Here is a 70,357-nt window from a genome sequence, read left to right on the forward strand (position 1 = left end):
CTGACGGCGCTCTCTCTGCCAGGACCGTCGAGGCTTCTGGGAAATCCCAGAGCCTTCCCCGTGAGGTGGCGGTGGTGTGGGAGCAGACGGGCGTCGCCCAAACCCCCCAGCCTGGAAAACGCCTGACGACAGCTGAGAAAAACCGCTGCGCCTCAATGGATGAGATCCTGACGCACTCAGAGGCTAAAGCTGCAAAGAACAAGACAATGTCGCGTTCACCGGCCTCCACGCTGGCCGACACATCGGCGCCCATCAGCCAGCTGCAGGAGCTGATCAGCCAGAAGCTGGAGAAGACAGAGTGGCTGCTGACGGCGATACGGGGGGAGGCTGAGGGGGAGGCCAGGGAGCGGGGGAAGATGAAGGGGAAGGAGTCAACTGAAGGAGTGCGAGCTGAAGCTGAGAGACTCCTGAAGGAGGCGACAGCGGCCTGGAGCCAGGCCCAGGAAGTGCTGGAGGAGGTGAGGGAGCTGAGGGCGTTGTACCGACAACTGGACTCCTCCCCCATCACCCCCTCCAACGGCACCAAACTAAACCTGGACCACAAGAGCCCGATGTGAGCCGCATGGTACTGACTCGTTCTGGTACAAATCAGTTCAGTCCAGGTAAAGCCATGAAGCCGAACACAGCATCTCATGCTCTGTTTGTTGGACTTTAGACAAAGCTACTGAGAACTGGATCAACCACTTTTAAATTATTTGGAAGAATTCAGGTTTTGATTTTCAGCTGTCAGGAGGAACCACGACTGTCCTGCTGATACAAGTCAGTGCTCAGGGGCACAAAGCGTCTTCAGAAAGCATCTTCCTCACTAAACCAGAGTGTAGCATAAATTTAACTTAAGTCACATCCCTTGAAGTCTCTTTTTCGTTGCACAAACATCCCAAAAAGAGAAGAAAACACTTGAGGTACCTTTAAAGAAAACTTATCTGACGTCTCTTGTCAACGTGAAAGAAAATGTGCCAAGATGAGAGTTCAGAGACAAGAAAAAGCTCTGTGGCTTACAGACCTTGTCTGTCATTTCTGTCCACAGCCATCACTTTGGATCCTTTTTATTTTGCTGAATAGTCATCTAACAACACATGTTGGAGGTATGTTGATATCTAAAGTTTTATGCAGCTGGACATGAAGATGAGACAGTTGCCGGTACGAAGGAGGGTTCCATTCATATTGTATGAAGGCGAACTGTAATAACTTTGGTGATCCTTTGACTCTTCATCTAGCGCCATCATCAGGTCAACATGTTAATGTGTCCAATACTTTGGTTTATGACCAAATACCTGCAGAACTGATGACGTTCATCAGCCTCAGCCGGACTCTGTTTACTGCTAATTAGTTAACGTTAGCATGCTAAAATAAGATGGTGAACATGGTAAAATGCTACACATTGTCATTGTAAGCAAGTTAGCATACTAGTGTTATCATTTAGTTCAAAGCACCACTGTGTCTGAGTACAGAGCTGCTATCATGACTAGACTCTCAGTCTGGTTTTATTTTTCTGTCACTTTTCATGCAAGACTGAAAGTGTGTCCTGTTCAGGTCGGGTTTTGCTCAAAAAGAACTAGTTCATGAAGGCATTCAAGGTGTTATACGTCTACAAACTACTTAGTTTGAAGCAGACTGAGACCTTATAACCCACACAGCTGGGGAACCCAAGCACAAACTATGCACGCTGAGTGACGAACCTACAGCAGCTGCTGTTCTACAAACCATCCAGAGTCAGTTCACCTCGGACTCTTCTTCTTTCTGAATGTGAATGTTTTCTGAGACTCTGGAGGCTGCAGGAGGCGACGGTGAACCAACAGCCTCCAGTGGCAGCTGGAGACTCAGTGACTCAGGTGGAAATGTTTGACAAGAACTGATTCTCACAATGTTTGAATCCAACCCTACTCAAAAAACCTCAAACATACTTGAGTAGACCCAACAACACCAAATCTCAGAGTCTTTGATTGTTCGTCTCTACAGGTCAGGACCAGCTCTGCTCGAGCAGGTAACAAAGCTAACAATCATTGAGAAACTAAATCTAAAACTGAAGAACAAGTCAAACTGAAACTATGATTAACAGAAGTCATAATATTAAATTAGAAAAACAACTGGCTAACAAGAAAGATATCTGTGCAGTTATCAATAATGGGAAAGTTATGCTTATGTGAGCTTGCAAGCAAACTAATTTTAGCTGACTCATTATGGTCATTCTTATTAGCAAGCTAACGTTAATTAGTTGACAATAGCTAACTAATACTGATGTAGGATCCTGGCTACAGGAAACAAGGAGGCTATCTTGCTGTTATGATATGCAGTAGATACTAGTTAGGGTTTTATAAATATCAGTGAACATGCAGTGAGCTAATGCTAAACTTTTAAGGGCTGCAAATAAAGATTATTTTCCACAATCATTTAATCTGTTGGATAATTTTCTGATAAATGGAATTAATCATTTAGTTTGAAACTTCCCAGAGCCAAGGTCACATCTTTAGCCAAAGCTTTTGTTTTACTGAACTGTTGTCAGTTTGTGTGGGTCAAGGAAAGTTAGCTAACATTTAACTAGCTGAGTACCTTATTGTTAGCAGCTAAACTTCAGGAGGTGAGACTGACTGGTTTCCAGCTCAGACGCGTTTAGTGAAGTGGGATCAACTTGGGGAAAAATGTTTCAAAATGTTTCTGAAGTACAAGCTATGTAGCTTTGAAGCTCTAACATCAGCTAGCAAGCTTATATTAGCTGACTCCTCATTTACAAATTCATAATCTGGGTGGTTGTTTAAAAGTGAACTAATAGCTAGAGAGCTAACATTAATTAGCTGACTAATTATCTAGCTAATGTTAACATAGCATCCTGGCTACAGGGAGCCAGGGATAGTGTTACAGCTACTGAGGGTTTTCATACATGTGAACATGCACTGAGCTAATGCTGAACTGTTAAGGGCTGCAATTAACAGTTTCTTTAACTATTGATCAAAGTTTTACATAATATCTCATCATTTTGACTTCAAAAGTCAGAATTTTTTGCCAACTCTAACAAGTACTGTTATTTTGATAATTTCTAACATTTCTGTTTAGACGAACAATCATGAATCATTTTCTAGTGAAACTTGCTGAAGATGAAAACGGTTCAACGTTGTGTAACTAATTAAATTTCTTATTTGACCTTCTAATGAAGCGACGTGTGAGCAGGTGGACCTGCTCAGGGGCACTTCTGCAGGTCACATGACTGTTGGACAGATGTTGAACTGGAGTCAAACGTTTGCACTGGAACAACCTGAGACTCAACCACACGTGCAGCGTAATGCAATCAATTAGAGTTTATTTTTTTAAACAGGATTCAGACTTTTGTACTTTTGTTAAAGCTGCCAGGAGTTGAACTGGTTCCTGTTGTGATTTTTGGGAGACGAAGTGGAGCAATAAAAAAAAGAGGACGGCACACCAAAGACAATGTGGAGGGACAAAAACACTTGTGTTAAAACTCCATCTGGTTTTATTGATTTAACCATAGATCCACTGATATTCAAAACTCAATTTGACTTTGTAATAAAAGAAAACAGTCTTGAAGGAATATTCCAACATTTTGGCCAGAAAAGTATTTTTAAAGTCTGTAAAGGTTTTTGTAAATTTGCATTTCCAAGTTAAATAATTCACCAAATGTCCTCCTGTTTCTGTTGATAGTTGAAAAGGTAAATGTCCCTGTGGAGTTTTTGACCGCTTTGGCCCCCGTTTTGTTTATACATCATGCTGTTCCACTTCTTGACCACAGGTGGCGCCAGGAAATGCACCAATAAAGGCAGTGAAGAAGAAGACTGTTAGCTTGTAAACATGGATGTAAACAATGTAGGATTCAAAATATTAAAAACAAAATTTAAGCTTTGCAAACATTTATTAAAGAAAATAAACTTCACAAGAGCTTCAACGTTTAGTGAAAAGAAGTTTTTCCTTGCTACTGTCTCCACAGTCCTTCTCATGGTGGGACCTGTTGGTCTCTGTAATAACATTTTAAAGAGTCGGTCTGGACCTGCTCTGTATGTAAAATGTCATCAGATGACGTTTGCTGTGATTTGGCGCTGTATAAATAAAATTGAATTGAACTGAATTGAAAATCCTCTTCTTCCTCTCAGAGTCAGATGTTGCCTCGTGTCTCATTAAAATACTGAGCTAAAATCAGACATTTCCCTGTTTCCAGTCTTTATGCTAAGCTAAGCTAACCAGCAGCTGGCTGTAGCTTCATATTTAGCGTACAGACATGTGAGTGTATCAATCTGAACGTCTGACTCAGAGAGGAAGAGGAGCTTTGTAACTTTAAACATGAAGTGTTGGTGAAGTGTCAACATTCACCATGAAGAAAAGTAACTGATGTTGATGAATCTGATGAATCTAGAAATCATTCTGGGTTCATTGATTTGGTTTCAGATCAGTTACATCAGACTCAGCAGGTATTTGGGCAGAAAGGTGGATTACACTGGGGAACACAATTTTTGTTGAGTTAGGTCTGACAGCTGTTTTTAACTAATTTTTGAGTGCGGAATCCAAAAGTGATCTCAGCTTTTCTCTATCACGTCAAGTTTTTGAACTATAGGATCCCCGTTTTCTTAAAAAATATGAAAAATACTGTACTTAACAGATATGTGTGTGATAGTACTGACCTATTGGGAGCTGCACACACCTCTCACCGCACTGTCTCAATTGTGACTGCACAAACAAGTTGCCACGTAGCTGTAGATGAGTCCAATCGTAATCAGCTGGCAAGTCTTACTACAGCTAATCAGTGGAGTTTTGCTTATCTGGAGGGTAAGCTGTGGAGAAAAACTTGACGTGCTAGAAAAAAACTGACTGCAATTTTGGAATCAGCATGCCAATTTCATTAATGCTAATGTTCAACACGTCTTCCTTTTTATCTTTGATCTTCCCTTTTTGTTCTATTAAATCTTGTTGTTTCTGTGTCACTGAGCAGCTGCTGTAGCCTTGAACCCAGAGGGGATGATGGGAGATGTAGTCCAGTAGTGATGTAAGCTGGTTCTGTGAGTCCTGATCAAATCATGTGCTAAAATAAAACCTGCAAACTGAACCTGGATCAGGGCTGTCATCAGTGTGTTAACACAGAATCCTGCAGACTTTAATTAGACCTCTGACACTGTGTGTGTGTATTGGTGTTGCTAGGCGACCTGAACTGACACTAGGCTGAGATGAACACCTCCAGTTCACACCTGCAGAGAGAAAAGACTCACCTGGGTGAGGAGGAAGTTACGACGGTGTATTAGGGCCATTGTTTGTATGTACACACACACACACACACACACACACACACACACACACACAGAGCCGGGGAGGGGGTAATATTCAGAGAGAAAAAAAAAAACCTCACGTGTGTGTGTGTATGTATGTATGTATATACACTGCCCGTCCAAAAAAAAGTCGCACACTCTAATATTTCGTTGGACCGCCTTTAGCTTTGAGTACGGCACGCGTTCGATGTGGCATTGTTTCGATAAGGTTCTGCAATGTCACAACATTTATTTCCGTCCAGAGTTGCATTAATTTTCCGCCAAGATCTTGTATTGATGATGGGAGAGTCGGACCGCTGCGCAAAGTCTTCTCCAGCACATCCCAAAGATTCTCAATGGGGCTGAGGTCTGGACTCTGTGGTGGCCAATCCATGTGTGAAAATGATGTCTCATGCTCCCTGAACCACTCATTCACAATGTGAGCCCGATGAATCCTGGCATTGTCATCTTGGAATATGCCCGTGCCATCAGGGAAGAAAAACTCCATTGATGGAAAGACCTGGTCATTCAGTATATTCAGGTAGTCAGCTGACCTCATTCTTAACACATAACGTTGCTGAACCTAGACCTGATCAACTGCAGCAACCCCAGATCATAACACTGCCCCCACAGGCTTGTATGGAAGGCACTAGGCATGATGGGTGCATCACTTCATCCGCCTCTCTTCTTACCCTGATGCGCCCATCACTCTGGAACAGGGTAAATCTGGACTCATCAGACCACATGACCTTCTTCCATTGCTCCAGAGTCCAATCTTTATGCTCCCTAGCAAACTGAAGCCTTTTTTTCTGATTAGCCTCACTGATCAGTGGTTTTCTTAGGGCTACACAGCTGTTTAGTCCCAATCCCTTTCGATATGATTTCAGGGATTTCAGAGACTCTTAGTCTTTGGTATGTCCCCATTTTGCTTTAATGACAGCATGGATTCCACAGGTTTGTGCCAAACCTGATGACCCATGTTATCCCAGCATGACCTGACAATGTTCCAGAGGGCTTCTTGTGATGTCACAGAAGGCTTGGCTTTCTGAGTCTTCAAGTGCCCCCATAAATAGTTCAATGGGGTTGAGGAGACTGTGGAGGAAAGTCCATGACAGTCAGGACTCCTTGGTCTTCTTTGGTCTTCAAGTAGTTCTTGCAAAGCTCTGAGGTATGTTTGGGGTCCTTATCCTGCTGCAGTATGAATCCCTCTCCACAAAGATGCAGACCAGAGGGTACAGCATGTCTCTGAACAATGGAGTGGTGCTTCTCCTTGGTCAGGGTGTAGTCGATTCACTGCAGGGGTCCAACTCCAGAGTAGGCAAACCCCCCCAGACTTGAATATTCCCACCACCGTGTTTCCCTGTTGGTTTGATCCACTGCAGTATCATTCTCTCTCCTGCTCGTCTCCTTACATACACCCTTCTGTTACTGCCAGAAGTCTCTCACCTGGATTCATCAGTTAATAGGACTTTTCTTCATCCACAGTAAAATGCTGCTGTTTCTTAGCCCACCCCAAGAGTTTGGCCTTGTTTCCCCTTCTGAGAAGTGGTTTAGAAACTGCTGCTGGTCCTCTGAGACCACTACAAGACCGCCTTCTTTTGACAGGACTTTTGCTGATTGGAGTGTGGTGTTCTTTATTTAGCAGATTGTGTATCTGTGATGAAGTTGATCTCTCATCTCTCATCTATCTCCGATCTTCTGATGGTGTGGTCACTGTTGGTCTGCCTGATCGAGCTTTGGATACAACAGAACCCGTTTCTGCAAAGTGTTTCTGAGAAAGCCCCACTTTGCTCAGAATACCAGTTTGACTTCTGACACTTTCACTTAGTTCTGACTTAGACTTTATTAATCCCACAGCAGGGAAATTTACACGTCACAGCAGCAAAGACAGAAAGGTGCAGAAACACACAGCAGACAGCACTGTGTCAATAAGAAGTAGAACTATTTTTTTTAAAAGAAAAAACAATATACAAATAATAAATACAGATATAAAAAATATGGGGGACAAAAATAAATATATACACGGAAAATATAAAGTATGTACAAATTGTGCAGATTTATGTGCAGTTAAACAGTCTTATAGCCGTAGGCATGAACGACCTGCGGTAGCACTCCTTCTTACACCGTGGGTGTAGCAGTCTGCTGCTGAAGGAGCTGCTCAGGGCCCCCACAGTCTCGTGCAGGGGGTGAGAGGTGTTGTCCATGATGGATGTCAGCTTGGCTAACATCCTCCTCTCCCCCACCTCCTCAATGGAGTCCAGCGGGCAGTCCAGAACAGAGCCGGCTCGCCTAATCAGTCTATTGAGCCTCCTCCTGTCCCTGTCCGTGCTGCAGCTGACAGTGTTGTGTCTGAAGTCCGAGGTGTAGAGGGTGAAGACGAATGGAGAGAGAACCGTACCCTGGGTGCCCCCGTGCTGCAGACCACCACATCAGACACACTGTCCCGGAGCCTCACATACTGTGGTCTGTTGGTGAGGTAGTCGATTGTCCATGAAGCCAGGTGACGGTCCACTCCCGCTGCCTCCAACTTCACCCTCAGCAGTGCTAGCTGGATGGTGTTGAAGGCACTGGAGAAGTCAAAGAAAATGATCCTCACAGTGCTTCCAGTGTTTTCCAGGTGGGAAAACATGCCATGATGCCATGTTTCCAACTATCACAATGCTGCTTAGTGAGCAATGACCTGCTGGAAACTTGAGGCGCAGCCATATTTAGAACAGGTGAACACCGGCTGCAAGCTGAGTTCATTGAACGAGCCTCCGATGAGGAGATCAGATCATCTGAACGCATGCTTCGATGAAAGGACACAACTCAAAGACATCTGACCTTTTGGAAGGAGTTCAGTTGGTCAATGCCACAGATGTACTTAAATTTGATTGCCGACCTAAAAATTGTGGAGAATCAAAATATTTCGTCCATACACACACTGTATACAATGTACAGTATGAGCGTTGTGTAGAGTTGTGCAAACACTAGTATGTGTATTACAGAGTATAAATATAACAGCATTAATAATGTGATGTGTTCATCAGGTCTCTGTGAGGCTTCTCATGCAAACATGATGCAAACTGAACTCTACTTTACATTTAACATGTTTCCATGGCGACACAGCAGCCAGACAATGCCGAGTGTCCAACACCTGAATGACTCAGCAGCAGTGAATCAGCTCATTTGTTTGTCAGGTGGAGTCTCGTCAAACAAATCCAAGCAAAACTATTTAAATACTCACACTGACCTGCGTCCAAACTAGGAGGAGATATCCTGACTTAGTCCACAAACTGTGGATCCTACATTTCCCATGATGCCCCTGGACAGCGTCTTTCATTCGAGCTTCCCTGCCTGTTAAACCGTCACGTCTTTTAAACCACACCTCTGCCCCTGATGATGTGATCAGGGTCATCTCAACCAAGGCAAGACACTGACGACAGGAAGTGAAGCAGTTTATGAAACAAAACAGAAATTACAAGTAAACTGTTTGAAATCTTTACATGTGGAAACTAAAAACTAAGTTTACTGAAAAAGAAAAGCTAAAAGTTAAGATACAATATAATCAAATAAAAATTCAATTACATTTTTCAATTCAATTTTATTTATATAGCGCCAAATCACAACAGTCATCTCATGACACTTTACAAATAGAGCAGGTCTAGACCGACTCTTTATAATGTTATTACAGAGACCCAACAGTTCCCACCATGAGCAAGCACTTTGGGGACAGTGGCAAGGAAAAACTCCCTTTTAAGAGGCAGAAACCTCGAGCAGAACCAGACTCTAGGTGGGGGGGGGGGGGGGGGGGGGGGGTCATCTACTTTGACCAGTTGGGTGGGTGGGTGGGAGAGTGAGAGTGAGAGTGAGAGTGAGAGTGAGAGTGAGAGAGAGAGAGAGAGAGAGAGAGAGAGAGAGAGAGAGAGAGAGAGAGAGAGAGAGAGAGAGAGAGAGAGATGTATGGCAGCACTAGCAGTACAAATAGCAGCTATAGTTATAATAATACTGGAAATATGACTGATAATAGTAGTTACAGCTGTAATACTAGCTGAGATTAATAATAGCAGCTTTAATAGTAACAGAACTACAACTAAACATAATAACTGTAGTGATGAGAGTCAGGCAGGCCCAAAAGTAATCTGATTTAAAAATTTTAATATCAAGTCATCAAAACAGAAAAGTGAACACTTAACTAAAACCTGCAACATGTTAAAGACAAAAAGCAAATTAAACTCAGTTTGAGTTCATGAGTTGATCTGCAGCGCCACCATGTGGTATATTGAAGACAGACAAACTTCATCTCCGTGTTTGAAAACTTGGTCTATATTCTTCTGCCACAACTTTGTTTCTTTAATTACAAACAGATAAAATCAGTTCTTCGACTAATATTCATATTTTTACAAGTGTCGAGTGAAAAACTCCAACTCATCGGGATGAAAGACGATCATGATCCGTTTTAAATCTTGATGTTGTAAAACAACAGCTGTTGTAAAGTCATTTTACATTTATTTCTGATCTTTAGAAAAAAATATTTGATTAATGGATTATTTAAATGAATAATGAATATTAAAACTGTTTACATTAATAGAAACAGACAGATCTCTATTGAACGCAAACCAACAGCTGCAGCCTGGCTGCCGTTTACAGCACAGTGTTCTTGAACGTACCCATCAGGTGGCGATTGAAAGAGGAAACGTTGAGAATTCTGTAGTTTTTATTGAAAAACACTCAGCGGTTACAGCGACACGATCAGAAGACGGGAATAAAAAAATAAAATGAACTCAGGAGTCGCTTCACGTGGAAAACACAGTTCAGGTTCAAAAAGGACGACACGAAAAACAACTACAGAGACCAGTTCACTGCTATTTACACAGACCAGAGTCAGGATCCAGAGTCTGGATCCACAGAGACCAGGCAGAGCCGGACAGACACCGCGAGCGGAGAGCCACAGACTGACAGGTGAGGGGGGGCGGGGTTACACCTGATTAAGCCTTACTAGTAACGTACTAACAGTCGATATTTTAAATAAAGACAAAAATCTTCCCAGAGTGCACTGCAGTCACAATCATCCAATCAGAGAGCTTCAGACCCTGTTGCCGGGCAGAAATTTTAATCAACTCTTCTGGATTTTGGATCACTTTTTGGATCCAATCAGAAAAAACTCTGATGTCACAGTGCTGGATGGAAGTGTCTCCATAGCAACAGCTGCTGAGGCTCATGGGTACTGTAGTCTTTAGAAAAAAGGTGAAAGTTTTCCACAAGCTGGCCAGAAGCAAACCTACAATCAGAGTTTAAAATCAGATCAATAATCAATAAAACTAAAAGATCAAAACACACCTAAAACATCCAGAGGTGGAAGAAGTACTCTGATCATTTACCGAAGTACAAGTAGAAACACCAGTGTAAAAGTACTCATTATGCTTTTGTTTCTAATGTATTAGAGTATTTGAATGTTTTAACTACTTCTATAACTAATATACTGCTGTGTACTTTCATCAGTATTAGAATATATTATTGGGTCATGAGCTGCAGCCGTCTGATTTCATTTTGATTTAATGTTCACATTGTGTTGGATGAAAGACTAATGTTTCTGAACTGTAGATGACAAACTGACCTCAGGTCAGATCAGACCGATATTCACTTGGTGAAATGTCAGCATGCAGACGCAGCTTCCAGGTTTGATACAGAAACTGTTTGAGTCTCGGACGCGCCTCGATGACTCGTGCTACACGCATGTAATCACAATCCCAAGCGCATTTCTACAAACTCTTCTTTTTTGCACACAAAGCACACTCCTACACTCCATACTGTACCTGAACGCATCCTGTGTGACAGACTGAGCACTGAAGCTGTCGCTCTGCTAACGTGCTGCTAACATACTGTGCAACCTGTGTAGACTCTGTGTTAGTCGCTATGGTAATGGCCTTTGAGAGGACCAGACACTGGTCTGAGGTCTGTGTTTGTTGACGAGGTGAAGTCATGATTCCAGACTACGTGTTCAGTCTAAACAGGAAGCTGAAACTAATGGCTTACTTTTAATACATTTAACGATCTGGATCTTTCTGGCATGTTTTAGATGTGAAATACTACTACAGTAAATGTACTGCACTCTGTACTGCAGTAAATGTACTCTCACCATGAACATCTGTTAAGCAGCTGTGGTTGTAAATAAAGTCTGTCGCCCCCCGTGTGGTCGAATCACAACACTGCCACAGCAGAGTTCAGTCTGAACACTTCCTGTTAGTCAGCTGATTATTGATCTGTCATCAGTTACCAGGTTAATGATGACATCATCAGTCACATGACTGTGATGAAAGTGTACCTATTTTTTTGCTGAGTGTTTGAGAACTGATCCTGAACCTGTCTGTCTGTGGCTCTGAGGAGGCGTCTGGCCGATGGGGTCAGAGGTCACTGGAGGGGGGTGGGGGTGGTGGTGTGAGAAGGTGATTATTCGTCATCATCATCGTCACCTTCATCCTCTGCATCTCTCTTCCTCTTCTCCCCCTGAACACCGTCGACATCTGAGACACAAAATGTTTTTTCAAATTAAGAGACTCTTCCTCTTTAATATCAGCAAATTAATAAAAATCAGACAGTTTCAGAATAAAGTAGTTGTAAATGTAGAAAGAGTGCAGTACAAACACTTTAATGACTTTATTCTTATCATAACTTCTTTCTTGAAATATAACTCCAAAATAACGTGAGTCAAACTTTTCAAAATAAAAAGGACTCTTATCAGTCTAATGAATCAGAGTTATATCTTCAACGTTTCATCCTGCAGCAGAGAGGTTAAAACTAACTAAACACAAACCTCCATCTTCCTCTTCCTCCTCCTCGTCCTCCTCTTCTTCAACATAGTCTCCATCATCTTCTTCATCCTGAGACGAAGAACAAACAAGTCAGTGAAACAAACTGGACAGCTGCTCTGTGTCAAACATCGTCTGCTGCAGACTCACCTGGATTCCCTCCTTCATCAGGTAAGACAGGTCGACCTTGTCCTTGTCTCCCTCAGAGCCTTCCTCATCCTCCTCATCCTCATCGTCGTCGTCATCATCGTCGTCGTCTCCAGGTGGACCGGCTTCATCGTCATCATCTGGATCAAAATGTCGGCTAAACTTTAGAGTTTTGTTTCACACATTTTATGAGATGTTTAATGCGAGTTCAGCTGCTGACCCTTTGACCGAGTCGGATCATTATGAACCTCTTCAGTCATGAGATGCTCTTAAAAAGCTGTTGTCGAAACAAAACAATCACACTTTCAGAACAACTTCCTGTTCAGTTCTTCTCAGACCTGCTGAAGGATCCTCTGTCAGCGACTTTTTGGACTATATAGTAGCAGCTTGTCCTACCTTACGCCGATAAGAGTCGCAGTAGGCGCCGGTGTGTGAAAATCAGTATAGATGTGAGTTCTAAGCATCCTACAAAATAAACCTTCTCCCTCTTAATCTCTCTCTTTATTCCTATGTGTCCAACCTGTTCTAAACTTTACGTGGCTCATAAATCAAAACGTGGTCAAACTGTTTGCTGCCGTCCTCGCTCGCGCTTCCAGTACAGTACTCCATGGCTGTAGGCCTCGTTTCTTTTAAATCGGGGTTCTGTATCCTGTGGGCGTCCAGCAGACGTGCCAATACAGATCAAAGTGGCTCCAACACTCCTGCTGACCCACAATCCTCCTTATCATGATATACTTATGTTACACATATACGCACATTTATACCATTAATATATTTGTGATGGTATAGTGACCTCATTCATGCTCTTCTTGAAAAGGCTCAAATTACAAGTGACTTTCCCTTCAGTCCCTTTAACCCTAACCGGTGGATTGTCTCTTACCTTCATTACCTGCAGAGAAAGAAGCCAAGCAGCACTGCTCCCAGTAGACCCGCACGCCCGAATGGACTCGCATGCAATATTTCTGAATGTATAACAAATAGTGCAAAATCTACATCTCTCTATGTACAGTACAGTATAATTCCTTTAACTTTCTATCTTTCGTTCTATAAATTTGTAAATTATAGTTGTTCTTTTTAGTTTTAGTAGCTTTTTTATAAAGGCCTTTATTGTTTATATTATATCTTGATTTTTCTGACTTATGTCTCTATTGCACAATTCTGCCTGCTGCTGGAACAATGCAAATTTCTCCGCTGAGGAATTAATAAAAGGATTATGTTATCGATTTAACAACTACCACGTGATCACATCACCACGAAGCCTCTCACAATAACATCGTCGTTTAAAGTCTCTAGTTAAATGTCGTGTCGGCTCGAGTCTCACCGTTGTCGCCCTCTGAGTCGGGCACCTCGTTGTCCTCCTGGTCGTATCCGTCCAGATAAGTGAGCTGAGGCAGCAGCTCGAAGACGCCTTCTCTGTAGTCGTCCAGCGTGGAGACTTCACAGCTGTACAGGTCCAGACTCTTCAGGTTCTTCAGGTTTTGCTGCAGACCAGACGAGAGAGTCAGAGAGCTCGACAGCACGTGGTACACTGCAGGTGTCCGCACACCTGTGATGGAGGACTTTTTCTGTCAACCAGCTGTGAGCCAGTTTATCTGAATGAAGACCAGAGCAGTTTAATACAGGTGCTCTTTAAAAAAGCAGCTTATTGTGAAAAGCCAAGTCAAGTCTGGTTTACTTTGTGACTTTAAAACGCAGACCGCCGATCACTTCTGCTTAGAACACGTTCTTATTGTCAGGCTCCTCCAACAACATGAAAATCACGTAAGTAAAAGAATCAAAGACACAAATGAGTGCAGAAGTTAAAACATAAATAAGCTGGATAACGTTTCAGAAACAGTTCGGAGCTTAAAGGAAAAAGCACGACGACATCTTATTTATGATGACCATGACCCTGTATGAAGTAAACAAATACACCAAACAATAGAAATATTCTAACTAAATTCTGCTGGCGCTCTGAAACAGCAGCTGTACAATAGTCCCCACAGTGCCAACAGCAGGACAAGCAGTCTGATGTTTGAGACCTGAAGCAGCTCAGACAGCCAGACTCACCAGAACCTCGATGCTGCTCAGCTCTTTGATCTTGTTGCCGCTCAGGTTCAGGTACGTCAGGTTGGGACATTTCTCCGCCAGTCTGTCCAAACCTCCTGAGATGGTGTTATCACTCACCTCCAACTGCAACACACAGGAACGCACAGCTGTTGGTGCTCAGGTACAAACATCTGCATCAATATGACGAGACACGTAACAAACAGGAGCAAGAAAATAAAGCTGAAGACAAACTGAGACAACGTTGAAGTAAAAAGTCCAGTTTTTGTACAGAACGTTTATTGAACACTGTTGCATTGTGGGAAACAGGAAGTGTGGGACTGACCTTGCGTAGTTTGGGCAGCGAGGGCAGTTTGGAGAGCGAGGTGAGGCCGACATTCACCATACTGAGGATCTCCAGCCCCGTGTACTCGTCCGTCAGACTTTCAACCTCTCCGTCACTGGAGTGACAGTTATCCAGCACCAGCGCCACCACCTGACCACAACAACAAGAGACCATGTGACCATGACCTCATCCAGCCCCAGAAACATGCAGTGTTCATGATGAACCAGGAGGAGCCTGGTGTTGCGTTTACAGACACCAGTTTAACCCATTTCATACAGAGGTGAACACTTGTTAAAACAACATGACTATAACCAGAGCGATAAATCAGCTGACATTAGCTCACTATATTTACACACACGAAACAAATTCAAGTGGACCTTGTGGAAAATGTTTATCCTTGTTATGGGTTGAGTAAAGAAAATTACTATATAATTATCAGATTTTTAAAAACTCAAATATCAATGTTGGTATCAGCCTCAAACAGAGACAACATGAACTGATATGAAGTGAAGCCAGCAGCTGTCCGCAGAGTAAGAAACTTCACTTTAAAAACACAGCTGCAACAGTTAATCAACAGAAAATTATTCAGCAAACAGTTTGATAATTGAATAATTGTGTTGTGAAAATAGAAGACCACACAAGACCAGGTCTAAACCTCCAAAAAACTCAAAGAAGACGACCAGGTCTAGCTCAAAAACAAAAGGAAAAAAAAGACCGCATTCAGACGTGTCAACCCTGGACTACATAGACAAACAGCCGCTAGAAAGGTTTTAAAATACAGGTCATAGTAAAAATGATTTATTTGCCTTTTCTGTTCAGAAGAAAACATATCAGGTTTAAGCTCGCTGTCAGACAACCGGAAGGACGAACCGTTGTCCGTTCTTTACGGAGAGATTCATCTCATCCAACAAACACTCTTTGATGAACTCTCAGTGTGAATGGATGAGTGACAGAAACACACAGACAGCTGCTGCGGATCTGAATTCACCGTCAGAAACATACTCGACGTCTCTCTCTGCCGATCGATGAACACCACAACCTTTCACAGTTAACAACCACCGGCAGCATGAAGTCGCCTTAAATTGGTTGTATTTGAAAAGCTGCTAACAAGTATCGCTTCAAACAACCTGGTGCCGTGAAATCTATATGGATACAACGTTTTGCCAGACTCCCTTCAGAAAAAACATCAGAATTTTCTTAATCTTTGTCGTTGCATGATTTATTTCTAAAGGTAAATCCACCACACCAAACTGCACAGAACGTTATTTTGATTTTAGAACAGTTGCGTACAGTAATGTCACGATCTTTACCGACGTAAATTAAACCAAACACAGTAGAGTGGGCGGGAACAGCAGGGCGAACTTGTCTCAAAAGTTTGGTGTCTTATCTAAATAAAGGACTGTAGTTGGATTAAGTGTGGGCCGAATTGACCAACATCACCTGATAAATTGTAAAAATATTTAAATCATGCTAGGGAATAAAATCAATTTGGCTTACAACCAAGCAAATGTATAACTTGGGGATTTAAGAATGGAGTGTGGCTTGACGCGCCATCAGATTCCAAGGATCGTGGATAACCAACTATTTAACACTGAAGGTTAAAATGGTAGCTGCTCGCCCGGGCGGTGAACCTGGAGGGTTTAAACAAATGTAGCCGAAGTCAAACAAATATGCGTATGTTTATTTACTGTACTAGAGCCGACCCTCAACCAACTAATGCCGACCACCGGTCTATTATGAGGGCTGGGCTCTCGCCAGGTTAGCCTGTTAGCCCGTATGCTAGCTGCAGGAGGCTCGCGCGAAGCTCCGGGGAGTCCCCCACGAGCGGGCGAGAAGTACTCAGGGCGCGAGAGAGAGCCTGCACGCGGCGGGATCCTCCAGGAGCGGCCGGAGGAGTTTCCTCCATGTTGGAGCTGCGGTGAAGTTGTTTTCTGGGTCAAAATGTCGGAAGAGATCATTTTACAGATTCAGCGGAGAAAACTCGACCTCCGCTCAGGCTGATTGTTTTCAGCATCGTCATTTCGCTCGAGTCTACATCCTTCACCAATTTCTTCTGAAAATAAATAAATTAAAGTCCGCGCTGTTGTAGTTACTCACCTCAGCTGGGTTTCTGTTCCTCAGCTCCAAGCTAATCCTCTTCTTCATCTCCATGTTGAAGCCCGAACTGAGGGCAAAAAACTAAGTATAACAAAGGAAAACTGAAAATAAAATACGGTTCACTGACGCGCGCTCTCACAGTGTGCTTCCTTCACCAGCAGATACCAGGCGATAACTAAACCTCCATGTTCGCTCGCGCCCGACCGCCACTGAGACCACGCCCCCTTTGTGATGAATATTCAGATGATTCAGATACCCGTCTCCTATTGGTCCAGTGATGCGCCATTCACCGAGTCCCTCCTCCGGTATCTTATTATGCAAGACTCTTCTCTACGATTGGTTGGAATAGCAAAGACGTTACGTCATTGTAACCAATGAGAGGGAAAAGATGAAACATTTAAACTTCAGACACTCCCACTCTTTGTCCTCATTGGCGCCATATTTCACTGATGCCTGAAGTATTGTTGATAACCTAACATAAATCATCATACACTTGGGATGTTCTTATGTTTTCTATATTGTTTCGGTTTAATACACTTGTCCTTAGAGAAATTACATTTCCTTTCAGCTGCTTTTTTACATTTGAAATGACAAGTAGTAGTAGTAGTAGTAGTAGTAGTAACTTTATTTAAAAACAAAGTTACAAAGTGATTTACAGTAAAACAAGGAATGAAAAATAAAAATAAAATCCAAAGTGTTAAATGTGAATATTTGTTCCTTTTCTTTGTCAAACATGATAAATTGTAAGTAAACTGCAGTGAGTTTTGAACTGTTGGTCGGACAAAACAAGACGAGACACCATCAAACAGTAAAACTATTTAAAAAGAGTTCACATTTATTAAATCTAACAGTGAGTGACTGACTTCTTCAGTCTAAACTAATGATGACATTTATTAGTGAGTTTTGTTTACCTTTAATGATAATGTCGTTAGAGGAAGGTGAGGGTCACACGAAAACAACAAGGTCTCAGATTCATTTCATAATTCTAAGTTAAGGGAAAGTAAAGTTTATAAAGCCAAACTCAAAAAAAAATCTTGAAATCCAGACTAAAGTCAAAATTCAAAGAATAAAAAAAAGAGAGAAGGTCATGAATTTATAGATTCTTTTCATTATTAACTAATAGAATTAAAACAGTCACAGTGCCTTTGAGCAAAGCAATGACTTCAGAAACCAGACGGAAAATAAAGACACAGAAGAAGCTGATTGTTTTTATCAGAAAAGTTAAATTTTTAATAAACAGCAGATGTTACAGCCATAGACCCTTTCAGTATAAAAGCCTTTAAAATATAAAATGTGATTAAAAAAAAAAAAAAAAAAAGATGAGAGAAAAAACCTGAATCCCAAAGCAAACAGGATATGATGTCATCAAGAGCAGGAAATTAATCTTTGGTAGATAATCAATAAAAATAAATAATCAATAGACTTTCAGCGTCATGTTAAAGGAACAGTCCAACACAAAACACTGAACAGGAAGATGACGTCACTCTGGGGGAAAATCAGCAAAGCAACGATAAGAGACAGACTGATGGATCATTGGTCCAACAGGAGAATAAGTGAGCTTGTGCAGATACTGGACTGGACTGAACCAAGATACTGGACTGGAGCAGAGCAGATACTGAACTGGACTGAACCAGTGCAGATACTTGAGCCAACAGTACTTCAGATATTTTCCCACCAAAACACAGTATAAAGAGGACCATGTAAGTTACAAATGTGCACATCTCATCTTCTTTCATTTGATTTTCTCCTTCTCTTCTTTTTTATGTACTTTTTGGGCGTTTTCATGTCTTTATTACACACAGATGGCAGGAAATAATAACCCTTAACCTACGTGTTGCTCCCAGTGAGTCTTAAAATACTAACCTGTGTACAAATACAATCGGTCAAGGCAGATGTCCACCCACCCAGGGTCTGTTCAAGGTTTCTGCCTGTTCCTTGCTCATGGTGGGAACTGTTGGGTCTCTGTCCAGTCTAGACCTGCTCTATATGAAAAATGCCCTGAGATAACTTCTGTTATGATTTGGCGCTATATAAATAAAATTGAATTTAATTAACCAGCCACTCAATCTGTGAGGGAGACATTAAGAATGACCTGAGGACCAAGATAACGTCTATGCAAAGGTATAATTTCCACAGTGGATGTGGGGACATCTCTGTTCCAGGGTCAGTGTGATGTTGATACAGTTATTAGCGTCTCTTACAGCTTTAGAGGCAGCTGCTTTGTGGACAGTTTATTTGCCCTGTCAGGCTGCCCTGATTGGTGGAGCTTGCCTTACACTGTCTTAAAGAAGGCCGAATTCAGTAAATGGTTCATCTGATGCTGAAAACACAAACGTACAGATCAGCAGCAGCAGCCTGTCACAACTAATGAACCAACTTCTGCCTGAAGGTGAACTGAAGTAGAAAATCACGTTGAATGAAGAGCTTTAAAAAAGAGAGACAGAAATCTGAAAAGACAAATAAAAGAAGAGATATGACTGAAGGGAGGACAGACATGATTTGTGTGAACTGTCCCTTTAATGTGGGACACTGGGTGCTAGTCTCCATGGAAACTCATTGACTGACAGGGATGTGATGCTGTGGTTGGCTGATTGTCTGAAGCCCCTCTGAAGTGACCAATGAGCTGCGGTGTGTTTGTTTTCACCTGTGGGGAGGAGGACGGGGTGGGCGGAGCTTCTGAATCCTGACAGTCAGGTAGAAGGTTCAACGTCTTCTCAACATGTTACAGCTTCTTTTCTCTGTTTTCAGCTGTGAACGAATCCTCTGATGTGATGTGCTGTCCTGTGAGCTAAACACCCCCCACCTGCAGCCGACAGAGAAAAACACGCTCGCGCACACCTGTTGCAGTGTGTCAGAGCATGTGTCAGAGCGTGTGTTCTCGCGGCGGCAGCGTGTGCAGCACCTGGTCCAGCAGCTGCAGCGCTCGGTGCAGGTGAACCTCCAGCCAGCAGGGGGTGTCCTTGATGCTCTGACGCGGGTAATCACACCCCCAACCTTTAACGAAGCTCAGACGCACGATACACAACCTGCGCAGGTCGTCCACACCCAGACCTGCCGCCGAACACACACCTGGAGGGAGACACAGTTATCTTTCTATGTAACTTTCTTTAACGTGTTCTTTATGAACACAATGTTTCAAGCTGGAGTGCAGGACTTGTACATGAAACGTCGGTTTCCCTCAAGCTGTTCACGCAGCGCTGATGAACCCCGTCGCCGCCAGGTCGACCTCTCTGTGTTTCAGTCTGCAGAGTTCTTAAATCTGGTGTCTGGGGCGACATTCCCGCGCTGGTGCACCAGTAGTGATGCGTTTCACGTCAACCAGTAATGACTGGTTTGCCAGAGCTGAATGTAGCAACCGTAGGGACGGAGTGGGCTGTCACCATGGCGACAGCAGAGCCATGTAGCGACAGAGTCGCATCAAGAAAGTTCAAAACGTTTGATCATCACGTGATTCACAAGGACTTCAGATAGTTCAGGAAGTTCTTGTCAGGCAATTAGAATGTAAATATAACACATCCATGGTGAATACAGAGAGATGGAACTGTGATGTTTGGTAATTAGTTAGTTGACGCAACTCTCTCTCTACATGGCTCTGGGCTATGGGAAAACCTGTAGGCATCCGCCAGAAGGGGGAGACAAAAGATCTGCTCTCCAGCTTTAAAGCTGCAGCAGAACTGATGTTCTAGTAAGAACACAGAGAGAAACTGAAGTACAGGGAGCAGCTACAGCGTTCTCCATCATGTAACTGACAGGAACCAACAGGAACCAACATGTATGTATGTATGTTCTGATTGGATTAGATCACATGTACATGTTTTTTACATCCCATAATATTAAACCTCAGTGTTTTTCTGCTGTCATGCTTCAGATACAATTTCGAGTTGGGATGTCTGCAGCAGGTCTGTCCAGCAGGTGGCGCTGTGCTCTCAGTTTGAGAGATTACAGATGTTTTACAGATGTTACCTGCTGAAGCCCAAAGCCTCCACACTGACACACAACAGAGAGAGAGACAGGTACCCAGAGAGAGAGAGAGAGACAGGTGATACTCACTGACAGCAGGGGCGATCCCCCCCACGCTGTTTGGCCCGGGAATCGCACCGACAACTGCTGCTGCCTGAGTCACTGCTGCTGCCTGAGCTGCTGCCGCCTGCTGCTGCATCTGTCTGTGACACTGCCTCAGGTCAAACACCTGGACAGACAGGTGAGAGACAGACAACAGTCTTCTGGTTCAACAGATCAAAAGAATGTCATCAGTACTTTATTAGTCCCCTCAGAGAAATGCATTTAAATAAATGGCTTTATTTGAGTTAGAGTAACTGCAGGTTTGTCTTTTTATCAACTGTCTGTCTTAAAGCTGCATTCAGACGCGAAGACGCCAGTCCTCCCATTCATTTGAGTGCAGGTAGTGAGTTTAGGCTGCGGCAGTGGTCTGAATGCAGCCTAAAGCAGGCTTTCAGGCTGCGAGGCGTTTCCCCAGGGGGAGCAGGAGAGTTGAGGGGGGGTGGAGGAGAGAGGTGAGGCAAAGACACTGTGTGACGTGAAAGGGACAGGTGCATGCAGATGTTAGTTATTTATTTAAGTCAGTTATTGTAGTTTGTCAGCAGGTGGAGCTGCAGCAGCGACTCACAGAAATCACACTCTTCTTCTCTGAGTCATAACTTGGTCACATCCGAACACACAGGCATGAAACACTTTGCTGGATGTCATTATCTCTGTGTGCAATGTGAATAAAACCTCCTGAAATCCACTTAGAAATGAAAGACGCTGCAGAACCTGCCTGAGAATCCTCCTGTTTTTAAGTTTCCTTCAGTGTCTCAGTGATCAGTGATAGCTGTCTGTCCATCCATGAGGACACCGCAGACAGGAGCTGACAGACAGCTGATTCAGCTACTTTATTAGAGACAGTTTGACTAAATGTGAACAAATATAGAAAGACAGAGTTGTCTCAATTTTGTCTGAGGGGGGCCACAGCTACAGCTGTGTTCATTACAGCCACAATATTACCTAAGACAAACCTGGTAGCCAAATGGTTCGGTTCCAGCCGAGGACCCAAGTTTCATGTCACACCCCCCCTCTCCCCTTGTTTCCTGTCTGCTTCTATATTGTCAACTGTCCAATAAAGGCAAAGCAGCATGTATTTCCTGTCAGGATCTGCTGGAGAGAAACTGTGTCTGCAGGACACCAACAAAGACTTTGGATGGTTCTTTGTGTCCTTATGAGGTCTACAGAGACGCACAGCAGAGTGTTGTCTGCATATCGACACGCTCACCTTGATATAAGCTCCGGGGTAGATCTTATGAACCCCGTCTCCCGGCGCTCGGCCCGCCTCACGATCCAGGTAAAAACTCTGGACGAACACAGAGTGGTCGCTAAGGCAACGCATCCAGACGTCCCCCTCCCCCCGACACTCCAGCTGAACCCCTCGACCGATGTGGAGCCTGCAGGAAAATAACACACAGAGGAAGAACGAAGGTCAAATCAATAACTGTACATAAGAGACAAAGGAAGAAGACAAGGGGTGGACACAAAAACAGAAACACCTGCAGCAGTGTGAAGCCACTGGTTGTGTAAGTTCACTTCCTCACTGTAACTTAGACTCCATGTCATCACTACATACACCTCCTGCTGCTACTGGTCAGACTGGTCAGACTCGTCACCTGGCGCGGTGGCTGGTGGCGGTGCGGTGGACGTTACTCAGCTGTCCCAAACAGAAACGGTCTCCTCCTGAAGGATCGACATAACCGTCCACCGTCACCAGAGGACAGCTGGACTGGACCTTGAACATCTCCCCGACCTGAACGTCCAACTCAAAGTACGAGATGGAGCACCAGAACTCTGGACCTGAGAGACAGGGAACAATGTGAGACAGTCTACCAGAGACAGGGGACAAAGTGAGTCAGTCTACCAGAGACAGTGGACAAAGTGAGATGGTCTACCAAAGACAGGGGACAACGTGAGACAGAGAGAGGACATTTTTGGGAAGTGAAGATATGTTTGGACAGATTTCATACCTGGGTGGTTGGACACTGGTTGTGGATATGGAGCAGTACTGTGATGCTGTGACCCTGCAGGAACAAATACTTAGACTCACTACCACAGTACAACAGTTAAGTACTACTACTGCAGTACTTTAGTTTGATATCACATGATTGTCATACAGAAGTGAGTGTTGGGGGCAGGGTGATGATGATGATGTAATGGAGGCTGCTGGTGGCCCCGCCCATTCTGTTGAGGTCCTGCAGGGCTGTAGGGGGCGGGGCTGTCACCTGGCCAGGTGGCTGCAGAGACACAAAGGACACAGGTCAGTATCTGTCGAATATCACTACTATTACTGTGGTATTACTTCTACTTCTGGTTCTACTACCACTGTCACTACTACTATTACTATAATACTTGTACTCTGACTGTGAATATTACTACTGCAACTTCTACAGACTGTGCTTCTACCAATGCTGCAGTTATATTTCCTACTGCTACTCCTGCTGCGACTACTATTTCTGCAGCTACTCGTTCTGTTACTTCTGCTACTACTACTATTGTTCAGAATCAGAACCATTCAAGAGTAGAAAGCAGCATAAATTTAGAAATAAAAGTATGTACAAAATATAAAAAATAAGAAATAGAAAATAAAAATATACACATTTACAATATTTAAGTGAAAAATAAAAGTAAAAATATATACAACAGCAATGAATATGTCTATATATATATATATATATACACATATATATACAGTGCTTAACAAATTTATTAGACCACCTGTCATAAAAATGACAAAACACAAATATTTTAGAAATCTGTCAAAAACTTGTTTCAAACTAAAAATTGTATTGTTATTTATTAGGCAAATAACAAACTGGAACAACTAAATAGTCCTTATTCACACATATTAACCAAACATCTTAATATTTTGTACGACCTCCTTTGGCCCTGATAACAGTTTGCATTCTCGCAACCACAAAACAAATGTTTCTGTTCAGGAATGCAAGTAAATAACTGTAATTTGGCATCTCAATCAACAAATAATAATGTGCTTTACTATTTTTTTCTACTTTTTTGTAATTCATGGATAACAACAATAATTATATTTTAGCATTAAAGATATCATTTTGATTAAAGAGCTTGGCTTGCACATACTGGTGGATTAACCATTACAGAAACATCAAATATTTTGGTCATCAGCAATACTGTTAATTTAGGGCAGCGGTGGCAAACACCTTACACTGGGTGGTGGTCTAATAAATTTGTTAAGCACTGTATATATATATATGTATATATATATATATATATATATATGTATGTATTGCACATTTAAGAGTAAGTAAGTAATAGTGAGGTAGTATATGTAGAGGCAGGTCCAGAATCAGAGTTGAACAGTTTGATGGCCACAGGCAGGAATGATTTCCTGTGGCGCTCTGTTGTACATTTGGGAGGAATGAGACTCCCACTGATGCTGCTCTTGTGTCTGACCAGTACATCACTACTACTATTAGTACCAGTTATACCTTTTGTACTACCGGTACTCTTGATCCTGGCCCTACCACACAGCTGTACTACAAACACCCCCAGAGTTTATCTCAGGTGTGCTTCAGTAAAGTACAGGTATGTATAGAAGTACAGGTACAGTACCAGTTTTGGGGGGGCTGCTGTACTCTGGGCTCTGCTGATGTGGGGATGTGGGGGTAGGAGGGTGAGGAGGATGGGGTGTGTGAGGGGGGTTTGGGTGAGGTGGGGAGGCGTGGCCCCCGTGGTTCTGAGGCAGGGCAATTTGAAGGAGGCCGGGGCCCTCGCTGCCGACACCTCCACCGACAACCCCACCAACGCTCCTACCGCAGCCAACGCCCCCGCCAGCCGACAGAGCTGCAGCCATCATGGAGCTGCTGCCTGCAGGAGACACAGCAGGAGGTCAAGAGACGTTTGATTTGAATATGAAATAAAATACATTTGACTGACAGTCTGACCTGGAGGAGAGAGGGGCATGCTGGGATACATGCTGACAGGGCGGGGCTGGTTGAAGGGGTCGGTGTGGGGGGGCAGGTCGATCTGCAGACAGTCCTGCATGAACTCCTCCTTTATCAGAGACTGAGGACCTGAAGGAAGACGGGTCATGAGCGTGGGAGGCATCAAACAAAAGATGAGACTTTGCTGATCCTCAGAGGGGAAAGTCTGAAAGGCACGCTAGCAGCCCCTAGAGGCTGAAATGTTCATTGCACCCCACAGTACCAACAACATACTGATGGTTTAACCCTTTAACCGAGTGTGTCGTAGGAGACACGTTTGTGCAAGCGCATTTGGATTACCATAATTACGTCACTGTTTGCACTATCGGAAAAATTCCAACGGTTTCTGAAAGCTGAGACGTTGCGCTTTACTGCCAGGTTTAGGTTTAAAGGGTTAAAACCTAAGCCTCAAAATGTCCGCCTAGACTTTTTTGCTTATTTTGACTGAGAGGCGCGAGTGAAATTACCGTAAGGACACCATATTGGCTGTAAAGCGCAACTTCTCAGCTTTCAGAAACCGTTGGAATTTTTCCGATAGTGCAAACAGTGACGTAACTATGGTGATCCAAAGTGCGCTTGCGCAAACGTGTCTCCTACGACACACTCGGTGTTAAAGGGTTAAAGTACTTCTTCTGTACCTTGAATACTAAAGCATATGAACAATATATTAGCCTTACGCATCAAACATCACCCAGTGTGTTAGTTTTAACATGCTAGCAAACATTAGCATACAAAGATTATACATGAATCTAAATATACACCATGAATAAAAACATTAGCAAGCTAACATGATAACCAATCACAATTAAGTGGTGTGCTGTGACAGTTATCATGAACACTGTGACACCATCTTGTGTCAACCTGTATTGTTATTACAATATTATGATGGTGTCATGTCGATGTGATGGAATATTAATGTAAATATAGTGTGTGCGGGTGTCTACCTGCGGTGGCGGGGGACGCCACCCTCTCGTAGTGGTAGGGGTTCACACACACGCTGTCGTACTTCAGGTCGAAGGCAAACTGACAGAATTTAACATGTTTCAGCTCGTTCTTATGGAGGTCGGGCCAACGCCACAGACGGGCGTAGATCACATGAGGGAAACCTTTCCTACCTGCCACCTGCAGACAGACAGACAGTTTAACACAAGAGGTCAAAACTCTAGCAAGAACATCTTTATTGTGACACTGGTGCATTTCGGCTTGTGGCCTTCATCAGGGTCATCATAAAAACACAAGAAACACTTAAATGGAGGACGTATGAAGCAGGAAAAATGTTTTAAAAGGTTAAAAACCTCTGCTGACTTTTCCTTCTCCATGCAACTTGGAGGTACGTGAAGTTGTGCCAGAAACCCTCTGCTACCACAGACAGTTTATCAGACAGACAAGAGAGAGACAGCTGAGAAACAGACAGAGAGACAGTGAGTTAAACAGACAGACAGGCAGGCAGGCAGGCAGGCAGGCAGGAAACATCCTTCATGGAACTTTAAATAAACTCTGTGAGAACACACTGAGTCATGGTGAGCAGAGGTTACCATGGAAACACTGTGTGTGTGTGTGTGTCTGTGTGTGTACCAGGTGATACAGGGTTAACCCATCACGCCAAACCACAACCATGACATCATGTCTGACCTCACGTGTGTGTGTGTGTGTGTGTGTGTGTGAGATCATCTTTCTGTCTGTATTTTGAACAGAAGACACTAAAAACACTAAAAACAAGAAACTGACACTTCATTACTTCACTTCAACTGTTTCAACAGATGAGATAGTGTCACCTGACTAGATCATTCAATGACACACTCACACAGTGAAGCAGCCAATCAGAGCAGAGAGTGTTCTGTGTGCACAGGTGAAGGGCAGGGATAACACTCTGCAGACAAAACAGCCCCCCCACACACACACACTGCAAAAAACATCTGTCTCAACAAGTCAGCTTCATTTTCTGCCTTCAAGATGTTTTTCTAACCAGAAATAAAACTACTACAACTCCCAAGGTGCATTTCACTAACATACATCGGATCACAGAGCTTCACATTCTGTTGTGTGTGCTGCTAACAGTTAGCTGACGCTAAATATTACATTTTGTCGAAACCTGATAAAAGAAATTCAGCAGTTTGAATCTGTTGAACCAGTTTGGGATCCATTCAGTTACCATGGCGATGTGTTCATACTTCTTCTCCATGGCAACGGAAGCTGAGGTTCATGGGTATTTTAGTATTTAGAGGGAAAAAACCTAGTTTGTAAGAAACAAAGTGTCAGAACATGAACCTGTATGATGGTTTCATTATCCAGCAGCAGGTTTCAGCAGTTGTTCTGACGTTCCGAGTTTTATCATCACTACACAAAAAACTAACTAGTTCTGACGCAGAGATTAGTTGTTACCAAATATTTACAGCCACTAACTGCAGCTGTAGCTGTAGCTAACTGAACCAGCTGACAAAGCTAACGTTAGCATGCTAACACATAAGAGGTAATATGGAGGACGGTCGACATCTCTGACCTGAAACTTGATAAATCATGTTTAATAATGAAGATTTTAAATTATATTTCACTAAAATAACACAACAGACCTCAAATTATGAACGTCAGTTAGCTTAGCATAACCATATATTTCCCTCTCTTTCTAAACTGTGTGAATACTACTAACTGAAACACACAGATGTCTCCACGTCTGCAGACAGAAGTAAAACTGACACCTACATTTACTCAGATTTATCTTTTGGCCTCTAAAACTGTAGTTTTTGGAAGTTATGCTAACTTGTGATGCTACAGTCACTTCCTGTTTACATAGCTGATTGCTCCTGATTGGACAGTGCTACAGATGTTTCCTAGCAACAGATTTACACATCATTAAAGTCTTAACTAGCTGAGACATTTGTTAGTTTCAATGGTGCAACCTGATTTAGTGAAAGACTAGTTAGAAACTTGTTAGTAGTTACTGGGAACTCTGGAGGGACTTCATGAAGAGCTGCTGCAGCTCAGAGTCCTGAAGAGGCCTGAGTTTCTATGTTCAGTAACTTTGAGATTCGTCCAGAATGAAGACAAGACACACTCCTCATAATTTACAAATCTTGTGTTTTAAATAAAAATCAGATTTTAGGACTGAGTAACAGATCAGTTTCTTTTGTTTTTACAGTGTAGAAACTCTGTGGTATGAGATCCAAGCACAAGCCCTAGACGTGTACACATTCCCGTCTGTCTGCACACAAACACACACACACACACACACACACACACACACACACACACACACACACACACACACACACACACACACACAGTCTGGCTTAACTTAACCCGGCCCCTTTCCTGTGTTTCAGACAAAACAAGCCAGCCTGCCCTTCCTCCTCCTCCTCCTCTTCACACAGAGTGACGCTGTTATATCAGTTTTTCTGTGTTACTGTTTGGATGTTTGAAGGTTCTTCAGAAGGTTCCAGGAGTTTTTAGGGGGTTCCTTTGATCCATTAAAATACTTCATTGGTTCTTAATGAGGATCCACATTTCTTGAGGAGGTTACTGAAGGAGATCTTAGGGTTATTGAGGGTTATATCTGCTGGTTACAGAGTTCTTAAGGAGACTACAGGCATTCTTTAAAAGTTTTGCAGGTCTTTGAGAAGGGTCTGGGTTTTGTGTCAAATGGTTCTTTTGGAATATCCAGGGGCACTTAAGGAGGAACCTGGGGTGTGCAGGGATTCTTGATGAGGTTCCTGGGTGTCGCGAAGAGGTTTCTTAGAAAAGTGGACAATCCAATGAGGGTTTCAAGGGTTCTCGAGAATGCTGAAAAGGTTTTCGGGGTGCTAGAGGAAGTGGCAGGACTTCGAAGAGGTCTTTATTTTGCCTTGGGGAAGTTCCAGGGGCACTCAGAGAGGTTCCAGGTTATTGAGCGGGTTGCAAAGATTCATATAAAGGATTTGTAGGTCCTTGAGAAGTCTGTGATTTCCTGGGCAGGTTCAAATGGTTGGAGCCCCCAGAGGGGGACCAGTTTCATAGGATAATAGAAAATCCAGTGGGTTATTAAAGGGTTTTGAAGGTTCCTCAGAATGCACCAGATGAACCTGACAAGGTTCTTGGGGTAGCAGAGGAGGTTCCAGGGTTAGTCTTCAAACAGTCTTCAAAGGGCTTTGCAGTCTTAAGAAGGGTCTGGATTTTTTTGAGCAGGTTAAAATGGTTCTTCTGAAGCTATGGGTTGTTTAAAGTTTAAGGAAGTTCCTGGGGTGTGCTGGGAAGGTGGTTATTGGGAGGTTTCACAGGATAATGGATCATGCAACGAGTTACTGACAGAATTTAAGGTTTCAGAGTTAGTTCATGGTTCTAGAGAAGAGTTCCTTAGGATCTTGAGAAGGTCCAGAGGGTAGTGTCAGGGTTCTGAATTTTCATGTCTTTCATGTCATTTAAGAGATTCCAGAGGAATTTACATCTTGGGTTAAATGGATTTTGAGAATTTTGACAGATCTGAGGAGATTCTAAAGGTCCTTGAGATGGTTTCAGTGGTTCTTGAAAAGGTTCCAGGTGTGTCTGAGGAGACTGTAGTGGCTGTTGAAGAGGTGCTAGTGGCCTTACAGGTGCTCAGTCAGTCCTTCAAAAAGGTTCTTAGGGTCCTTGGTTCTGCTGGAACATGGCTCATGTGAAGCTGTGAGCAGTCTGATCCATGTTTACGTCCTCCAGCCTGATAATTACTGTCTGACAGTCTGTGACCACACCCAGTCTGCTGCTCTGACACACACTCTGTTCTACCAGACTTTTATTATCAAGAGCTACACAGACAGGAAATACAGAAAAACTATGAATCAATCTGTGACTGAATATGTGGAATAATGGGACATAAACATACGACTGTTCAGCAGGTGTCGGGGAAGGTGAGGGTTACACAAAGGATACACAGTGAAGGGTTCACGGTTCAACACACTCAGTTTGAATGAAATAAACTACGTCAGGAGAAGATTACATATTTATAAAGACATACTAACGCGCAGAGACAGTTCATTTAGAAATAAGAATCTTGTAAATGAAAAACTAAATGAGCTTATTAAAACTAAACTTAATTACACTTCAAACCCTTTCAGGTCTTTACCTAAAATAATTCTTCAGTTCCTTTAACTCCCACAATTTCCACTCTTCATCTGCTTTCAGTGCTTACACTTCAGCTGACAGATTTCAGTTTATACATTTGAAGTGGTACTACATTTCTTTCAGTACTCGATTTGACACTTTGACGATTTCAGCTCCTTTCAGCACTTTAGTTTCCACTTATTTCAACTATTTCAAATGTTTCAACTACAACATTTTGTGTGTGAGCACACGTTAACTGTGCAAAGCCCTTCAAAATGCTTTAAAAATATATTGGGTTATCAAAATAGTTGATTCATTTTCGTTTGATTGACTACTCAATCGTTCAGTAATCCATCATTGCAGCTTTAAATGAAGTTGAATTAAATAAAACCTGCCCTGCTGCTTGTTTCTGTGTGAACATGAGTTCACTGGTTGATGAAACAACTGGTGGAGCTGATACACCGATCAGAGACCACACAGATCTGATGTTTCCAGCTCTTCATTTAGTCATCAAGTCTGTTTCTGGTTTCATCCACAAACAACTTTTACACCTCAGACAGGAAACACCTTCTGCTCAGGTTTCTGGACGAATGAAACTGGTGGATGGAAAGTGATGACCTTTTCATGCAGACCTTCACATATTTGTATTGTGAAATATCAAATCATTTACTCCATCTATGTATTGTCATGTGCAAAAATTGAAACCTTTAAAAGTAGTTTACTCTGAGCGTCCCTACCTGCAGCCGTCCATCCAGCGTCCTCTGGATGGTGACACACTTGCTGGGATGGACGCCGTTGGTGGTGACGGCGGTGATGAGCGAGTCCAGCTCGTCCTTCTTCTCCTTCAGCTTCTTCACCAGACTCTCGATGGCCCGTTTGGCGAAGCCCTCGTTCTCGGCGCCCTGTCGGTGACACATCAGGCTGTGGACGATGCTGAGGCAGGCGTCAGCGCTGCTGCTGGGGGGCGGGCCGAGCACCGACATGGTCACCTGGGGGAGGGGGGATCAGTCGATTGACAGAAAATGAATCTGCATTTAGATCATTGATTCTTTGTAAAAAAGTAAAAATGACAAAAATTCCCTTTATCCCAACTTCAGTCACACAGTGCATCGTCTCATATTACAAATAACTTGTGTGATGCTCTTTAAATCAGCCAATCAACAACCACAAAGACAAATGGAGCTGCAGGTCTCCAGCAGTCAACTGTCTGAAACAGTTTTTAAGCTTAATTTATTCATTTATCTCATTCATTTAAAGATCTCTTTTGCAAGAGAGACCTGAGAACAAATGACATGAACACAAGACAATTATTCACACAAAACAACCATCACGCACACACACACTACTTAAAACAATCCCAAATATTATTAGAAATATAGGCTGGTGAAGCTTTAAAGTCCCAGAGAAATCCGTGTCGTTGTGAGGAACCTTTAAACTGGGTTCTTCTTCCATGAGAAGCTCCATTTAGTTCTTGAGAGGTTAACGGTTCTGTGTGAGGTTTTCATAGGTTCTTGAGGAGGTTTCAGAGATTCTGCTGGTGGTTTATTGGTTATTGAGACAATGAATACACTAAAGATCAACATCAGAAATCAGAAATATTTTATTGATCCCCACATCAGATCACATGTAATCCCTAAATACTAATATGTGCAGGCACTTTCTTTTCCACTCTGTAACCTAGTGACTTGCGACAGTAATAGTACAGTAACACAGAGGAACACATGTATAAGGAGGTTTTTGCTGCATCTGTTCTATAAAAATGCTCAAAAACAGAAGAAAACGTGATCTTATTGATATCTGCAGACTCAATCGATCAGTGATCAATATTAACAAACAAAGTCTTTCTCATGAACACAGCCCTCCATCTGCATCAGGCCTGTTTTCACTTTCACTCCGTTGCATCACGTCTGAGTCTCTGATCATTCAGTCTCCTGTCAGATACTCCCATTAATGATTAATCAATTTAGCTTTGGATTCAATTATCATATAGTCAATAAAATGACGTCAATGTCCATATTTAGTTGTCAGTGATGCCATCAAACTGCTTGTTTAGTCTGACCATCATCAAACAATGAAATCATTGATTCGTTTTCTGTTGATTGATTGATTGATTGATTGATTGATTGATTGATTGATCATAATGTCCACTGCAGCTGATGCTCAGTGGCTTCAGTTTGACTCGCAGACACTCAGACAGGTTGGTAGACAGGAAGACAGACAGACAGACAGTCGCTGTTGCATCAACAGTTGTTAAGTCTAAAATCAGCCGCACAGGATGAACCCTCAGCGGTCAGTGTCAGCTCCACTCACCGGGACTCGGCTCTCTCCGCTCGGCTGTGATCCGCTGCCTGTGACGGTGAGACCGGCCGGCTGTCGGTCTGCGTGTCCTCCGTCTGATCCAGACTGTGTCTGAGTAGTGGTGGTGGTGGGGGGGGAGTGGGGGCTGTGTCACGCTAACCAGACAGCCAGACATAACAGGAAGTCAGGCGACTTCTACACTTTATAAAAATAAGAGTTGCTCCACAAGTGAAGGGGAATATCTGAAGGCGGATTCAGAGCCACTATAATGAAAGTAGAATCAGCGTTATTGAATGTCCAAACATCAGGCAGCAGAATCCTCCTCACATCAAGCTTTTTGTACTTTCAGCACTAGTTACAAGTTCAGCTTTTATTTTGAAGGCTATGACCGGAAACGTACTTTCTCTGCCACAAAGTTTGTTTGTGCGCGTGACTTCTGTTGAGTGAGAGGTAGCCAATCGCTGCTCTCCGCTCCCTCGTGTGTGTGTGTGTGTGTGTGTGTGTGTGTGTGTGTGTGTGTGTGTGTGTGTGTGTGTGTGTGTGTGTGTGTGTGTGCGTGTGTGACATTCGCGCCATCTCGTGGTGAAGAGACATTTTTTCACTTCTAGTCAATAAATGATAAAAACAATAATAATCACAGGTGTCATTAACTGTTTCAAAATGGATCTCTTTGAATCTCCATTATTAATCAGGAGATCTCTCTGTGGAAGGAGGACACAGGAACCCATCTGTCCGACACAAACTGTCTGTCGCTCTTTTGTTTACATCAGCTGTTTGAACCATGACGTCTTCATTAACAGCTCGAGCTCCACCAGCTGCACTACTTCAGGGCAGTAGTTGAGTAAATGTACGTTACTTTCCACCCTAGCCAATAATAGAAATATATCAAATAAAACATATCATTCTGAAAGGGGGCAATTCTCCCGCATGAGTATTCTATCTCCGATTTGTACATGTTGCTGATGACATGTCTGAATTCTTACTTACCTAACAGTATTATCACTTGTGGTGTTGCTACTGTTGCATCAGTAACTTCAGCTCTGGTTTAATAACTAATAAATACATATTATAGGCTAGTGTTGAAGCCTGTTGGACAATAAAGCTGCTTGAAGAGGAGAGAGGAAAGAAAGAAGAGAAGCTCAAACTGAATCCCAAATTAAACTTGACCGATGTTAGCCGGACAGTCTTTTCACTCCCAGTTCACCTGTTTCAGTTTTAACTGTGTCTTCTTGAAACAGGTGAGCAACCGTCGATGCTAAATAGTCTCAAAACCCTGAATTTACCAGCGATGTAGCTAAATTAGCTAGCTGTACGTTAAACTTCCGAGTTAATTAACGGGTTAGGGAGTTGCGCTACCGTGTGTAATTTAAAAAAGGAAGCTAGTAAAGTTAGTTTTGGGAAGCTAAACTAAATGCAGGTCTGAAGTTAAAGCAACCAATTTTAGCAGATCGCGAGGGCTGCAAAAGAAAACAAGCTAACAAGAAGGTTAATGCCAAGCTAGCGGATTAACGCTAGCATTGCGGTAAATTGACCTGAGACTGCAGTAGTTAACAGGTGTCTCCGCCTGATAGTAAAGGTAAACTCTGTCCCTCACACTTGTCAGCTTTTCTTCACCAGTCATAAACTTGGCTAACGTCAACCAAAAATATCGCCTCCTTCCCAGTCACGAAGACACATATAACATATTTAAGCTAACCCGAACTCGAGACTCAAAACGTGCCACTTTTGTACGGAGAATGGCGGTGAATCAAATTAAAAATTCGTGAAATGTTTTATGGGTCATCGGCAAAATTATGGACCAAAGTTTAAGACCCGTGAATCGTTGTAGTCTTCACTCAAATTCGGCTGTTAGTTGAACCTCAAAGCAACACGTATTAACTAAAAGTCAAGATTTAACGTTATTGCTGCAGCCCGGTAATAAACAACGGGTTGTGTTGGGCGCGAAGAAGATAGTTAAGGCCTGCTACATACTTAAATACTAACTTCTGTTTTCGGCGGAATTGATGTGGGTGTTTGTCATGCTATGTGCCGATCTCAATGGAAACATTACACGACAGAGTTGTAACGGAAGTCGGCATGTTTGTGCTCTCAGTAATGAAAAGGGGCGTTTGTATTTGTTAATTAGCTCGCAGGTGAACGAGATTTGGGTCAGCTGGGTTTTTCCAACATCAAAGGTTTGTGTCTTGCAGGAGAATAAGTCAGACAAACAGGAAGCCGATGGATTCATCAACAGCAGACTCGTTTTTCCTGAGAAGTACCTCTGCAGTTTCTCTCAATGAGCGGTGAGACACACATTTAATCTACTTTAGATAAATCGATCACTTAAAATTTGATTATGTAAACTTACATCTTGTGATGTCTCTCAGAGCATGAATCGCCATGAACAGTTTATGGACTACAAAAAATTGTGTTTACCTCATTGTAATATCACTCAGTTCATCTGTAAAATGTTGATTTATAAGAGTTGGGATGATAACACTTCCTGGTTACAAACTTTACCTCCTCTCTCTCTATGTCATCCATGCTGTAGCTTCTCTAAGGTGCTGGTGGACCAGCTGACCCAGGCCAGGATGGTGACCTTTGACCCCAATCTGCTGCAGCAGAGAAGGGCATGTGGCACCCTGCCGGTGGTCCTGCTGGTGAAGAGAGAGACATCATCACTGCTCAATCTGCAGGTGAGTCACAGAGCTGTAGACCAATGAGAATGACCGCTCGCTTCTGTGCTGTGGTGATGTCAGACTGGATTTCACCAGGTGAAGTTTCCCCACGTGATGTGGAGAAAAGCGTGTGGCAGGTTTGTAATCATAATGTTACTTTCTGCACAGGTGATCCTGTAATACTGTCATCAGTAAGAGTTATTACACACTGACGAACTTATTAGATACAGGAGGAGTGTTCAGAGCGTAGACTATATATAAAGATGGACGACGCGTCTCCATCGTAGACTGTATATAAAGATGGCCGACGCGTCACCATCGTAGACTGTATATAAAGATGACCGATGAGTCTCCATCGTAGACTGTATATAAAGATGGCCGATGCGTCTCCACCACAGGCTGTATATAAAGATGGCCGACACGTCTCCACCGCAGACTGTATATAAAGATGGCCGACACGTCACCATCGTAGACTGTATATAAAGATGGCCGACACGTCTCCACCACAGGCTGTATATAAAGATGGCCGACGCATCTCCACCACAGGCTGTATATAAAGATGGCCGACACGTCTCCACCGAAGACTGTATATAAAGATGGCCGACGCATCACCATCGTAGACTGTATATAAAGATGGCCGACGCGTCACCATCGTAGACTGTATATAAAGATGGCCGACGCGTCTCCACCGCAGACTGTATATAAAGATGGCCGACGCGTCACCATCGTAGACTGTATATAAAGATGGCCGACACGTCTCCACCGCAGGCTGTATATAAAGATGGCCGACGCGTCTCCACCGCAGACTGTATATAAAGATGGCCGACGCGTCTCCACCGCAGACTGTATATAAAGATGGCCGACGCGTCACCATCGTAGACTGTATATAAAGATGGCCGACACGTCTCCACCGCAGGCTGTATATAAAGATGGCCGACACGTCTCCACCGCAGACTGTATATAAAGATGGCCGACGCGTCACCATCGTAGACTGTATATAAAGATGACCGACGAGTCTCCACCACAGGCTGTATATAAAGATGGCCGACACGTCTCCACCACAGGCTGTATATAAAGATGGCCGACACGTCTCTACTTCCTCCCACTGTACAGAAATGACGCTGAACTCTCCCGGATACAGCCGCTGCCATCTTGCACTGGTGACGTCATTTGGAGCCAGAGTCTGCGCAGTGGTGATCGGGGGGTGGAGATGCGAGGTCCCGCACATACACCCGTCTGACCCAATCGCGAGCACGCCACTGTCAATCATGACGTCTCACCCTGTTTTTATAGCATCAAATAACAAATTCAAACCAAACTAACACTTGAACAAACATCAACTGATAAGAACTACCTGAAATGACAGAAGCCAACTTTGGGGAAAAATGTATTTGTTGTGTACTTTGATTTTCTAGTTTGGCCCTTGTCCCACCTGTTCAGAGTCAGTGACTTACCTGGTTAACCCTCTAACCTCCCCTCATGACCCAGACTCGTGACTGGTCTGTGAGGGCGAAGCAGCGTCTGAGGAGGAGGAGGAGCAGCGTCTGGACTCGACTCGGCTGGCAGCAGGTGACTCGTCGCCTCTCAGCCTCCAGAGCCAGAGGCTTCTGGAGCTTTAGGAACAAGTTCAGATGGAGAGCCAGGTTCACCTCTGCCTACAGTGAGTACCCGATGGCTGTTTTACTGATTCAATTCAGATTAAACCAAGTGCTCCAGCAGTCAGTCAATCAATAAACCAACGGAAAGATGAATGATCAAACTGTTGAACCCTGAAGAAGCTTCTGTCTGCTCGTCCTGTCTATCAGTACAGGTGTCAGAACTCCTCCTCAAACAGGACTGTCAGAAGAAGTCAGTCGTCAGTATATTTATTCAAACAGCTGAAGGTTGAACCTGTACCTGTAGTTACACCTGTACCTGTGTGCTTCCTGTGCAGGACGAGGTGACCTGCGCGGTCGACTCAGTCAGCGTCGCCTCCTGATGAGGAGAAACATCCAGAGAATGACTGCAGGTCAGTTAATCAACACACTGAGCTGAAGACAGACAGTTTTCTGAAATGTTAAATCCTCTATAGTCCATTCTGGGCTCAGGTGAGAGTAATGCACCTGTTGACTAACTAGAGGTGATGTGTTCACTGACCTCACTGTGGCTGTAGTTCAGAGACAGGAGCCTCAACAGCTGTACATGTTCAGACTAAGAACTCGTTCATATTGTGGCTGTACTGAACTCTGCAGCCTGTGGGGGGCGCTAGCAGCACACTGGGAGTTTGCTTTCTCATCAAGAAACTCTCTGGAGGACACTGACCTGATGTCAGTCTGTCTCTGTGTTAGTGTGTGATCAAACATATGTATACCTGTTGTGTGTTTCTCCAGCAGGACAAACACAGCTCAGTCTTCACCTGCAGAGGGGCGGAGTCACGACATCCAGGGGGCGTGGCCCGAGCAAAGACAACATACCAACCAAGAAGCAGCTGGACGCTCAGCTGGACGAGTACATGTCGCTGTCCAAGAGCAGGTTGGACAAACAACTGGACGACTACATGTCCATGTCCAAGAGCCACCTGGACGCTCAGCTGGATGAGTATATGTCGATGGCCGGACAGACGGAGGGGCAGACAGAGCTGGACTGGGACTAAGTCTGATTCTAGTTTGATTTAGTGACTGAAAGAAGCCCATTTGTTCATTTAAACAGACTTTGATAAGTTAGTCTGAAGGAGGTTCAGGTTCCAGATTAGACCGATCGGCCCTGTGATTGGTCTCTCAGGTGGAGAAGCTCTGACTTTAGTTTAGGGTCTCAGGTGAGTTTCAGGTGTGTTGAAGCAGGAAGTTGTTGGTTAACAGACAGCTGTTTGTTTGGTTTGTTCACCTGCTTGTTGTTTTTCGTTGTCGTCACTTGAACTGCTCTGATGGGGCCGTGTGTACTTCACCGACCTCTCTGTGTGTTGGAACTTCTGTGAATCGGTCTGATTGTGTTACTGAGGCTCCACTTTTGTTCCCAGCATTTAAAAACATATATTTTAATAAAAGGTGTTTCCTGCTGAGTTGACTTCAGGTGTTCTGACTTGGTTCATTTGATCTGCAGACTGATTACATAATCAGTGTGAAGCTCAAAGCTAACGAGGCATTTGAACGCATCATTACAAACAGTGGAGAGAAGTGGCCCCTGCACTTCTTAAAGTACTTTTACTCCAGTACATTTATCTGAGAACTATAGTTACTTTGTAGATTTAGATAAATGAAATAGTAAATAATCGGATGCATGTTTATTGATTAACTACTCATCAGTAAATAAAATAGTTAAAATGATCTCCACTTTTACATTAATCTACTGTTTACACAAGAAATGAATAACAGTAATACAGTACTATCATATAGTACTCTGGGAGGGACTGTTCTGCAGAATGAGAACTACTTCTTTTGATACTTTATATTTTTCTGGTAATGAATTTGAATGCAGGACTTTTACTTGTAACCAAGTATTTGTGGAATTTCTACTTTTACTTCAGTGAAGTATCTGAGTACTTCTTCCACTGCTGACTGTGAGAGACATTCACAAACATTGTAACCGGAGAGTATGGCTGAACCCTGATCAGCTTCATAAGGTCAATATCAGAGCCAATAACAAAAGTCAGGAAAAAGTAATGAAGTATAAAGTACAATATCTCCCTCTGATGTGGTGGCATGAGAAGGAAATACTCAAGTAAAGTACAAATATATCAAAATTGTAGTACAGTAGTTCCGCCACTGGTAAGGTACCAGTATCTGCAGTATTAAGAACAGTACATGGGAGTACATGTACTTCCATGTGCTGTTACTTCACACATCTTCTGCCGCAGCAGCTCGAGCCCAGAATCACAGCACGTCACCGTGTGTACTGACAGCTGTTCATAATGATGATGCTTCATTTATAATATAAATATATGATCATGAATAATTATTAACAAGTTCAGATCATTTTAATGATCGCCTTCTGTTGGTACATTTTCAGACAAATGAACAACATGAAGGAATCTGCTTCAAACTGCTGAAGCTGTGAAAGAAACCAGTTTCATGACGCAGGGTTTACACTCGTCTGTCAGACCACAGCAAGCGTTACGGGGGTTCCTGGTGATGTCACAGCGATGTCGTAGTGATGTCATCAGACTCGGAGACTGCAGTTACTCTGCGCTACCAGGCAGGGAGGCTCTAATGAAAGACTCTATCCAGGTGCATGATGGGAAATGTAGGATCCAGGAGGAGGAGGATGTTCCGACATCATGAAGATCACAAACATCTGAGGAAGAAGAACCAGGACCACAGCTGACAGACAGACAGACACAGACAGAGAGACAAAGAGACAGGCAGACAGACAGAGAGACAAAGAGACAGGCATGCAGAGAGACAGACAGGCAGACAGACATTAACAGTCATCATCACATCGTCAGTCAGTCCCCTCTAAGCACTTACTAAGTACTAACTGCTGTACTTAAGTACAATTTTGAGGTACTTTACTTGAGTATTTCCTTTCTACTTCTACTGCACTACATATATTGTATAGATACTGTACTTTTGACTTCACTACATTAATCTGAAAAGTGATGAACACATGAATGCAATAATAATAGTAATCAATAATATAGTATATGTTATTGTGCATCTGTATCATTCTGTATGTGACTGACCAGCTCTCTGCTGTCCTCTGCTGTCCTATGACTGTTGTCTGTCGTCCGTCCATCGACGTCCTGAAGTCTGAGAGGACACGAGGAGGAAACACAGCAGCACGATGAAGATGGAGGCTGGTTTGTTCATCCTGCTTCTGAAGAAGAAGAAGGAAAAGAGGCAGAAGAAGTAGAAGCAGAAGAAGAAGAGCTGCTGCAGCTCTCTGCTGCCGCTCAGATCAACCTGCTGCTTCTCATGTAACAACAGATTCTCAGTGAAACTCTTTTTAATTGGATTGAACTCGTTCAGTTTACTTTCTTCATTGTATATTTTGATATTCTTTTTCTTATTGATTGATTTTAGTCTGAACGTGTATTTGTTTTTTATTTTATTATCTTGTGTGCTTTTTGTAGCAGCAAGAATGACTTTTAGATAAAGTGTTTAAAATCCCTAAACAATGAACCCAAAAAGCAGCTTCTAACAACAAAAACAAGACATTATTATCATATGTTCAGTAGTTTGTTCCATATTATAACAAAATAATGACTAAAACATAAAAATTCAATAAGTAAACAGCTAAACATGTACATTGTCCTGAAGGTGGCGCTAGAGGAAAGACCATGCAGTCAGGGTTCATCCTGTGACACTTGTTATTTTGCCCTGAGTCTCGTCTGTCAGACAATATCAGGCCACAATGTTTATTTAGTTAATATTCTCCTGAAGGACAGTAGAGCTCAGTGCTGCGTGCAAAGACGTAAATACTGAACAACATCTACAAAATTAAAATGAGAAAGGGGAGAAACACCACAGAAGCTGTGGATGTCATGCAGGTTTGTGTTTGGTCTGCATGCCTGTTACATAAACAGGTAATCTCCTGGATCTTTTTATCTTCAATTTATTAGGGAACCTGCAGCCCGCTGAGTTAACCCTTTAATGAGGTCTCAGTGGAAAATATGAAAGCTGCTGGTTTCAAAGATGACGGCATGAAATGAGTGAGTGTGGAGGACTGATCAGATCTACGGCAGCGTTCAATAATGTTTAATAATGTTTAATAATGTTCAAAGGACGCCCTTGCATGTCATCTGCTCTCTCGCTCTCGTCTGTCACTATTGTCTAAAGGCAAAAAGCCCAAAAAATAATTGAAAATAGTAATGTTCAATAATAATAAGAAACCAATGAAAAGTTGATTTATCATCTGATTGTTGATTATTGATCCGAGTCCAGCAGGTGGAAGCGGAGATGCGGCTACAATTCAGCAACATGAGTCACTGATCACTTTATATGTTGATCGATCAATAACTGAACCAACAGGAAACTGTGTGAAATCATTTATTACACAAAAACAACATGAAACTATGTGGTTAATATGTTGCCATGGTAACACCAGGCAGCTCAGGGAGGAGAACTGATTGATCAAACGCTCTGAGGGTTTCATATGAACTTTGTAAATGATGTGACGTCAACAGGTTATTGATCTGGGATCAGTTATTGATCAGCAGCTGATGTGAGGTCAGAGGTCGGAGGCTACAGGTGCAGGACAAGATGGAGGTCAGTGATGGTGTTTCTGTAAACGAAAAATACAAATTCAAGATAGTTTTGATTTATTCATCTTCATCAGTGACGTGATTTCAAGTGTCACTGAATGTGTTTTCATGAACGCTGCTCTCTCTCTGGTTCTCACTAAAACTCTTCTTCTTCTCTGCCTTTGTTGGCACAGTGCAGCGTACCTGTGTTAGGTCAGAGGAACCAGGACTGTGGATCTCATCACTGGTGTGCATGTGCATCCTTGTGCACCTGAACCTTTAATGTGAGTCTGTCCCTCCTCTTACTTCCTGTCTGATCTGAATGATTGACAGATACATCCTGTCCACAGATCTCAGATCAGACCTGGATGTCAGTTTTCCAATAAAGTTTATTGAAGCATTGTTGTGAATTGTGAATATAAGTAATAACTATATAAATTCTCCAGGGAGACTGGAGAATATAATTAGTTTAGTTTTGAATCACCTCTGAGCTGTTTGACTTCCTGTTTGTTGATTTTGGTTTATGAATCTAATGAAATGTGGATGAACGCTGTGAAAACAAACGCTGAGCAGATGAATTGAACGTCTCAGTGGATTAACAGCTGGTCACAGATAGGAAGCAGAGCTGCTGTGAATGACTAACCTGAAGGTCAAAGGTCAAACTGAATCTCAGGAGCTCTTACACTTTTCTACTTTATTCCAAGGACTTCCTTTCCACTGGGGAGGAGGTCTCTTTTTTCCCTGGGTTTAACCTCACAGGCTGCACACAGTCTGCTCTACCTTATTGCTGAAGACTGAAGGGGAGACCTGCAGACAGTACTCAGGGCTGAAACAGATACCTCACCACCTCTGCATGTTCTTCAGGTAAAGAAAAAGCTTTCATCTTCATCTTTAGTTAATATTCTCATGAAAAGACTCTTGAACATAAATGAAGATAATTCTGTGAAGCTCTTTGTTGTCTCTCGTCTCTGTCAAGGAAGCTAAATATGATTAAAAGTGAAGACATTAAAAAGACCTTTCACTTTTTAAATAGCATTTTCATAGAAAGCACTGTTTAATCATAACTTTTCATTTGCCAGATTGAAAAATAAAATTGACTTGATTTTTTTTGTCACCTGTCTGCAGGTGGTCCTTGGCCCCGCCCTCCATCAGTTCAAGATCTGATGGACAGCCAATCCCAGCAGGAGCCCCGGGCTTAACGGACCAATCCCTGCAGCCTGAGAGGGGTCACAGAGAAGTTCACTGGTTTGTGTCAAACATGGACACACTAACAAACAAAGCTGCGTTCAAGGTCACACTCAACATCCTGTAAAACAGAGAATCACCATCGTTCACTCTGAATGTTTCTTATTGAGCTTTGACAGAATCATTTTGTAATTAATGTTGCAGGAATGTGTCACAAACACACTGATGGTGATGATTTTCTTTAGTCTTTAACATGCTTTATTTCAGCTCACACCTTCAGCAAACACAAGACAAAGGATTTCCAAGACACAGGTGTGCTCTTATTTTAAAATGTGATCAGAGACCACATGCCTTTATTAAAATACTGAATAATAATAACGTTTTATTTACTTAAAAAAAACACCTTTTGTTTTTTAGGCTCCAGTTGGACGCAAACCAATCAGTCTGCGTTTGACTTTCAGCCCCGCCCACAATGATGATGTCACACAGACAGAAGTAGAGCTGTGATTTTATTGGCTCCATGAAGTCAAATGAGAAAACAACATAAATGTAAAATTTAAAGAAGTTTAAACGTCCTCGAGCAGCTTCAACAGTAACATGATGATAATGATATACTGTAATAAATAACCTGTGAGATAAAAATAAACTGTGTACTACAACATGAGTACTTTCACTTTCTGCCGTAAAGGATGCAAGTACTGAGACCAGACTGTTAAAGCTTCATGGGAACGAGGATGATGGACTTGGTCCTTCATCACTGACATTTAGATCTCAGTGAAGAAAAGAGAAGATTTCTCACCTTGCTCATGACTTCAGAGTGATAGAACCCAGTCACTACAAGACACATATACTGCGGTTAGTACCACTAATACTGTTGATAATACTACCACTGAGACTGCTGTTGTCAGTACTGATACTAAAGTTACTCTGCTCTCACCGTAGAAGTAGTCGAAGGTGGCGGCATAGTCGTACTCCGGAGTCGCCGTCTCTGTCGAGTAGTCATAATACTCAGTGGTCGACTCTTCTTCGTGGCTTCCTGCATTTCCTGTGGAGGAAAATAAAGTAGAACCTCAAACAAGATGTTAATCCGACAGACTTGGAGTTGTTGGAAAGTGCATTTTAGGCTAAGAGTTTCCCCCTGCTTCCAGTCTTTGTGCCAAGCTAGGCTAAACAAAACATACAAAAATACATACAAAACTCCCCTTACAAATCTGGCAGTTTTATTTCTTTCTTGCTTATTGGTCATAACAGCTTGTGTGGTATCTGCCCATAATATTTCATACTTTTAATCAAGTTTAAACTTTTGTATGTCAGATTAGGAGCGACCCCCCCCCCCCCCCCAGTGGTGGAACATAACTAGGTACATTAACTCCAAGACTTTACTTTTGCTGTACTTATATTTGATTTGAGTATTTATATTTTAGGCTACTTTATACTTTTACTCCACTACATTTATCTGAGAACTATAGTCACTAGTTACTTTGTAGATTTTAGATTTTTGTACACATAAAATACGAGATCATCTTAAAATATCTGAAGCATGTTTAGATGAACTACACGTCAGTAAATACAGTTACAATGATCTCCACTTTGACATTAAAATACTGAATGCATGTTTACACATGAATGCATTTATAACAGGAACACAATGATATAATGTAGTCGTTTTACTTAAGCAGGGTTTAAGTGACTGCAGGACTTTGACTTATAATGATGTATTTCTATATTGTGGAATTTCTACTTTTACTTCAGTAAAGGATCTGAATACTTCTTCCACTACTGCTACTTACTGCTACTGTCCTTCATCATCGCCATCATCATCATCATTGTGTTGTTTATTTAGGTTTAATGAGACGAGGAGGAAGCAGAAAAGGCTGTTTAGCGACTGTCTTTCTAATTTTTTCATTTTGCAGAAAAAAATGTGTTGGCAACAGTTTGAGATGTATTCACGCACACACACACACACACACACACACACACACACACACAGGACCTGAGGGACTCTGCTGAGGTAACATGATCTACTTCCTGTGTTGTGGTTTTATGGCTGATTCAGGGGACGAAGCTGCGTTCAGGAGACCACAGCGTTTTAAAACCAACAAACTAACAATGGGAAGTTTACACAGAGTTTCAGGGACACTGTTGACATTTCAGGAATAAAGTTGTAATACTGTAGATTTTTGTCATTCAAATGTGATCGTCACAGCTGGTGCGAGCGGGGCAACAGGGACGGGACCCAAACGCACACCAAGCAGGCAGGTAACAAGTGACAGAATGCAAGAAAGAAAAGGCATGAAGCACATGGCCTGTCTGGCAGAGGAACGATGGATCTGGGCCGGTATGTGTAGAGAGTAGCTGATGAGTGGGGAGGGGAGGAATGAAGTGATTGCAGGGGAGGTGGGAGTGGCAGGATCTGGAATGAAAGGAGAAATGTCTGAAGGCATCTAGTGGATGGAAGGAGAATGAAATACGTCAGCAGGAAGGAAGACCAGGACTGAGGAAGACCTTGAGACAGATATGATGAAGAATCCAGATCTTTGAAAACATCCAGGAGGAGAGGTGCCATGTCCCATTGGACCGACAGCACATTATCCCGAAAACAAACGGCCATTTCTCCAAAAATACCTGGGGGTGTTAGTTCAGGGACTGCTGGCCAGTTAATGTGTAAATCAGGAGATCTGGACTCAAGAGAGGGGGCTGCCCCAGCAGGTCAGGGGGGCAGAAGAAGTCACGGTGTCTGGAGCACATTGGACAACACCTAGGTGCTAGCTAATACATATAAGTAATGCTTTGTTTAGTTTTGTTTATTGTACTTTTACTCAAGTAGGATTTTAAATGAATGACATTTACCAATGGAGTACTTAGACATCGTAGTATTAGTACTTTTACTTCAATAAAAAGAGTACTTTCAAGTTAAATAAAAAAAAGCTTGAATGTGAAATAGAAACATGTCTAAGAAAATTTGAAGGAGAAATTGAATTCTAAAGTTATCTTTTAGTCTTTGAAAGGATGAACTGATATTTCACAATGAACAAGCCTTTCAGCGAACGAACGCTGACAGAAGTTTGGCTGCGTGTCGTCGTCTCTGAGCAAACTCGCCTGTTCAGATAACAGCATGAACTCAGTGCTGAAGAACCAGAGGACTGAAACATGTCAAGACTCGCCTGCAGTCTGAACTCAGGGAGTCAGAGCAGAGACAAAACACAGCTGCAAACAGATCAGTTTACTGACACCTAAAGTCTGGAAATATATTTATATATATATATTCTCAATATTCTTATTTCAGTACACATAATCACACACTCTTGTTTGCATATGATGTTCATTCAGGTGATCTAACAGAACACAGACAGTACTCTCCACCCCCCCGTCTGGTCTTCTGACAGTCACGTGCATCATGTGTATGCAATATATAACTATATTATATATAACTATATTATATATGGCTGTTTATTATGTAAACTGTATTTTCAGGTGAAAGAGAAGAAGAAGTGTCTGTTCGACAGCTGATCTCTGATCTGTGTTTAAAGATGTTATAATCATTCATCTGTTATCAGCTTCTGCTCATTTCATCACCTCGAACTCCCACAGAGAGAAATAAAGACGGAGAGGATATATATATATATATATCGATATATATATATATATATATATATATATATATATATATATATATATATATATATACGGTATATACGGGAAACAGATTGAAGGACATGGTTCTTTCATGAGTTTTACGACGTACACACTTCTGTTGAATGAGTGACAGACAGGTGAGTAGTGAGACAGTCTACATCATGGTTTTATTAAAGTCTCAGTTTTCTTTGAAACAAACTGCAGTTTAACATTTAAACTAAATTGAGTTCATAAGTTAAAGAGCTTCATGTGGACGAACTCTGATGCTCAAAGTGATGAACAGGTCAAAGATCCACTCTCTAGTTTATTATATGTTCTCACATCCAGAAAAGAGATTTGTCGATTCACCCTGAAAATATTTAGAGTGAATTATTACCTTTGTAAAGCAGCAATAAAACCTCAAACATGCAGACGAGACGACGCGTTCACAACCTCAGCTTTCATTTGTGCTTGGAGGGAAATCTGATTTAACATGTTAAAACTCGCTTTGATTTCTGTGTATTCCTCACTTCTCAAATACACATGAAAATCACTGTTAATCACTGGGAGGGTCTGTTGGGTTATTTAGTAGTTCGCTCTGTTACAGACGGAGCTGCTGAGTAACTAGTAAAGTAATATCATGACTTTATCAACGAGTAATGAGTAATGGTTTAGTTTTCACTGGTTGTAATAATCAAATATCAGTAACAGTAATATACGAAATAAACGTTGCTATGGGAACTGTGTAAAGTTAAACTGTTGCTGCTTTATTGACCCAATCTAAATAAAACCAGCTGCTGCTTGATCAAACTGAGCTGCTGATCGATTGATTGATCGCTGCTATCGGTTCTGATCTACAGTCTGAGAGGTCAAAGGTCGCACGTCACTCACCACAGCAAGACGGCATCAGCAGAGCGAGCCAGAGAGAGAGAGAGAGCAACACGTTCATCCTGGACGAGAGACACACACCGACTGAGAGGAGAGAGAGAGAGAGAGAGACACCGACTGAGAGGAGAGAGAGAGAGAGAGAGACACCGACTGAGAGGAGAGAGAGAGAGACACTGACTGAGAGGAGAGAGAGAGAGACACTGACTGAGAGGAGAGAGAGAGAGAGAGAGACACTGACTGAGATTAGAGAGAGAGAGAGAGACACCGACTGAGAGGAGAGAGAGAGAGACACTGACTGAGAGGAGAGAGAGAGAGAGAGAGACACTGACTGAGATTAGAGAGAGAGAGAGAGAGAGACACCGACTGAGAGGAGAGAGAGAGAGACACTGACTGAGAGGAGAGAGAGACACCGACTGAGAGGAGAGAGAGAGAGACACCGACAGAGAGAGAGAGACACTGACTGAGAGGAGAGAGAGAGAGATACTGACTGAGAGGAGAGAGAGACACCGACTGAGAGGAGAGAGAGAGAGACACTGACTGAGAGGAGAGAGAGACACTGACTGAGAGGAGAGAGAGAGAGACACCGACAGAGAGAGAGAGACACTGACTGAGAGGAGAGAGAGAGAGACACTGACTGAGAGGAGAGAGAGAGAGAGAGAGAGAGACACCGACTGAGAGGAGAGAGAGAGAGAGAGAGAGACACCGACTGAGAGGAGAGAGAGAGAGATACTGACTGAGAGGAGAGAGAGACACCGACTGAGAGGAGAGAGAGAGAGACACCGACTGAGAGGAGAGAGAGAGAGAGAGAGAGAGACACCGACTGAGAGGAGAGAGAGAGAGAGAGAGAGACACCGACTGAGAGGAGAGAGAGAGACACCGACTGAGAGGAGAGAGAGAGAGACACCGACAGAGAGAGAGAGACACTGACTGAGAGGAGAGAGAGAGACACTGACTGAGAGGAGAGAGAGAGACACTGACTGAGAGGAGAGAGAGACACCGACTGAGAGGAGAGAGAGAGAGACACCGACAGAGAGAGAGAGACACTGACTGAGAGGAGAGAGAGACACCGACTGAGAGGAGAGAGAGAGAGACACCGACAGAGAGAGAGAGACACTGACTGAGAGGAGAGAGAGAGAGACACTGACTGAGAGGAGAGAGAGACACCAACTGAGAGGAGAGAGAGAGAGACTGACTGGCAGCAGAGCTCTGTGGGCGTGTCCTCCGTCAGTTTAACCCTTTCCTTTGACTTTAGCCGTCCTCTGTCTCATGTTTTTGTCTCCGCTTCATCGAAGCCACAGAGAACCTGTCAGACTGAACTTCACAGTGAATCATCTTGTAGTTGTTCCATCACAGCTGGGTGGAACTGAACTGGAGGGACGAACAGAGTTCCTCCAACAGATATTCCCTCACACTGTGTTTTGATGATGGTGGAGGAGAACGTTGTCTCACACGTCACTACAACCTAAAGAACCCCAAATCTTCAAGAAACCCACCAGATCCTCTTCAATGACAATACCCTGGAATCTCCACAATGACCACTGGAAGACTTTGAAGCACCTCTAGAACATCTTCAGTGACCTTTAAAACCTCCTAACTGACAGTAGAACCTCCTCAGTGTCCACTGGAACTACCTAAGAGACCATTACAACAAACAAACTGATCCGCAAGGCCAGTGACGTTGTGGGGGTGCAGCTGGACTCTCTGACGGTGGTGTCAGAGAGGAGGATGCTGTCTAAGCTGCGGGTCATCTTGGACAATGTCTCACATCCTCTCCATGACGTACTGGTCGGACACAAGAGCAGCTTCAGTTGGAGACTCATTGCTCCCAAATGCACAACTGAGCGACACAGGAAATCATTCCTGCCTGTGGCCATCAGACTGTTCAACTCCTCCCTCTGAGTGTCAGACACTCAGGAAGAGACTGGAATCCGTATCTGTATCTACCTCACCTGTTCATACACCACCTCACTATTTATTCAAAATGTTTAAGTGCAATACATATATAGTCACACACTTTAGTGCAACACATACATACATATACATTGTTATTGTATATATTTTTACCTCATTTCACTTAAATACTGTAAATGTGTATATTTTGTATTTTGTATTTCTTATTTTTATATTTTGTACAAACTTTTAGTTCTAAATTATGCTACTTTCTACTCTTGAATGGGAGCACCGGTACTGTACAATTTCCCCCCGGGGATCAATAAAGTATTTCTGATTCTGATTCTGATTCTGATTAGAACCTCTTCATTGACAAATGTTTCAGGAGGCCTTGAGGTGATTCCAGGGGGCCTTTGAAGATGTTACAGGCGTCCTTCATGGGGTTCTGAGAGTCCTTGGGGAGGTAGCAGAGGTCTTTGGAAATGCTCCTACTGAATGACGTCCAGATGGTTGACATATGAAAGTAAACCTTGTTGTTCCACCACAGACGTGTGAACAGAGTTCCTCCAACAGCTCATTGTTTGATGATGGGGGAGGAGAACGTTCTGATGCTGGGAGTCAGAGCGGGTCGCTCTCTGGTCCGATCCACACGGCAGAAGTGTCTCATCTTTACATGACGTGCATTAGAAATACATTTGCAGTGTATTATATATGAATGCATGATGGAAAAAAAACATGAATACGTTTCGTGGGACTTTTCTGCCCATTAAATGTCGGTATTTCATGTGTATGAAGTTCATGTTTCGTCCTGATGGTGGCGCTCTGATTCAGACTCTCAAAACAGAAACAGATGATGAGTCTCTCCCAGTTCTTGTATCAGATATGTTTTACATCATCATCATCATCATCATAATAAGGTGGTGTGTCTGTATGCAGCCTGACAGGTCAGACTGAGGGCTTAAACATTAACAGTGACAACTCCCAGCATGCCACAGGGCAGCAGTGGGTCAGCGGGGGGTTTGATGGATCGACCTGTCAGGAATTCTTCCTGCTGAGAAACACACTGTACACAGTGTGTGTTTGTGCAGTCACAATTGAGACAGTGCGGTGAGAGGTGTGTGCAGCTCCCAGTAGGTCAGTACTATCACACACATATCTGTTAAGTACAGTATTTTTTATATTTTTTAAGAAAACGGGGATCCTATAGTTCAAAAACTTGACGTGATAGAGAAAAACTGAGATCAGTTTTGGATTCCGCACCCAAAAACTTGTTAAAAACAGCTGTCAGACCTAACTCAACAAAAATTGTTGTGATAATGAATCAAGTCAGTCATTCTGTGTAAATCTCTCATTGACTGATGTCACGATGACGTCAAGACGTCACGGTTTCGTGTCATCTGCAGCTTCAGACTGAAACTACCAAACATCAGAAACTGAACTCTGGATCATATCAACATAAACACATCAGAGACAGGCGTTGCCGTGGTAACCAGGCAGCGGCAGACCAGATGGCTGAATCTGATTGGCTGTCTGCCCAGCAGTAAAAACACTGCGTGTCGCTGACAAATGTGGGAACGAGGCTGAGCTGTGACCTTTGACCTCTGTGACACCGTTAGAGACTCGCTCTGAATCTGTAAAGTCTTTGTCTTTAACTGGGGGTCAAAGGTCACACTGGCTGCTTGTATTTCTTATTAACTACAGCAGAGGTTCCCACGCTGAGGTCTGAGGACCCTCCAGGGGACCTTCATCACCTCCCAGAGGTCCTTGAAGGAAAACATGTTTCCTCTGAAGAGGCAGCCCTGATGTGAAGTGTCCTGATGAGATCACTTTGTTTGAATGTTTGATGGACGTCATGTGATCCAGTGATCCAACGGCTCACAAGATGATTAATAAATGAGCAAGTCATCTTAGCTTTATACCTGAATATAACTCAGAAACATGATGAACAAACTGTAAATATTTATGACATCAGCTGCTGAAATGCATTGTGGGAAATGTAGTGTGTGTGTGTGTGTGTGTGTGTGTGTGTGTGTGTGTGTCTGTGTGTGTGTGAGACAGTTGGATCAGTTTAATGTTTAGTGACAATAAGGAAGTGGACTCTGATCTCCAGTATTGTTGCAGCTGAGACTCAGAAGCCGAAACGTTCTGCTGGAGAACACGACTGAAGAACCTGCTGCGGTTCCACTGAGCAGGACTAGACCTGACGACGCTGATAAAGACCTGAACCTGCTGCTTGTTGTCACTGAGTGGAGAGAGATGAAGCTGGAGGTGAAGATTCAGCTGCTGAAGTTCTGCTCTGCAGTCTTTAACTCCATCTTCCTGGTGAGGAGACGTCAAACTAATAATTAACAAGAAACCAAAGCTCAGACGTTGGATCTGAAATATAGATTACAGTAAAGTCAGTAATGTAATGCTTTTTATTCAACCGTAAGAAACCAGGCTTACAGTTTGATATAACAATGGAGCAGGGAATAAAAACGGATGCAAACAATAGATTTGAAAAAAGGTATAATGGTGAAATGAATAAACTGTATTGAAGCAGGACATCTCGCAGAGATCGCAGACAGAAACAACACAAACAAATTCAACCAATCAACAAAAATAAAAACAACTAGTCACGAAAGTGTCTCCAGCTGTCTCTCTTCTCGTGTTCTCACCTCGTGTTTTTTACTGCCGGTGTAAAACACACTGCTGCTCTGACAGGAACTGACGGCAGCTGACCTTTGACCTCTGTCTGCAGGCTCTGGGTCTGAGTGTAGCCGGCTGTGCAGTCTGGATCCTGTTTGACAGAGGAAGCTTCCTGGCCGTCGTCTCTTCAGGTAAAACAGCGGTGCAACATTCACAGATAGCTAAAGGACGTGTTTAGCCTAGCTTAGCACAAAGACTGGAAGCAGGAGGAAACCGTTGTCTTGTAGTTCTGGTTCGATTCATGTTCACACTGACAAACCACAAGCTGTAAACATGAAGTCACATGACTGACAGGTGAGTCACTGATTGGACAGTTTCTGTGATGTCATCCTGCATCAGCAGGTCAGTCTGAACTTTGATGTTTCTAATGAGTTTATTTACAGGTAGAGACAGGAGGAGACAGGAGGAGACACCTAGAGACAGGAGGAGACAAGAAGAGACATGTAGAGACAGGAGGAGACACGTGGAGACTGGAGGAGACACAGAAACAATAGGAGACAGGAGGAGACTGGAGGAGACACATAGAAACAATAGGAGGCAGGAGGAGACACAGAGACAGGAGGAGACACGTAGAGACAAGAGGAGGCAGGAGGAGACATATAGAGGCAGGAGGAGACACATAGAGGCAGGAGGAGACACATAGAGACAGGAGGAGGCAGGAGGAGACACATAGACCTAAGGATAATAAATACAACTTTATTGTTACAAAACTACTAAACTGTCACAAGACAACAATTAAAACTCAGAAGTAATATTTTTTAAACTCTGAACCTGAAACAATATGATCAACACTAATGATACCATTGTGTGTGTGTGTGTGTGTGTGTGTGTGCGTGTGGTGTGTGTGTGCAGAGGTGTTGCATACTGTGGGGGTGGGGCTGCTGCTGATTGGTGGAGTGGTGGCAGTGGTCAGTGTTGCCGGATGTGTCGCAGCTGACAGACAGAACAGATTCCTGCTGCTGTTGGTGAGTCACGACCTGTAACCACTGATGTAACCGCTGCTCTGAGATCAGTGACAGGAAGTGTCTGGTGCTGCGTTCATGTGGGAATTATTGTAATTACCAGTTTATGACTTCTTGATATTGTTCACATCAACTTAGTGAAAATTACAATTGTGTGTTATCTGACGTGGAGCTAGAAAACCAAACAAACATGGACGCCTCACATTAGGCTGCTGCTCACTGCAGTTAAACCCACATTTAATGGATATATTACTGTATTAACCATAAGATAAGTATTTTGAACCTGACATGAGCGCTCACAAGTCATTAACATAGAAATCTTTCCATCTCTACCAACCATTCCTCATGATACTAAGGCAGCATTGACCATCCAGGCTAAACTCTGCTCTTCCTCCTCAGTACCTGAGCTTCCTCATCGTCCTGGTCCTGGGTCAGCTATTTGTCACTCTGCTGCTGCTCATAAACAGAGACAAGGTGAGCCATCTTTTATTTTGGTGGGCAGAACTTATACATATGACTCGGCAATCACGCGTGTTCAAACAGCGATATATGTATGTATATACAATATGGTTTTTATGTCATGTTCTGTTGTGTTCTGTCGTGATCTGTCGTGATCTGTTGTGTTCTGTCGTGTTTTGTCGTGATCTGTCGTGTTTTGTAGTGTCGTTGTGTTTTGCTGTGTTTTGTCATGTTCTGTCGCGTTTTGTTGTGTTCTGTCGTGATCTGTTGTGTTCTGTCATGTTCTGTCGTGTTCTGTCATGATCTGTCGTGTTTTGTAGTGTTGTTGTGTTTTGTTGTGTTTTGTCGTGTTCTGTTGTGTTCTGTTGTGTCTTGTTGTGTTTTGTAGTGTCTTGTTGTTTTTTGTCTTGTCTTGTCGTGTTCTGATGTGGTCTGTAGTGTTTTGTCGTGTCTTGTTGTGTTTTGTAGTGTCTTGTTTTGTTTTGTCGTATCTTGTTGTTTTTTGTCGTGTTCTGTCGTGTTTTATAGTGTCTTGTTGTGTTTTGTAGTGTCTTGTTGTGTTTTGTCGTGTTCTGTCGTGTTTTATAGTGTCTTGTTGTGTTTTGTAGTGTCTTGTTGTGTTTTGTCGTGTCTTGTCGTGTTCTGTCGTGATCTGTCTTGTTTTGTCGTGTTCTGTTGTGATCTGTTGTGATCTGTCGTGTTTTGTAGTGTCTTGTCGTGTTTTGTAGTGTCTTGTTGTTTTTTGTCGTGTCTTGCTGTGTTCTGTTGTGGTCTGTCGTGTTCTGTCGTGTTTTGTAGTGTCTTGTCGTGTTTTGTCGTGTTCTGTCGTGATCTGTTGTGATCTGTCGTGTTTTGTAGTGTCTTGTTGTGTTTTGTCGTGTTCTGTCGTGATCTGTTGTGATCTGTCGTGTTTTGTAGTGTCTTGTTGGTTTTTGACATGTCTTGTCGTGTTCTGTCGTGTTCTGTTGTGTTCTGTCATGTTTTGTCGTGTTTTGTTGTGTTCTGTCGTGTTCTGTCATGTTTTGTTGTGTTCTGTCGTGTTCTGTCGTGATCTGTTGTGTTTTGTCGTGTTCTGTCGTGTTTTGTTGTTTTTTGTCGTGTCTTGACGTGTTTTGTCGTGTCTTGTCGTGTTTTGTCGCGATCTGTCGTGTTTTGTAGTGTTTTGTCGTGTTTTGTCGTGTTCTGTCGTGTTTTGTAGTGTCTTGTGTTTTGTAGTGTTTTGTCGTGTCTTGTCGTGATCTGTTGTGCTTTGTCGTGTTCTGTCGTGATCTGTTGTGATCTGTCGTGTTTTGTAGTGTCTTGTTGTGTTTTGTCGTGTCTTGTCGTGTCTTGTCGTGATCTGTTGTGCTTTGTCGTGTTCTGTCGTGATCTGTTGTGATCTGTCGTGTTTTGTAGTGTATTGTCATGTTTTGTAGTGTTTTGTCGTGTTCTGTCGTGTTTTGTAGTGTCTTGTTGTGTTTTGTAGTGTCTTGTTGTGTTTTGTCGTGTCTTGTCGTGATCTGTTGTGCTTTGTCGTGTTCTGTCGTGATCTGTTGTGATCTGTCGTGTTTTGTAGTGTCTTGTTGAGTTTTGTCGTGTCTTGTCGTGATCTGTTGTGCTTTGTCGTGTTCTGTCGTGATCTGTTGTGATCTGTCGTGTTTTGTAGTGTCTTGTCGTGTTCTGTCATGTTCTGTCGTGATCTGTCGTGTTCTGTTGTGATGAAAGAAACCACATGGAAGTCTTGCTGCTTTGATCAGATTGAACAGAGTCTGGAGGACACAGTGGACCAGATCATCCTTCACTATGGAGAACACAGTAACAGTCAGGACAGACTGATGGACAACGTACAACACTATGTGAGTCACAATACAGGTTGATGGTTCAATGCCCGATGTTTTGACAGATGCTCTTCCTCACCAAAATAAAAGAACTTGATTAAATAAGTGTGACTGCCTGATTGCTTAAATAACTAAATATCATTATGATCGTGACTGATTTACTGTTGACAGGGGGAGTGCTGTGGCAGGATGGGCCCTGCTGATTGGCTGGAGAACTCTTATATTCAGAATCTGAATCTGACCTTTCCAGACATACTTCCTTGTTCCTGTTTCAGCTCGTATTGTCAGAGCTTTAACTCGTCGTGGTGCTCTGAGCTGCTCAACTTCACATCTCCGCTGTACGGACGAGGAAACACCTCGTATGATCAGGTACTGCAGGACACACATAGTATACTGTGTGCTGCATATCTATAAAGACATGCTACAGTAACATAATGTCAAGAAATCTTACAAATAGCAAGAGCATTTGGCCACAATGAAAACAATGAAAAATATTTGCAAAGTGAAAGTACAGACAGGAGTTTGTTATGTTATTGCATTATGTTGCTTTATGTAAGGCTGTGTTACATTTGTTGTATTATATTTGTTAGTATGTTATGCTATGTTAGGTTATGTTATGTTATATTATCTTATGTTACATGTTTCTTATAATTTTTGTATAATGTTATGTTTTTATGTTATGTCATGTTTTTATGTTTTTATGTTATGTATATATTGTGTCGTGTGTTAGGGTTAGTTGTTTCGTGTCTTTTGTTCTTCAGCATAACGTGTGTTTATTGCAGGGCTGCACAGAGAAGCTCAGTGATTGGTTGCAGAAGAACACTCTGACCATCGTGGGCATGGACGTCAGTCTCATGTTGATCCAGGTGATAAAACCAGAATCTGTCTCACAATAGAAAAGATGCAGCAGTAAATTTGAATGACTTCACAACCTCCACTGAGTCTCCCCCGTCTCTGTCCAGGTTGTCCAGTTTGTTGTAATGGTTTACCTGTACCGTGCGTTTGGCCGAAAAGCTGCTTTCAAAGGAACTGATCCTCTAATCGATCCTGACCACGCCCACCTGGACCACGCCCACCTGGACCACGCCCACCTGGATCACGCCCCTGGAGATGACCAGGACTATGGAGAGCAGAACTACAGCTACATAGATCTTGATGATTGTTACACAGACCCCGCCCACCCAGCACATTACCATGACTACCCAAATGGTGTGGACTCCACCCACTTGGCTTATCACCATGACAACAACAACCACAATTAGTCTACCTGGAGCCAGCCCAGGGCATTGTGCTCAATAGGCTTCAAATAAAACTGAATTCTTAGATGCTGATATTTTGGACTACAGTTGTTCAATAATGTAATAAACTTTTTATTATGAGGCAGGCACCACATGTTAGCAAAATACCAGTGGAACAGTTAGCAGAGATGATATGTGAGAACTAAAGGATCAGACATACAAACTGAGGAAGTAGCCGGAGCTTCACTTTCATTGATCAAAACAAAATAATTGACTTTTATCTTTCGCTAACTTTTTTATAGGTATGTATATGTATATATACATTATATACAGCTGTTATATGAAAACAAAAATGATCAAAACCATAAAAAGAGAGATCTACTACCAACGAGGTGCTGTTAGCATTAGCCACAAACAAATATTCGCACAATGTAAAGTAGAAGATCAATGTCTATGGTATGTTGGTTGTTTGCTTGTAAGCTAATGTTAGCCAGTGAGCTACCATAACAAACGTTAGCTAACATATTGTACATTAGCTCATGAACAAGGGAGGCCTGGGATGTGGGGAATGAATTGAATATTGTATTTTATATAATATAGTAGTCAACACAGATTTAACAGAAAACACTTTGCACATTAATGAGCTGACATTAGATAATGTTTTAATGAGACTGCTGTTCTCTCTGATTGATTATTTCTGTTCATTCTCACAAATGTCATGTGAAGTTATAAACCAGAGCAGTGTGTGTGTGTGTGTGTGAAGAATATTTCATTGTCTTCTTTCTTCTCTCTCAGACTCTCAGTCTAACACAGTGATGTGTTTGTTTTAGGCTAAAACGTGTTTTAATTGTCCATGTTTTCATTTGTAACATCTTCCAGTTCAATAAATAAACCAGATTTAACATGATGCGACTGTTGTATCTGAATCTAAACCTGGACTGAGAGCAGATGTGGTGTGAACACACAAAACAGTTTCCAGATCTGACCGTACATTGTCATGCTGCTGACCGGAGAGGGGACCACAGTGACTGTCACAGGTGAAACAACACTGATGATTTATTCTTAGAGCCTTAGTTTGTCCTGAAGATGGTGCTACAGAACAAGTCACAGGGTCATTACAATCTAAAGGGTTTATCGACTCTACATGTAAAGAAGCCCACCTCTGTCAGGAAGACGACACCCTCAGAATGACCTTCATCATTAAGTAAAGTAAAAACTACGACTCTCTAAGTCAAAATGATGAATTAAACTGTATGACCGTATAGATCATCAGTAAAATATATTTACATGTATTTTGAGGCGGCGACCTCTTGTGGCCGTAGTAATTATGACGGGAGCAAAGGAGGAAGTCAGCTGAGGTAGTATAAAGTAGTATAGTAGTAATTTTATGTCTTAAAATGTACTTATTTTAACCCAAACTATGTTCTCTTCCTAAGCCAAACCAAACTGCATTTATTATTATTACCATGGCGACGAAGGTCTGGTAGGCCTGTATGTATACATCATTTTCTAAAATACTTCCACATTTATCACATATTCTTAAGATTTCATAAGATTGTGAGATGTTTTCTCTTGTTTGTTGGATATAGAGGCGTGTTTAGAAGCGCATGAAGTGATGTCTTGTTTCTAAATGTTCCTGTAATGTTTTAGAACTCCATTATGTTATAAGGTTTCGAGTTAACTGGTGAGGTTTTCTGTCTGAGAAAGAAAAGAGATGCTCCTGCTGACCTTCTTCTTTGTCTCTTTGTGTCCACTCAGCCATTTCCTGCTGCAGCTGAAGCTCAGTCTGCAGGTTTGTTGTGCTCATTTGACACCTAAAAACTAAAACTAAAAACCTCTAAAACATGAGCAAAAGTACAAACTTTCGTCTCAGCAACTGCTGCAGGAACCAAACTGTGCCTGACAGACAAAGTTCAGGGCGCTGCTCTCACCTTCGTCATACTGCAGTGGTTCTCTGGGTTTAATGAAGCAAGCAAAGCAAAGACTTGTTTTCTTGTCATTTTTTAATAAAAACTTTGTCTGAGCGGAAAATAATCCAACAGGTTAAAAAACATGAAATATAAATATGTTAAAAAAACATTCAGTAAAAAGCTGAAGCTGAACAAATATTGGCCTCCCAGCATCTCACATGTGCAGATCATCAGATCAAATAAATCATTACGAAACAGATCAAACATCAATAAATACAAAAGGTACAGAGAGAGAAAATCCATCAAAGATAAACTTTGGTAAATACGTGAAATATAATATAAATATAGAACATTGTGACTTTATGCTCCAGAGATCTTTCATTTTTTCCGTCATGAGAACTACATTTAATGGAAAATATACTTTCATTTACATGTTGTCATTTTCTGTTGTTGTTGTTTAACCATTTATCTCATTTTTGTGTATTATTGTATTATTATTAGACTATTTTAACAGTTTCTAATGTGTCTAAAGGTTTGTGTTGGAAGTGTACCTCTGAGAAAAACTGTGGTTTAAAGGACGTTGTGGGGACTGTTGGAATAAAAACAGGTCCTCACAAAACTCTGAATTCTAGGGTAAAGACTTTGATCCAGGTGAGTGAGTGTGTGTGTGTGAGTGTGTGTGTGTGTGTGTGTGTGTGTGTGTGTGTGTTATCTTCGCAGTGCTTCCACCTGCTGTCTCCAGCAGTGAACACACTGGATGGATTTACGTATGGCGTTAAAGTCTGTAAGTGAGGAGGAGGGAGAGGAGGGGGAGGAGGGAGGACACCATGCAGAGTCCTGGTACGATCCATTCTGAAAGACACACACACACACACACACACACACACACACACACACGCATGCACGCACGCACACACACACGCACGCACGCACGCACGCACGCACACACACGCACACACACGCACACACACACACACACACAGGTTTTAGAAAAGTTTCATTTCAGAGCAACAAAACACGTCTGTATAAACAACTAACTCTAATCAATAACTGATTGATCATCCTGCTCAGTCCCTGCAGGATGTTACAGTTTCACAATCATTTTCTGTCTCTCTCTCTGTTTCTCTCTGTCTGTCTGTCTGTCTGTCTCTCTCTCTCTCTCTCTCTGTCTGTCTGTCTGTCTGTCTCTCTCTCTCTCTGTCTCTCTGTCTGTCTGTCTGTCTCTCTCTCTCTCTATCTGTCTCTCTGTCTGTCAGTCTGTCTGTCTGTCTCTCTCTCTCTCTATCTGTCTCTCTCTCTGTCTCCCTGTCTCTCTCTCTGTCTTTCTCTCTGTCTGTTTGTCTGTCTCTCTCTCTGTGTCTCTCTCTGTCTGTCGGTCTGTCTCTCTCTCTGTGTCTCTCTGTCTGTCGGTCTGTCTCTCTCTCTGTCTCTCTGTGTCTCTCTGTCTATTTACTTTCTTTCTGCTCTTTTATTTCCTTACTTCCTGCCATCCTTCTGTCATCCTTTTTACACTTTCTCTATTTAAATTGGCCAATCAGATTGCAGAGACTCACCAGGTGTAGCAGCAGGTCTCTGTTCAGCATGATGACATCACACAACGCGCTGATGTCGGGACAGAAAGATCCGGGCTGCTCTGCACACACCTGATACTCAGACAGTCTGTGGACCACCGTGGAGCTCTGAACCAAACCACATTCAAAAAACATACGTTTTTGCATACATTTTAACCAGCTGAGCCACTGAATGCAACTCACAGTTGTGAGTGTTGGTATATTTCTTTAGTGTACTAGCTCATTTTTATTCAAGGTTTTTTATTTCTAACTACCTACATAAGTGCCTGGAATTGATGCCCCATCCTACACATGGATGAGCCCCCCCCCCCTTTTTTTGTATAATTCCAACACAACTACTCTCTTTTTTGACATTTTCAGATTGAAAGATGCAGCGCCACCATCAGGACAACATTTACTGTTTTTGTTGCACTACTTGTATTACTTGTGTAATGAACACTGCAGCCTGTAGGAGGCACTAGCAGCAGACCAGAGGAGACTGTGAACATGTGCAGAATGAGGTGTACCTGTTCCAGGTCAGCAGCGGTCTCTGTGCAGGGCAGGATGTGCCGATCATCCAGGTTGCTCTGCACCAAAAACAAAGACACAAACAAGATTTACTAAAACACAAGAGCACCTGACCTCCAACATGGCCGCCACTGACTTCTTTTAACTGATGACTTCTGTCTTTCAGTCTGTAAAAGTACATGTTTTTTGAATGGAGTTTGGTGTGAAACCTGCAGGGTGTTCTGTCTCACCTTCTCACTCAGTATGCTGCTGTAGTTCTTCAGTGCCAGATGCAGGTCATCGATGATGCTCTGCATCTGCTCTTGGTCAGTTGTGTCTGTTGGTAACACCCTACCTGCTGCAAGCTCCGCCCACAACACCAAAAACAGGAAGAGAAGATACCCACAATGCACTGCAACAGGAAGAGGAGAGGGATATATATTTCTCTAATTAGTACCAAATATTAGTTTTCTAGGAAACTATTGGTAAAATTATTATTAGTAATTATTAGTAAATTACAAACGTGTAAAGCTTAATGTATTTATTTCTTTATCTAATTTTGTCATTTAACTGTAAATTATTTCCCAAAATGAAGGTTTAAATATATGCAGGTTTAAAATCATTTGAAATATATTGAGTGTGAAAATATTGGAATCAGTCTGGAAACTGATTTTTACTGTTGAACATAAACTTCCCTAAAACTGCTCAAAACACCAAATTAAAATAAAGAGGACATGAGCCTGAAACATGTCAGCTGATCCTCTGTCCTGCTGAAACTTCCTGCAGCTGAAGAAGAAGAAGAAGGTAAAGACTCACTTGTCATCCTCTGGACTTCAGTCTGGACTCTGGTCCTGATGAGACTCTCCTCTGTCCGGCTGGCTGAGGTTCTGGTGTGCAGCCTTCATGCTGCAGATATTTATCCTCCATCCATCATGAATCAAAGTGTGTTCTGAGGAAATAGTCTGTTGTGTTCTCAGAAGGTTTGACATCAGTTTTTCTGCAGATGGATTTTCCTGGAGCGCTCAGAGACGCTCCGCACTGACTCAGAGTCAGTCCCAAGGTGTGTTCTTCCAACTTTATTAGATCCCTGCACATTTCATCACATGACATCATCATCATTATTCACATTTCTGTTTAACCCCATTATTCACCACCCTGATTGAGTCACATACAATTGTACTGTAGGAGGCGTGGCCTCGTGGCTACAGAGAGACCGACTGACTCTGATTAGAGAGCTTTAACTCTGTCTTTTTATATAGATTTCATGACATAGACAAGTCCCAACCTGCCGACTCTCTCTCAGCATTGGCCTGTCAACCCATGAAATGCAGATTTTTATACACTTGGTAAGAAATGTTAATATTAACAGCAGCACTGATGTGCTTCATCACAGTGCAGTCATATCACTGAGTTACACCTCTTTAAATCAGGATAGACCTGGTTTTAAAGGGAATCCCAACAAACAGGAAACGACACAAACGTAGAAAAAGGAAAAAGAATGAATCCAATCCACATCCATCATCATCATCATCACCACCATCATCATCATAATCATCACCATCATCACCACCACCATCATCGTCATCATCATCATCAACAACATCATCAACACCACCATCATCGTCATCATCACCACCACCACCATTATCATCGTCACTATCATCAAAACATCATCATCATCATCATCATCACCACTATCACCATCATAATAATCACCACCACCATCATCATCATAATAACAACCATCATCGATATCATCATCATCATCATCATCACCATCATCACCACAATCAGCATTACTACCATCATCATCATCATCATCATCATCATCACCACCATCATCATCATAATCATCACCATCATCACCACCACCATCATCGTCATCATCATCATCATCAACATCATCACCACCACCATCATCGTCATCATCACCACCACCATTATCATCGTCACTATCATCAAAACATCATCATCATCATCATCATCACCACCACTATCACCATCATAATAATCACCACCACCACCATCATCATCATCATCATAATAACAACCATCATCGATATCATCATCATCATCATCACCATCATCACCACAATCAGCATTATTACCATCATCATCATCATCATCATCATCATCACCACCACCACCATCATCATCATCACCACCATCATAATCATCATCGTCATCATCATCACCACCATCATCATAATCATCACCACCACCATCATCATCATCACCATCATCACCAGCATCATCATCATCACCACCATCTCCATCATCATCACCACCACCATCATAATCACAATCATCATCACCAACATCATCATCATCATCATCATCGTCATCATAATAATCATCATCACCAACATTTATTTCCTTTCCTTATTTTTTCTTAAGTGACATGAAAATGCATCAAACTGAATTCTGAGTTTAGTTTGTGGAAACTGATCGTCTGCACACCGTAATATTTTGATTTTTTTGTTTGTGAAAATATTAAATTGTGATTACAGTTCTTTACAGTTTCCAGGTTCACTCTCGGAACTCTTCACACAGTCGACACAACAGAAGTCAGTGGATCACTTTTCACTGCTTTCTCACCATATACATTCAATGAAGTCACCTTTCATAACTGAAGACCTCACCCACCACCAAACCTCTGTGTGATTACACTCTATTTTACACATCAATACTAATTCTATGAAAATACATAAAAATTAGAGGCAGCCAACCAGCTGATTCCCATTTTAGCAGATACACAGGTGAGGTTTTCTCAGTAAACAAGGACCCAGACCACATGACCAGATGTCCCTCTGTGACATGGACTGCTGGATGTCTGGACTCCAGAGGGTGTGATGTGGATTAGATCAGGGCTGGCCAGCGCTGCAGACCAGTGAATGTGTAGAGTTTGTGTTGCATCACTGGAATTACTTAATTAAAAGCATGGCAGCATCTCTGTGAGAAACTGTGAGGCACCTTCAGTCTGTTGTAATGGAATTAGAGTTGAATAAATAAATAAACAAATAAATAAATAAGAGATGCTTTTACAAAGACAACAGTGACAGTTAACGCTGGTCTGTTTATACTGCGACACAAAGTGTCCTGTCAGGTGTTTTGGACGTAAGCTTAACTGAGGCTGAGCTGCATGTTGCTGAAGAGGACCGTGTGAACTGTGATGTAACTAAATAAATGTACTGGTGTCTCTCCAGCACTGAAACAGAAAGACTCAGACGTTCAGCTTCACAGGGACGGAGATCATGTTGTTACGTGTTCCAACACCTACAGCTACCTGAGAGTGTGTGTGTGTGTGTGTGTGTGTGTGTCAAACTTCCAGTGAAGTGTAGAGAAATGTAGAAAGTGACGACACAGCGTTCCTTCAGGCTGATGAAGCGCTTCATATCCTGCAGCGACAGGAAACATTCAACTCTGCAGCTCCGGCTGAGTCGTGCCCCCGTTAAATAAACAAATAATGATAATTAAATAAAAAAATTGTGTCACTGTTGTCTTTGTGAAAGCATCTCTTATTTGATGCTTCAATGCTCAAGAGCTGCAGATAGAGAAATACAATAATCTACAAAAGTGTATAAAAGTGTGAACAGGAGGAACGAGTACAGCAAGAAAATTAAAGGTTTGTATAAATTCATTTAGTTCTGAACACAAAGCTGCGTTTGAAATCAGCCAATGGAAACATCCCGTTACTCTCACAGAGAGACAGCTGAAGTGCTTCATCATCTTTTCTGACTCATCTGTATTTTTCCATCAGCGCGCTTTCCACTGACACCTGAGTCAGCAGAGAGTCCGGTCAGGTGTGGGGCTTACCTGGAGCTCACGGCCCGGCCTATTTCCAGAGACGGAGGTGACTAATTATACCTAATCACGTTACTGTAAATGATCTAATTCTTGTGAAACAATTCTTTAAAAATCAAACACATTTCAGGCTTTAAACATGTCTGATCCCACCTGATCACACCTGGACCCCATTCTTCAATGTGGCTAAACTAATCCAGGCTAACGTGCTGTTATCAGGCTAAAATAATCCTGTTTATTCTCGTCCAGCTAATCTGCTGCTTTGAGGACTGATCTGTTGATCCTGAATAACAGGGCACTCTTATTTTGAAATGAAGGTAAATGAGTAGAGAGTTGACCTCATGATCATCATTCATATGATTGGCTGCGTGCTGATCATGTGATTAAAGTTACATGAGGTAGGTGTGTTGGGAAGCCTCCCAGCATGCACTGGGGCAACAGATTCATGGACATGAGTCTCCTGTTCTGCGTGTTCCTGCGTTGTTTCGGGTGTTTTGGTTCTACGTTGTTCTCCACAGTGTTTCCATACTTTGATCTCTGTTAAAGATCAGACGTTACCAGAGAATGTGGTCTACGACTGATGTGGGTCCACGACTGGTGGAGGACCCTGATGGACGTGCAGAGACCTTTGATAAAGTGATAAAGTCCGCTGTGAAAATGAAACCTCATAGAAAGCAGCTTTAACTGAACGAACAACATTCTGCAGTTCATCATTTAATCTAAAGCTCAGACTTTAATGTCAAATTAAAAGATGTTTGTAACAGTCATGAACTCTGAGTTTGTATGAATCTTGTTATTATAACACTCTTTCATCATAAATCTAAGAAAGGATCCATTTGTAGTTCACCCTAAAATGTCTTGGTCCTGACCCAAAAGATCCAGACTCGTGTCAAATCATCAACAGTCTAGTTAACTCGCAGCCTTTTCAATTTCGCTCTGGTTCTTCCCAGACTTTTATTCAGAGGTTCAGTAAAATAATGTAACTCGCTTAAAAGGACCAACAAGTACTTTTATTTTAATACTTTAAGTATATTTTGATGCTCATACTTTTGTAGTTTTACGAAGATTTTAAATGCAGGACTTGTAACAGAGTGTTTCTACACTGTGGTATTACTACGTGTATTGCAGTAAAAGATGTGAGTACTTCTTCCACCACTGATAATCATTTAACCACAGTGCTTAAATAAAGATAGAAGAAGAAGTCAGGGATGGTGTCGCCCCCCCTGCCTTATATAGACATCCACCTCCAAAGGTGCAGCAGCTGATCGGATCATTAGCCACTGCTCCACCTCCTGAACCAGTACAGACTGGGACAGTGTAAGATCCGTTAGTCGGTTAAAGTCTCATCCACATGACCTCACATCAGGGCGCCATCATCGTCTACTTCATCACCTGTTAGACAAACAGGTCTGAGGTCTGCAGTGACTTCCTGCCGCTTCAGCCTCTGGTTAGAGTTCCCAGCATGCCGAGCAGCAGCAGCACCAGCTCCGGTCGTGCTCCGTGTTGCTCGGCGGAGGCGACGGGCAGCAGGTGAACTCTCTGCGTGTCAGAGATCATGTTTCGGGCGTCCTGCAGCGCGCTGACGGCGGCCGTGCTGGAGTTCAGGTCTCCACTAGTGATCAGGTCGAACACGCAGGCCTGGTAGTAGACGTCTCGGGCAGGAAGCAGCGCGGCACAGTGGGCCCGGGCGCTGACAGCGGAGGAAGCCAAGGAGTCCAACACTGGAGGGCGGAGCGTGTTGAGTCTCTGGGAGGCGGGGCAGCCCCATACACACAGCTGCAGGTCCTGCTCGGGGCCGAAGGCCTCCACGATGCTGCGCGGCGAGCGGACCGACAGACCGAGCGTGCGTCCGCTCTGACGCACCACCAGCAGCGTGCCGATGTGAGCCGCTCGGATCTCGGCGTGTCGACCGGGACTCTGAGTCCGGACCGTCAGGCTGTGATGACCTCGCCGCTCGCCGCTCCAAACCGAGCCGTCAGCGAACGCAGCGGGAACGTTATCGAGCTCCGCCTGGTACAGCTGCTGATCAATACACTGACGCCAGTTCTTAAAGATGATGGTGATCTGTGAAGAATCAATACGAGTTGGTGAGGTCATGCACTTTGTAATGAACTTTGTTTTTATACACTGAACTCCTCATCATCAGTTTAAATGCACAAAGAGACAGCAGCCATGTTGGAAATCTGATCAGGTCAGCCTGCAGACAGACACAAACCCGACAGATCAATGACTGATCAGGTGATTGATCAGACACCATGAACTGTGCCACCCGCAGATCTCATACTTACCTTGGTCAGCGCCGTAATGTGCACCCCCCCCCTTGTTGGGGAGCTGGTGGCCTGGATGTACAGGTACTCGTTGTCTATGAGAGGCCACGCCCCCTTCACGGCACACGTCTGGAAGTCGTTGTTGAATGTTCGAATGTGCGGGTCTCCGAACACGCCGCAGTGCAGGTACTCCGGTCTGCGTCCCTCTCTGGTGAGGAAGCTCCTCTCGTAGAGGCAGGCGTCTCCCGAAAGCGTGCCCTGAGGCAGGGGCCGGGGTTGGGTGGTGGGCCCCGCCCGGGGGCAGCGATGCTGGATGAGCAGGTCCTCGATGCCCTGAACTGCAGAGTGGTACGCCAGGTCGCCGCGACACGCCCGCGCCATTCGCTTAGTGCACATGGCGTAGGAACGCAAGGCAGTGCAGTAACCAGTGTTCACCGCCTCCCTGCTGAGAGCTGCTCCACCTGGTCCTTCACCCGCTGCTCCTCCTGGTCCTCCTCCTCCACCTCCACTGCTGCTGCCCAGGTCCAACGTCGCAGCCACAAAGTCAGAGTTACACCTCAGGATCCGACAGGAAGCTCCGACTGAAGAGAGGAGGACAAGTCTGGTTTAAACATCAGAGAGCCTGCAGCTGAACGTCTGTGAGGGTCATGACCCTGATGATGTCATAGTGATGTCATTGGACCACAAATGTCCAACATACATTACAACATTACAACATACACGGAGGTGTGGCCTGCAACGATTCATCAACCAAAACCAAAAATATCCAAATATCTTCTGGTTCCAGCTTCTCTGTGGGTTCTGTGGTTCTTTCACAACGTTCAGATATCTTATAGACCACACAATTAATCAATTAATCAATCATTAATCATCAGCAGATTCTCTATTGAAACACATTAGAAGGACACAATGAAAGATGGACTGTCCAGTTGCATTATGGGAAATGTAGGATTCATTGTTTTTGAAAGAATCATTAAAAAAGGAGCAACTCAATAAATCCACAAGTTGATTCACTGACACGAACAAACTGAATGTCTTCACCATGAACTTTGTGTTTCTTTTATTTTGAAAAGTCGTTGGCAGGTCAGTTTTAAACACTTCACAACAACAGACTCTTATTTCTGTTGGTTTGTACCTTCAGGTGAACTCAGCTGGACCAGCAGCAGAGTCAGGTGGATGCAGTGTTTCCATGGTAACGCTGTGTGTTGTGTGACACCGGCCCGAGGCTCCATCAGCAGACCGGACCCAGGACGAGATCACCCCGACTCTGAGAGACGGACACAAAGAGAGGGGTGACGTCACACTCACGTGTCTGTTACCTGTTGGTCCAACACTGTCCTGTTGATCAGCTGACCAACGTCAAGAAGGCGGGTCTTATCTCACATGAGCCTATCAGAGGGCAGAAGCCAACAGGAAGGAAACACAAACTCTTTCTGCTGAGATCATCAATAATAACCTGAAGTCCTTCGGTTTAGTTCCTGTCTGCTTATATTTGTTGGCTGTGAGCCGTCAGAGCAGTGAGGTGACGCACCTGTCGAGGGAGTCACCTGGCTTCAGACTGTCTGGTGACCTGTTAGCAGCTGGAAGGCTCAGTGATAACAAGTGAGTTCTCTGCCTGTGCCGTGACTCGAACATGATAGATGTTACCACGGTAACAGTAATCACTGACATTTGCATGTTAACATCCAATAAGAGCCCTGGACACAGCGTTGGAGGCGGGGCCACGTTCATTCCTATGAAAGTTGCTCAGTGGCGCATGAAGACAAAAAGTTCGACTAGCGGGTGTAAAATCACACGGATCTTCGGCATCGTGCGGCCCGTAGAGCAAGCGCACTGGCGTCACCTTTAGCCCCGCCTCCCAACGCTCAGTCTCGCTCGTTGTTTTCTACTCACTTCCTCTCGTCCTCATAAATACGTTAGTTATGTGATTACTAGTCTCACTGGCTCCACCCATCATCATTCTGGGTTCGAAGATAAAAACGCTCTGGCTTGTTTGTTTTTCTTTAAACCAATCACAGTTGTCTTGGGCGGCGCTGAGCCCATCAACGGTAACACGGAGACAGGAAGGGGAGGAGAATGAGACTGACTATACCAACAACCTACATCCTGTGAGCCAGACTACCTGATTACAGGATCAGGGATCAGGGGTGCCACGGACCAACGGGCCAATCATCAACAAGGAGCCGTCAGCGCGGCCTCGTGGAGGTTTGCCCTCCGCAAGCAGCATGCAATGGACCTTAGCATGCTAACGTTAGCCTTGAGCTGACAGCTGATCCAGTGTCACAGTGTAGACCTGAACCTGAACCAGCTCAGTCTGATAGGTGAAGTTGAGCAGCTTACATGTTCTGAGTATCAGTCATGATGAGAGAGAGAGAGCTCAGCTTCCAGCTCTCTCTCGCTCTGTTTCTCAGGATGAAGCATGATGTGATGAGAAAGAGTCCATTAGTGATGACTGGGCTCATCCTTCTCTCTAAAACAGATCATTCTGTATTCTTCACAGCATGTTTCATATTAATATAGTTTTACTGACTGGGATCAAACTGTGATGAACCCGCAGCAGAGTTCATCATCATCATCATCATCACTTCAAACATGTCCGACTGTCCAACGTCTGATCTGAATTCAGTTACTTACATACTAAAGCTCCATCAGCAGAGTCCAGCTCACCTGCTCTGTTACCTGAGCCCTTCTTCTTCTTCAGGACTCATCAGGCGACCTGCACACACAACATCACATGACTGCTCACCTGCACATTCTGCTCTTATTATTATTATTATTATTATTATTATTATTATTCAGTCCTAAACAGTGACTCCGCAGAACACATTTCAGCTTCTATACAATATTGATGTTTTGTTATATGTCAGTGTTCAGTTTATTAGGTACACCAAGCCAAAACCAGCACAGTCTAATACAACAGTCCTGCAGTATTGATTGGTTGACTGATTGACTGATTGATTGATTGATTGATTGATTGATTGATTGATTGATTGATGTGAGTGCCCAGTTCACGTGGTGCAGGACACAGCAACAACAAGCAGGGTGGTCACATGGCAAATCCAAATATACAGAACCAAAGGAAATTAAATTTATGTCACAGAAGTGTTGTTATTATGAAGGATTTGAATTGTACAATTTCCCCCAGGGATCAATAAAGTATTTCTGATTCTGTGTTTTTTCTATAAATAAACAACCAAAATAAATAAATGATGAATCCTGAAGTCAAACAATGAAACACAACACGAGACAGACAACAACAAGATCACAGAAACACACAAACGCTGCTCTGCAGGTCGCGTAATCATGAAATTATAACGTTTCTATAACAGAATAAAGAGTCACCTGAGCTGTGATCAATAAATATATGTTACATATATTTGAAGAATCAGTTTCAGTAAGTCGGCATTACTGTTGATATTGTATTGATGAGACATCTTTTGAAATAAATCAGAAGTAACTGATACTTTTGATGACGATAGGCTTTAATGTGAGGCCTACCTGCATGGTCTGAATCTGTTTCTGCCACAAACTCTCAGCAGAAACAGTAAAAAATCACACAGGGTTTGGTGTGTTGACCCGTCTCTCTGTGTTGTAACATGGACCCTCGTCTGTTTTTTTTTTTTCTGCAGAACAAACAGCAGCAGGCAGGGGGCGTGGCTTACAATGGCGCTGTGCATTCATTGGTTACAGCGTCAACGTCACTAAAACTGAAACAAGACTTGTCACATTTTTCATTTGTCACCAAAACAGTTCCTTTAATTATGTGACACAATGCTGAATTATCAACCAGGGCAAGTGGGAACTGCCCTGGGGCCCGAGACCCTCAAGGGCCCCGAAGGCTCCAGGGTCTCCGTGTGTCATTTACGTTGTGGTAAATGAATTACCTACAAATACGTTTGGTGAGATCCACCAACAGAGCTCAAATAAAAACTGAAAGAGTAAGGGGCCCTCAGGTGGCCCCAAGTCTTGAGGTCTGAGTCAGCTTTAGGTGGATTTTACAGTATTACCTTTGTTACCAGGCTAACTGTTTCCCCCTGTTTCCAGTCTTTATGCTAGGCTAAGCTAACCAGCTGTAGCTTCATATGTAGCGTACACACATGAGCATCTGAGTCAGAGAGGAAGAGAAGACCTGTTCCTTTAAAATGACCGACAGGTTTCATTCAACTCTGTGTTTCTGCAGTCGGCTGACCTTTGGTCCTCTTTGCAGGTGGGAGGGGCTCTGTGTGTGTGTGTGTGTGTGTGTGTGTGTGTTTGGGGGGTATGAAGTCTAAATTTATACCCCAGTTGCCCCCCAGAGCTACAGCCACACAGACAGACATATACACTAGAGTCTAGTGACTAGACTATAGACACTGAACTACATGTTGTTGTCCCTTTTCTGTACAATCATATATATACATGTATACATATATATATGTATCTGTATTCACGTGTATCAGTTCATACCTGTACTGAGGGTTCGAGTTCTACAGACTGAGGTTATTGATTGTTTATTGATCAGAAACAGAGAAGTGAGCAGGAGACATGGTTTTAGCAGTTAGCATTGGAGCTAATTGTTGACTTTCTGTAAGTGAAGAGTTTGAGTTATAGATGCTTTTCAATGTTCAGTCTTTATTGTCCTGCTGACAAACATCATTAAATGATCATTCAAAATGTTTGTTTAAAACATTAAAGGATCCATCCACTGATTGTAGATCAGTTTACTGCTCATGATGATGGGGAAACTTTGGACTGAATGAGTTCAGATTTGTTTTGCAGCTGAATTCTACA

General features: G+C 42.9%; 6 protein-coding genes across 9 annotated transcripts in view; 3 read left to right on the plus strand and 3 right to left on the minus strand.

Annotated features, from left to right (window-relative positions):
- The window catches only part of plekho1b (pleckstrin homology domain containing, family O member 1b), a 10,819-nt gene extending 10,262 nt beyond the window's left edge, over positions 1 to 557 (plus strand). The window contains exon 6 of the mRNA XM_070912414.1: positions 1 to 557. This exon is cut by the window's left edge and continues 124 nt beyond it. Within this exon, the coding sequence (XP_070768515.1) occupies positions 1 to 557 (557 nt within the window).
- Positions 558 to 9,925: 9,368 nt separating this feature from the next.
- Positions 9,926 to 16,756, minus strand: LOC139289973 (acidic leucine-rich nuclear phosphoprotein 32 family member E-like). Of its 4 annotated transcripts, none has more exons than XM_070911650.1 (8): positions 16,647 to 16,756; positions 14,550 to 14,699; positions 14,228 to 14,350; positions 13,500 to 13,659; positions 12,218 to 12,318; positions 12,162 to 12,176; positions 12,037 to 12,103; positions 9,926 to 11,746 (listed from the first exon to the last, which is right to left on the minus strand). In XM_070911650.1, the coding sequence occupies exons 1-8, from the start codon at positions 16,698 to 16,700 to the stop codon at positions 11,673 to 11,675; spliced, it is 744 nt and encodes a 247-aa protein (XP_070767751.1). In that variant the 5' UTR covers positions 16,701 to 16,756; the 3' UTR covers positions 9,926 to 11,672. The 4 variants fall into 4 exon arrangements, with proteins under 4 accessions (XP_070767751.1, XP_070767749.1, XP_070767750.1 ...); XM_070911648.1 differs by lacking the exon at positions 12,162 to 12,176 and adding an exon at positions 12,876 to 12,882 and having other exon boundaries at positions 12,182 to 12,318; positions 13,489 to 13,659; XM_070911649.1 differs by lacking the exon at positions 12,162 to 12,176.
- A 2,753-nt stretch (positions 16,757 to 19,509) lies between these two features.
- On the minus strand, positions 19,510 to 32,057 carry smad10b (SMAD family member 10b). The gene is made up of 11 exons (XM_070911251.1): positions 32,006 to 32,057; positions 30,433 to 30,684; positions 25,591 to 25,768; positions 24,608 to 24,736; positions 24,276 to 24,530; positions 22,805 to 22,924; positions 22,658 to 22,711; positions 22,304 to 22,487; positions 21,916 to 22,084; positions 20,697 to 20,835; positions 19,510 to 19,715 (listed from the first exon to the last, which is right to left on the minus strand). Exons 2-11 carry the CDS (start codon positions 30,676 to 30,678, stop codon positions 19,510 to 19,512), a joined length of 1,680 nt encoding a protein of 559 aa, XP_070767352.1. The 5' UTR covers positions 30,679 to 30,684; positions 32,006 to 32,057.
- Positions 32,058 to 34,210: 2,153 nt separating this feature from the next.
- LOC139290033 (chromatin target of PRMT1 protein-like) lies at positions 34,211 to 37,282 on the plus strand. The gene is made up of 5 exons (XM_070911723.1): positions 34,211 to 34,275; positions 34,524 to 34,668; positions 36,139 to 36,310; positions 36,584 to 36,658; positions 37,023 to 37,282. The coding sequence occupies exons 1-5, from the start codon at positions 34,211 to 34,213 to the stop codon at positions 37,280 to 37,282; spliced, it is 717 nt and encodes a 238-aa protein (XP_070767824.1).
- Positions 37,283 to 50,641: 13,359 nt separating this feature from the next.
- On the plus strand, positions 50,642 to 56,456 carry LOC139290624 (CD82 antigen). Its single transcript, XM_070912456.1, has 8 exons — positions 50,642 to 50,707; positions 51,126 to 51,204; positions 51,926 to 52,038; positions 52,435 to 52,509; positions 54,231 to 54,329; positions 54,483 to 54,680; positions 55,094 to 55,177; positions 55,274 to 56,456. Exons 1-8 carry the CDS (start codon positions 50,642 to 50,644, stop codon positions 55,571 to 55,573), a joined length of 1,014 nt encoding a protein of 337 aa, XP_070768557.1. The 3' UTR covers positions 55,574 to 56,456.
- Positions 56,457 to 64,757: 8,301 nt separating this feature from the next.
- Positions 64,758 to 66,819, minus strand: hjv (hemojuvelin BMP co-receptor). The gene is made up of 3 exons (XM_070911724.1): positions 66,723 to 66,819; positions 65,609 to 66,168; positions 64,758 to 65,384 (listed from the first exon to the last, which is right to left on the minus strand). The coding sequence occupies exons 1-3, from the start codon at positions 66,817 to 66,819 to the stop codon at positions 64,758 to 64,760; spliced, it is 1,284 nt and encodes a 427-aa protein (XP_070767825.1).
- Between the last annotated feature and the right edge of the window lie 3,538 nt (positions 66,820 to 70,357).

This window comes from Enoplosus armatus, chromosome 9, assembly GCF_043641665.1.
Source record: "Enoplosus armatus isolate fEnoArm2 chromosome 9, fEnoArm2.hap1, whole genome shotgun sequence".
NCBI classification, from domain to species: Eukaryota; Metazoa; Chordata; class Actinopteri; order Centrarchiformes; family Enoplosidae; genus Enoplosus; species Enoplosus armatus.

What these genes read in the sequence shown, in the direction of transcription:
- hjv (XM_070911724.1), bottom strand. Translation starts at nt 66,819, where the DNA reads ATGGAGCCTCGGGCCGGTGTCACACAACACACAGCGTTACCATGGAAA. An exon ending in CCAGCTGAGTTCACCTGAAG is followed by an intron (nt 66,169 to 66,722) that starts GTACAAACCAAC and finishes TCCTCTCTTCAG; the next exon opens with TCGGAGCTTCCTGTCGGATC. An exon ending in ACATTACGGCGCTGACCAAG is followed by an intron (nt 65,385 to 65,608) that starts GTAAGTATGAGA and finishes GATTCTTCACAG; the next exon opens with ATCACCATCATCTTTAAGAA.
- LOC139290624 (XM_070912456.1), top strand. Translation starts at nt 50,642, where the DNA reads ATGAAGCTGGAGGTGAAGATTCAGCTGCTGAAGTTCTGCTCTGCAGTC. An exon ending in ACAGATTCCTGCTGCTGTTG is followed by an intron (nt 52,039 to 52,434) that starts GTGAGTCACGAC and finishes CTTCCTCCTCAG; the next exon opens with TACCTGAGCTTCCTCATCGT. An exon ending in TCAGTCTCATGTTGATCCAG is followed by an intron (nt 55,178 to 55,273) that starts GTGATAAAACCA and finishes GTCTCTGTCCAG; the next exon opens with GTTGTCCAGTTTGTTGTAAT.
- smad10b (XM_070911251.1), bottom strand. Translation starts at nt 30,678, where the DNA reads ATGTCGGTGCTCGGCCCGCCCCCCAGCAGCAGCGCTGACGCCTGCCTC. An exon ending in CGCTGGATGGACGGCTGCAG is followed by an intron (nt 25,769 to 30,432) that starts GTAGGGACGCTC and finishes GTCTGTCTGCAG; the next exon opens with GTGGCAGGTAGGAAAGGTTT. An exon ending in CATGCCCCTCTCTCCTCCAG is followed by an intron (nt 24,531 to 24,607) that starts GTCAGACTGTCA and finishes TGTCTCCTGCAG; the next exon opens with GCAGCAGCTCCATGATGGCT.
- LOC139289973 (XM_070911648.1), bottom strand. Translation starts at nt 16,700, where the DNA reads ATGGAGATGAAGAAGAGGATTAGCTTGGAGCTGAGGAACAGAAACCCA. An exon ending in GGAACAGAAACCCAGCTGAG is followed by an intron (nt 14,700 to 16,646) that starts GTGAGTAACTAC and finishes TGTTGTGGTCAG; the next exon opens with GTGGTGGCGCTGGTGCTGGA. An exon ending in GGAGGAAGAGGAAGATGGAG is followed by an intron (nt 11,747 to 12,036) that starts GTTTGTGTTTAG and finishes TTTGTGTCTCAG; the next exon opens with ATGTCGACGGTGTTCAGGGG.
- LOC139290033 (XM_070911723.1), top strand. Translation starts at nt 34,211, where the DNA reads ATGGATTCATCAACAGCAGACTCGTTTTTCCTGAGAAGTACCTCTGCA. An exon ending in GCAGTTTCTCTCAATGAGCG is followed by an intron (nt 34,276 to 34,523) that starts GTGAGACACACA and finishes TCCATGCTGTAG; the next exon opens with CTTCTCTAAGGTGCTGGTGG. An exon ending in CAGGTTCACCTCTGCCTACA is followed by an intron (nt 36,311 to 36,583) that starts GTGAGTACCCGA and finishes CTTCCTGTGCAG; the next exon opens with GACGAGGTGACCTGCGCGGT.